We start from the raw sequence: 72,089 nt of genomic DNA on the forward strand, positions 1-72,089 counted from the left end.
CCTTAGAAGTCTATCTATATCTGACATGATACATACCACAAGTATTGTCCCTAACATGCTACATGTCACAGGGAGAGGTGGAGGCTCCATATCTGTTATTGATAACATCTCACGGTTTTACCTCTACAGAACACTAAGTGGGGAAGAGCGCTCTCTTCTTACAGTGATGTCCTATGACCGATATGTGGACATTAGCGATATCAGGCCATGTGTTTTAGTATTTTTAGCACCATGGATTGCAGTGATTTTCATATACAGATATCAGGCTCTGTTTTGGGGATCCATGGTAACTGATCGTTACTACTGTGATATTGTACCTCTTCTGAACTTTTCTTTCCCAAACACTCGGGTTGTAGAGATGGAAACTATAATGGCATACGTTCCTTGGATGCTCCTTTCATATTTATTCATTGTGGCAAGTTATCTACCAGTTATTCTCACCGTCCTAAGGATTCCCTTCAACTCTGTGACACAGACGTTCTCCTCTCCCGGCCTTTCTCCTCTCACTATTGTGTCCATATTTTACGGGACCATGATAGCTGAGTTTGTGGTACCACCCAATAAAGATTTATTGTAAGTAACCGTTTGTGCTTTGGTGACTCCATTGTTTAACTTCATCCTATACATTTGGGGTAATCCAGTGGTTTGGGGAAGTTTGAGTAATTGTATTAAGCGGACAGGTGAGAAACAGACACTTAAACAGATCAGGTGCCAACATATACATCAGCTTAGTATGGGGGTAGGGACATGAGGTGGGGGCCACTCAGCGTGGTATTAACCATAAATACATTGTATTAGGCAGACAGGTGAGAAACAGACACTTACACAGATAAGGTGTTACTTTGCGCTTCTCCTGATTATCTCTTTATACCGTGTATATTCTTCCTTATCTCCCTCCTTCTGCCCCTTAATGTAACTGCAGCACTAGCCCCTACATGTTTGCTGCAATCATTTTTCTTTCTTCTTGGGGGGATATCTTACCTTCAGGGGCCCCCTGTTAATAAGAAGCCCTGTAATTATCAGGGTGGCAGTGAGAACCTTTATAACACACTTATTAGTCTGTGTATTGTACATACGTATGGCCATGTCTACTAAGACATGCTACTCCATTACACATTAGCAGCTGGAAGACCCCTTACAGCCTAATTACCTGAATGGGTTATAAAGGGGAATATTACTAAGCAGTGCTATCTTATGGAGTGACATCGCTTAGTTAATATGGATTATAATGTTTATATTTGAGCTTGTTTGGTACATCAATGGTATTCAACAAATACATTTCCTCTTCTTCAGGTAACTTTCAATGCTCCTGAGATATATCCGGCTCTGTAGGAGAGGTCACAGGGAGTCATTGTATCCTCGGGCAGATTGTCACCTCACATGAAGTTTCATTTAATGCTTTAACTGTAAGATATACAGCAAATAGAATATTCAGTGTTTTATCACATTCTCCCAAAACACAGCAAATGAAGAAGCCGTATATAGATAGGTACAGGCACACTAATTGCCAAAAAAGGGAGACAGTGTACTGTAGAAGTCCTGGTGCTGGCTAACCCACCCAAGCCTCAATGTTCTAACTGAGGGTGCAAGCCCATTATGTCACACACAAGATGGCGGCACACAGGTTTAGGTGCAAAAAGATTGCTGAGAAGTGACTCCATGCTTGTAGCAAAGCTAATAACGTTTCAGGGACACAGCCCCTTCCTCAGATAATTGCTCCCCAGTACCTGAGGAAGGGGCTATACCCCGAAAACTTGGTCTGATACAAGCATGGAGTCAAGTCTCAGCAATCTTTTTTTGCACCTAAAAGTGTGTCTCCATCTTTTGTGTGTGATATACTAAAGAAAATGAAATATAGCAGAATTTCCATCATGTCTCCTATTTGGAAAAACTTAAGTACGTCAATATACTCTGGGACCAAAGATTGAGAAGAAGGGGACGGGGGACATTTTGGAAAACTGTATCTTGATGGTATCAACAAAGTATATAATGGAAGTATTCTTTGTAGTATGAGAGGTTTAAGTATTCTTTGTAGTATGATAGATGGAAGTATTCTTTGTAGTATGATAGGTGGAAGTATTCTTTGTAGTATGAGAGGTGGAAGTATTCTTTGTAGTATGATAGGTGGAAGTATTCTTTGTAGTATGATACAGTAGGTGGAAGTATTCTTTGTAGTATGATAGGTGGAAGTATTCTTTGTAGTATGATAGATGGAAGTATTCTTTGTAGTATGATAGGTGGAAGTATTCTTTGTAGTATGATATATGGAAGTATTCTTTGTAGTATGATAGGTGGAAGTATTCTTTGTAGTATGATAGAAGTATTCTTTGTAGTATGATAGGTGGAAGTATTCTTTGTAGTATGATAGGTGGAAGATATGAGTCCGTTCCTTGAGCACCCAGACCTCCTGGGAAGTACTGAGTATGACTGACAGTTTGAGTGGGAATAAATGATATAATCTTGCATCTTATCCTTATTACATGTCAGGCACACAGGACATTGTGAAGTTGATCCTGTACTTGTATTAGCGCATTGTATTCTGTATAACATGTTCCAAATAAAGTGTCCTTACATTACTGGGGTCTCCTGGTTTCCTGCAGATGCCACTACACACACATGGAAAATATCTCTCTTTGCACAATCTTTGCTCCTAAACAGCATTGAAACCTATGTCTCCTTAATGAAAGCTTTTTTTTTTATTTTTGTTAAATAGTTAATTGTTATAGAAACTGTATTTCTCTTAGAAAATGTTACATTATTTGTGGTGGTATTTTTATGCATGAAATTTGTATCCCACTAAGGGGTTTCCTTCAAATGTGACCTCAAGCAAATATTTGATTATATTATTATTTAATAGTTTTAGTAGATTTTTGCCGTACTCTGTATATTGTGATATAATACTTACCTTACTTGTTCTAACCAGTCAGTGATCCTAACATTACCCTTTCCGTGGTCCTGTTACCGTATCTCCTGCGTTCCCATTATAATGACTATTATCCGTTACTGGGCAGACTCCCTATAACGTCTTTCCCTTTGGCATATTACAGGAAGGGGGAAGGATCTGATCACAATGCGTGTGGAGAACCAGACAAGAGTTACAGAATTCCTCCTCCTGGGATTTAAGGATCTTCAGAGCCTCAGGATTCCCGTCTTCTTTGTGTTTCTCGGGATTTGCATGATGACATTAACTGGAAACCTCCTGATCATCGTGTTGGTGTCAACCAGTCACAAACTCCACTCTCCCATGTACTTCTTCCTCAGCCATCTATCTCTAACTGACATCTTGATTACTGCAACTATTGTCCCCAACATGCTCCATGGTTTTTTGGAAGAAGGAGCCACCATTTCATTTAATGGCTGCATCACTCAATTTTTTTTCTATGGTGTCTCAGTAGCTACAGAGTGCTTACTTCTTACAGTGATGTCCTATGACCGATACTTGGCCATCTGTCACCCTTTGCGTTATACCTCCATTATGAACATCAGGCTCCAGTATCATCTAGTTTTCTGGTCTTGGTTCTTAGAATTTGCAATATTACTATGTATGGCTACCCAGCTAGGTATGTTGCAATTCTGTGGCCTCAATGTTATTGACCACGTATTCTGTGATTTAGCTCCCCTTCTAGAGTTGTCCTGCACGGACACCTCCTTTTTGAAATTGGAAAGTGCTGTTTTCTCTATTCCTATAACATTCTACTCATTTATCTTCATCATTGTAACTTATGTCAGTATCTTCCTCACCATCCTCAGGATCCCTTCCACCAGTGGGAGACAGAAAGCCTTCTCCACCTGCAGTTCCCACCTGACCGTTGTCTCCTCATACTATGGAGCGTTGATCACCATATATCAGGTCCCATCAAGAGGACACTCGGTCAATCTCAATAAAGTCCTGTCTTTGCTGTATATTGTGGTGACCCCATTGTTTAATCCCATAATATACAGCCTGAGGAGCCAGGAGATTAGGGCAGCCTTCGGGAAACTGGTTAGCAAGACAGGGTGAGAAGAGTAACAGAGAAAAACGGGTCTCATTTCCTCAGAGAGTAAATATGAATTTATTTAACTTACCATCCCTGGCAGATACCTACAGTAAACATCTTTAAGAAAAGGTTAGACATATTGTTAGAAAGGAAAGGTGCACAGGGATGTGTTAGATAAGTTAAACACAGGAAGGGTGTTGATACAGAGAGAAATCTGGAGTTAAGGAAATGTTTGAGATCAAATTGCCAAATAGCTCACTGACCGCCTGGATCATTATAAGTCTAAACATAGGATCATTATCTCAGCCAATTAAAATGTAACACAGGTTAAACTTGATGGATATGTGCCTCTATTTTCAACCTTGCCTACTATGTAACTACTGAATGTAGGTTAAATGGAGAAACTTTTTATGGAAGATACAAATATAGCAGCCGTTATTGTTTCAGTTAGCGCGTTGTAGCGACACACCAGCTAGAGCAGACACTGTACCAACGCACTTCGCCGTGTGTGAAAAGAGGGCGGGGCTAACATGTTACTGCACCGCTTGTTAAATTATTGTATGCTAGCATCTGATTAATCATATATTTAACATTTTTACTCATAATAGTGCACATTTATATGTTTATGATAATTGTAATCATCAATGTATGTCAGATTTATTGTGTGTTTATAGGAGTATACATGATACATAGTGGACAGACAGAGCCCCTGTAGATAGCACTCTGTTTCTGTATGAATTGGTGATTTATTTAAAATAGCTTTATTAATTGACAATATCGTTAAAATATAGGGGTTTAAAACAATGATTAAATGATGCCAAGTGTGGCTAACTCTATGGATAGGTGTATCCAGAGGAGTATACAATGGTGTATTAATGCCCAGTGTTAGGGTAATTCACTGGCCCTAGTGTTCCTCATATGGAGAGAATGGGCTAGAGTTCTTGTAATGAAAGTAGCGGCTGTGTGGACCACAGATGTAGTGCCCCAGTATTGAAATACTAGTAGGTGCACTAGTTGATTGGACCTGTACTTAGCTGCTTTTGGGCTGCAGCTATTAGTACATTATAGACTTGTGTATACAGATCTAGGTCTATGTGCACCTATTATGAGTTTTTAACACCAGCATGTGTGGGTGGTGGTATTTAAATACAAGTGTGTGATACTTAACACGTGTACATCCCAAGTGTGTAATAACAGGGCTAGAATAGACACTAGTATTAGTTTTGCAATACTGGTAAATTAGTGGCACTGCTGTAAATTCTGTATATACATATACCTAATTAACAGCTGAGTACTGCTCCTTTTAGGGTATTAATATCGGTCTATTATGAAAGACCTTTCCCTAGTTGGTGTAGTGCTCTTCATGTGTGGTAATGGTCTGGCACTCCAGAGGTTAATTGCTGGATTGGTTGCCGTTTTGCTCAATGTGTATGCCCCTTTAAGCTAAATGCTGTGTTTGGGGATTAGCATTCAGGCTTCCTGCATTTGTTCTGTGATTTACTGCCACGTGCACGCGCAGAGCCTGAGTTCATGTACACTGACTCAGAGAGATTCAGAGAGTCAGTGTGTCTCAGCCCGTGCACAGTAATGGACTGCTGAAAGATCCTACCATCTTAGCAGTCACACATCAGTAAAGGCACAGAGAATATCTGGCAGTAAATCACAGTACAAATGCAGGAAGCCTGAATGCTAATCCCCAAACACAGCATTTAGCTAGTGTCTATTCTAGCCCTGTTATTACACACTTGGGATGTACACGTGTTAAGTATCACACACTTGTATTTAAATACCACCACCCACACATGCTGGTGTTAAAAACTCATAATAGGTGCACATAGACCTAGATCTGTATACACAAGTCTATAATGTACTAATAGCTGCAGCCCAAAAGCAGCTAAGTACAGGTCCAATCAACTAGTGCACCTACTAGTATTTCAATACTGGGGCACTACATCTGTGGTCCACACAGCCGCTACTTTCACCATAAGAACTCTAGCCCATTCTCTACATATGAGGAACACTAGGGCCAGTGAATTACCCTAACACTGGGCATTAATACACCATTGTATACTCCTCTGGATACACCTATCCATAGAGTTAGCCACACATTTCATCATTTAATCATTGTTTTAAACCCCTATATTTTAACGATATTGTCAATTAATAAAGCTATTTTAAATAAATCACCAATTCATACAGAAACAGAGTGCTATCTACAGGGGCTCTGTCTGTCCACTATGTATTAAGTTATACGCCCTTTGCAGCACCAGTTTCATTGTTCTATAGTAAAGCTGAAGCGGGGGTAAACATACGTATAAATGAGTATACATGAACAATGATTAATCTTATAATATATTCATTAATTTCACCACGTTTGTTTTACAAGTGCATTAATTAAGGGTGGACACTTCCACGGGTGTGTTGGTTTTTGTTTTTTGTTTTTAAACAAAATGTGTGTTGGTTTTGGTTCCATTTTTGTTTCTGAAAACATTTTAGTGCTATGTTTTTGATTTAGGTTTTTGCTAAAACCGGAGTTGTAATAAAAAATGCAAAAAGGGGGCAAGCCAATCAGAATAATTGTAAATAAACTATATAAAAAAACCCTATGTATCAATGAGGGGTGCCCCATGGAAGATAGAGCACGTGTAATAGAACAGAGAATCCCATTGCGGGGTACAGAAATCTTCCAAAAACTGGGCACACGTGATATGTATCAACAATAACAATAATCCTTTATTTTATCATAGGCAACGGCGTACTAACCGAAAAACATTTCAACCCTGGGTAACAGTGAGAGCGCAGACGCCTAACAAAATAAATCCGAAAGGTCTGAACATAGACATAGACCTGGGGGCCTTCATCTAGATGCAGTATGTCTCGCAGGACACACAACATTTGGAGACACGTCTGTTTTTATAAATGTTACGGTATGCTTATCATTTAGACATCAGCTACTCCAACTGATTTAAGTTGGGCAGCACCCTATACCCATTCAGATATAAGCCATTGATTTTATTTTTTGTCATGTTTTATTCCAGATGACACTTCCCAGCAGAGATAATAATCCAAAGTCTGTAAGACCATATCCATGTCGTATTTTTTAAAACATTTTAACTAAAGTCACAATAAAAGTATGTATTTTAAGTACTCAAATGCAATATGTTTTATCAATGTTTAGGATTTTATATTCATTATTTTACTATTCATAACAATTTTTTTATTTCAAACATTTTTATTGTTTTCTGACAGGGGTACATTCACATCACATGGTTGTTTATAGACATTAAACTTAATTAACATATACATTTAAAAGTGAACAACCCGAAGCATCTCAAAGTTGATTGATCAAGAAGAGTCGATCTGCTCCTAGTATATTGTAACCTCCTATGCATTTAGATTCTATTTCTATTATGTAGATCCCCGTCCGGGAGAATTAACAGTTATAGGAGGATCTTAGATCAAACCCCTTATATTAGTACTGTAAAGGATAGACAGAGAGAAAGAGGGGGAAAAGAGAGAAAAACAGAAGAAGAGGGGAGAGAGGGGATAGGAACGGGGAAACCATATCTCATTTTTAATCTCTTTAATTATAAGGCCACTGTGCCCAAACTTTCTCATATTGTACTATATTCTGTTTCAGGAGCGCCGATAGGTATTCCATAAGCTTGACCTCGCTTACCTTGCGAAGGACCATTTGCTTCGAAGGGGGTTTAATCTTTTTCCAATTAGCTGCTATTGAGCAGCGAGCCGCAGTCAGGATGAACGAAGCCAATTTTTTAAGAGGGACAGAGATATCTTCGATGGGTTTCGCGAGTAGGCATATCAGCGGGTCCATCCGGATCTCAACTCCTACCGTCTCCTCAACCAATGAGCATATCATATTCCAGAAAGTCTGGATCTTTGGGCATGTCCACCATATATGCACCAGATCTCCTCTCTGGCCGCACCCCCTCCAACAGAGGTCAGACAGGCCAGGGAAGATCCGGCTCATCCTACTCGGGATTAAGTACCATTGATATAGAATTTTATATATATTTTCCTTAGTAGTAGTGCAAATAGAAGTTTTGGCTGCTGCTTCCCAAATATCCTCCCATTCATCTCTGTCTATATCAAGATTGAGGTCTTCAGCCCATTTCATCATATAATTGTGGTTGACGGGACTCCTGGACCGTGCTAGCCCCGCGTAAATCTCTGAGATCAGACCCTTCCGGTATGTGCCTACCATACACATCTTTTCAAAAGACGTTGGACCTTCAAATTTGGATGTTTGGGAAATTGTTAGGAGAAAGTGTCTGATCTGAAGATAACCATAAAGTGGGAGTTTCTTGGGGAGGCATTTCTCCTGTAAATCAAGTAACGGAATAATAGTCCCTTTGTCTATTAGATCTCTTGCTGATTTCATATTAGCCAAACTAAATGCTTTAAGGTTCCCTGGGACACAACCCGGAGGGAATTCTGGGTTACCAAAAATGGGAGTGTGTATGGAGGGTGAAGACGTCAGTTTATATTTTTTTCTTGTTTTTGTCCAAATTTTCCACGTGCATCTCATTGCTCCCAGGCCTGTTCTGTCCGATATTATCTTCTCTCCCCCTCCGGACCAAAGTATTGCCCCGAGTGAGAGGAGAGCGACACAGGAGGACTCAATTTCCAACCAGCCACAAGACACTGGATCGTTGTTCCAAACTATCGCTTGTTTTAGGTGGGTCGCTTGATAATAATTAATTATATCTGGTACTCCTAGACCTCCACACTCCCGTGGTGCCAACATTACCGATCTAGCCACCCGCGGCTTTTTGTCCTTCCAGATGAATTGGAAAATACTATTTTGAATGCTTTTGAGGTCTGCCAGCGGAACACAGACCGGGAGGGTCTGGAAGACGTATAGTAGCCTGGGAAGGATGTTCATCTTAACAGATGTCACTCTTCCGAGCCATGAAATGTGGTACTTGTTCCAGCACTGGAGGTTTTTTTTAATATCTGTAAATAAGGGGGGGAAATTATATTTATATAAGGTAGCATAAGAATTTGCGATTCTGATCCCTAGGTATTTAATGTTGTTAGGGCTCCATTTATAACTAAAATTAATTTGCAATAGTTTTACCTCGGGGTCGAGGAGAGATAGGTTCAGGGCTTCAGATTTATCGCTGTTAATTTTATACCCTGATACCCGGCCAAATTTTTCCAGCTGTGACTGGAGGTTAGGTAAAGTCGTCATTGGGGACGACAATGACAAAATGATATCATCTGCAAAAAGAGATATCTTGTATTCTCGCACTCCAATAACAATCCCTTTTATATCATCGTCATTTCTAATTGTGGCCGCTAGTGGTTCAATCGACAATGCAAAGAGAAGTGGAGATAAGGGACAACCCTGCCTTGTACCATTCGTAATTTTTATGGGACTTGAGTCTCCTCCCGGGAGTTTTACAACCGCTGTTGGGTTTTTGTACAGAGCTCTGATCCCCTCTAAGAAGGGGCCCCTGAAGCCGAATTTAATCAATGTTTGGTCTAAAAAGTCCCACTTAATTCTATCGAATGCTTTTTCGGCATCCAAGCTTAACAAAAATGCTCTTGTACCTGAGAGATGCACGTGGTCCACAATGTTTATTATTTTCCGAGTATTATCTGAAGCTTGTCTGCCCGAAATAAATCCAACCTGGTTGATTCATAACAATTTTTAATAGTTTTTAGTACCAAATTGAACATCCATGTCTGTTCACTATGAACAAGTGTGATATAATTATAATTATATATTTGTATGTGCTTTTATACTAACTATCTCTGTTATCACCATGTGTACCCCGGTGAGAAACTAAGAAACATGTTAACCACTGTACCTAACCAGAGGGTTTGTGCACTAAACCACTCTCAAAGCAGAACATCTGTTCCAGAGATCTGAAAATCTGTGCAGACACCGTGAACACATATAATTATTTATTTATGAATTCGTCATGTAAGTGATCCATTATGTGCCGTAATGCTACAGAGTGAGAGCGCGACTTGGGAGCACTCGTTATCCCCGAGATGTGACAGCTGAGAGGATTCAAGAGGGACACGTCACTGAAGCAAAGGAGGGACTCAGGGAGAGGATCGGATTGGCTGTGGGATCCCTACATAAGGCTATGACCCCAGCCATACCTTTCTACGGAGCCTGAGGAAGCCCAAGAAGGGCGAAACGCGTTGCTAGTATCCCTGAGACTTTTTTTTACCACTACAGCCACCGTCGGAAGCAGGAGGCAGGAGCACAGCAGACCAACCGGACGCGGAGAGTTAGCTGCGCACTTGAGTATCCTGCACAAACATTTTCAGATGGACTGGCTGTGTCTATGCACACCTAGCTCTTGAGTCATTTTGACTAAGTGCTTTTTTAAATGTTCTGTTAGGACTTTGTCCCGTTGTTGTCAATAAAGTATCACGCTTTTCTACCTCTGCACCCCTGTGTATCATCGTGTGATCAAGGCACTATTTGAGTGGTTCAACAAACCCAGTTGAAGGTTTGGATTTGAAGTTCCAGTGAGGGGAGAAGAGATACCAATCAGAGTTTATACTCACACATGGCCGTGTGAGTCTATCACTAACCTTACGGGGTTATATTTTAAATCAACCTCCGCCCCATTACCCCTTCTTTTCCTACTTATATGGTATAAAGGAGCAGGTGGGGGATGTGACAGCACTGCAGTTAGGTGCCTTAAAAGATACCTCCCTCCAGAGATCACTCACGCTTGCCCGTGTGAGTGGATGCAGTGATCATCTGCTTTTTGATTTTAATACAGTTGTCTACCCCAGCTATATTTCATTTTATTTCCTGTATTGTTCCTTACGCCATTTGTTCTCGTTTCATTTAATCCTGAGGACAACATCGCTAATCATCCGTGTGGAGAAGACCAGGAACACTCAACCGCACAACAGAGGAGAAGAAAAGTATTAAGCGGAAAGAACACCGGAGAGAAGACACCTAAAGCAAAGACACCTTGATGTGAAAGCATTTACACAAGGCCGTGTAAGTGTTTATGTTATTGCACACCTTACTAAATTTCAACTCACAGCTATATACCGTGCAGTTTTATAAACGTCTGTATAGTCCCTCACCCTGTGCTCCCCCATTTTTTGTTTGTTTCCCTATATCACTAAGCATCCTGGATAGGTCCTCTTTGGGGTTTGAGCAGCGGGAAGAGAATCGGAAGTAGAGGGGACCTTAAAGTACCCTTTAAGGTTGTATTGTTCTGTCACTAGAATTGTATCACCCCATTAGTCAATCAAATTGAGGTAGCGCCCGGGCTTTTCTGTACATCACTGTGCCTAACAATATAAAAAGTATCCTACAATATTAAGTGCCGCGGAAAATGAGTTATCCATGCGGGGAACCAAAGGTCCCTCACAGAAGAGAGCAACAGTACCTGGGTACTATGATGGGTAACAATATAATCAGACTCACATTAAAGTGCATATACAGAGAACATGATATCTCTCAATACCAGCGATATAGGCCCCACAGTACCCAAATAAATGTGACTCTATAGAGGTGGCGTGATCCCGCTATGTCACCGCACAGTCTGCAGAGGAATCATCAGTCAGGGCACACCCTGGCACAAACTGGCATGGACGAAGGAAAGACACAGCACACGGAGACCCTAAGGGGTGGTCGCTCACAGGACTCTGAAGCTACAGAATCAATTAGACAAGTATAGGGAGGACCTGCGTATAGGGAGGACCTGCATATAGGGAGGACCTACGTACGGGGCAGACCTGCCTACGTTTCAGAAAGACAAATGACCAAAGGTCATTGCTGACTACAAGGAGCTAAAGCTTTGTGGCTGGCCCCTTCTAACTACCTTCCCAATAGACCAGTAGATGCCCCTAGAAGGAGGTACAACCGAGCGAGGGTGCAAAGGGGATTCTGACTCCACCGACGTAGCCCAATCTGAACAGCCACGTCCCACTAACTCGGTTATAGATCCAGCCAACCAGAACCAAGCCACCAGACACCCTACGTGGCATACAGTAGAACCCAAATCCTGACAAAGGGATCAGACCAATAGCCGGCACACGGCCTCCCTGTTACAGACAGGCCTCCTTTGCAATCTTCTTCACATACACATTAACCGTGGCAGAGACAGCTATTTTATATTAAGGTTTTTTATCATTCGTTCCCACTTCCAAACCAGACTTGTTTGGATGGCAAGTTGATCTCTATAAGACTCAGGGAATTGTTAAATTGAAGAACAGCACATAAACACACAGATAACCAATACGCTCTGAGAAACCCCAAACATTAACACATAATGTTAATCTGAGATCCAAGATTCATCAGGTACTTGGCCCCTGTAAGCTCATCTAGGAGCTCATCCATGTGGGGCATGAGGAACACATCAATTATGATCTGCCATTAGTTCACAGAGAACGGGGTGGTTGCATCTTTTGTGGGAGCCATGACTACTGGCGATGCCCGGGGACTCAGGGTGATTACCCCTAGAATCAGAATGAATTCAGTATCTTTCTTGATACTTTGTTGTACCTCAGCAGAAACCTGATAGAAAGCTTTGCAGAGGAGCTACTGATTGCTGGTTTTGACCGAATGATCAGAGCGGTGGGTCCTGTTCAGCTTGTCCGTAATCAGGTCCTGGTACACCGCTAACATTCCTCTGACTTGTGCCTGTTGGGGAACAGTGAACAGGGTCCCCATCTCCTCCTCAACATATAACCCCTCCTAGGCCTCTCAAAGTAGATCGGGCAAAGCCTGGCTGGCCTGATCTCCTGATGCTTAGCTAAACATTGAATAATATGCTGTGAGCATGTTTTGGTAGTAGGTCTGTTACCTAATCTGTTCCTCGTCTAGGGCTACTACATAGTTATTGTCAATGACCCACTGTATTATCTAGTTATTGATCTGGTGGGTGGACTTCAGAACCATGCCTGGGATGAACTCTTGGATATGGGTATTCAGGTAATATGAGCACTTTTACCTGTTCTGAGAAGCCCTGAGGTTATCCTGTGCAAACCACAATATGATCCTCTAATCGCTCACTGACCTACATAACATTCTTAACCCACTGAAGTATCACTCGTGGTGGTATCCCCCTTTCAGCCCTCACGGAACAGATTTACCCATCCCGGTCAGAAGCTCTAATGGGGAGAAGACTAGGTGTTGTACATTAGCCTCTAAGTCTCTCCCTTTGCCTTCAATGGACACCCCTAGCATCTGCTTCAGGGTGCCATCAGACAACTTACACAGTCCGTTCATCTGGGCATAGCAGGGGCAAGTGTGATGTTGCTTAACCCCGCACTTAGCCCAGAGACATTGTAGCTGTTCTGACATGAACTACATCCCCTGATCGGTGAGGATCTACTGTGGTCAAGATGTGCCTCTTCCCTGACTGACTCAGGATCATAAGGTGCCACACAATATTGCAACTCACTGGAAGGGTTGGGGAAGGGTTCTCCAATCGCTGGAAGAGGCCTCAACGGTGCATTCGCTCGATGTCCTAGCCTAGTCACTGGCAAATGTCACCGGTGCATCAGAAAGTGGCCACCACCTGTTCTACTCCTTGCCAGTAAAAGTCTGGGTCAGGCGGGCTGCTAACAGAGTCTCACGGGCCATGCACAGAAGTTGAACAGCTTATGCCTGGTGGATGATAAACTAACAGGCACCTGTGTATCAGGTTTTTGTTCCCTATGCAGGAGCCCTTGCTTTCACAGGAGCCTATCAGCCCCGAGCTCAGAGGCAGACTTAGTAGCACATTACCGCATGCCCACTTAGCTCGGGTCAGACTGCCAGGCTTCCATGAAAATGCAGCTCTTCTCCATTCCCCCACCCCTAGTCACACCATCTGGAAAGGGGGATAACCAGGTTGGGCTCTCCTTCGTTTTCTTCTGTGTTCTCCCATGGCACACCAGGTTGGGGTTACTCTGTTACCCTGGTAGCATCTCTGATTTTGTGGGGTGGGGCAGCAAGAGCTTCCCGCTCTGCTCGAGTGTGGCTTTGGGTTACCGGGGCAATGTAAAAACATACAAGCCGTCTTAGGTCATTGGCCAAGAACATGTCATTGGGCAAGCCATTTATACCTGAAACATTCCCTGTAAACTGGGGGCTCACAATGATCATAGTTGCGATGTTGTCCAGCAGACCGGCCACGGTGGTACAGCCCATGGTCTATGGTCGGAAGTGTATAACCTAGATGTCACTCTGGGCCATACCCACAAGGGTGGTGGTGTGCTCTGGATTGGCACTCTCCTGCAGTGGGCCGCGCTGGCTACAGATGGTGTATGGCACATTGGACCCCCCACATATACGCAATTATTGGCATAGGTAGTGGCGAGCCAGAAGTAACCAATCGGCCATGTAGACTGCTCACTTGGCAGTGGCAGGCTTGAAGTCCAGGACCAACCTTCATACATTGGGTACACATCTTAGCAGGAAAAGCTCCTTAATGAACAGATCCTGCAGTTCCTTAACAGTAAAAGCCTTGTTCCCAACAACTCACTGCTTCAGGTAACGGACCACGTGGTTCACAAACTCATTGTGGGTGTCTTCGAGCCCTCTCTGCAGATACTCAAACTGAAGCTTATATGATAACCTCACCGGTCTCCTCATTGTCCCGGTAATGCCTCGGCCGTCTTTACTCTCAGCCGGGGTAACTGGAACTTCAGCAAATCAACCTCGGGAAGCTGAAGGAGATAGCAGTTCTTTTCAAAAGATCGGAGGTAGAGATCTATGTCCTCCTTGGCCTCGCCAAATTTGGAGGAGCCGTGGGGATAGGCCGGCTAGAGAGTCCCGACTACGTGAAGCAAAGTGACCTATGTATGCTAACATGTTCCACTGATTAAAGGGTCAGCCCCCTGTACGAGCGAAGTGACTGTCACAGGGTCTTTATAAAGTAGAGCTGTAGCAGGAGTGAATCTCAGTGGCCGGAACAGTGAGGCAGAAGCAAAGACTTAAACGGTGTCACAGGCAGAGGTCGCGGGCAGGGATAATAATGAGATATTGCACAGAGAATAGAGTAAGCTAGTATAGAGGGAGGACCAGTATACAGAAGCACGTAGTATTAGGAAAAGGAAGTCTGTAATCGTAATATTGTGAATGGGTTAAAGACTCACCCAAGTGTCCTAATCCCAATGAAAGTATTAAATGGGTCAGTCCCACATATGACTATAGGGACCCAATGACACAGACATGTTTAATGAGTTATGTGCTCAGCCCCAAAGAGAGGGAAATAATCGTTAAATAACACAGCATGTTTATTAGCATTGGGTAGAGATACTCTATATAACTATACAGAGCAGCATGTTCTTAAATAGTGTATAAATACTCATCATACATGTAAAGCCTGATGTGTTCATTATTAGTGTATAGATACTTACCACCACTATACAGTGCTGCCTGTTTATAATAATATAAAGGATTATTGGAATTACAATATTTGGGCCTATCCCTTTGAATGTCCCAGAATGGCCACAATACCCCATAAGGGTTAAATTAATATTAACATAACAAAACTTTTCCAACAAAGATGATGAAATGTTTTTATTATTATTACAATTGGTGTGTCAGTTTTATCAGGGAGTTAATCAAAGTGTAAATCTCATATGAGTTAATCATCATGAGGATAACAACTCCGTACAAACGTAAGTATGGATTCACCTGTAATTGGCCATGATGGGATTCAGTGCAGGGATCCACATGGTCCCATACTGTATCTCTACACTGTAATAAGAGAATATAAATACATGAGCCCTGTGAGCATTTCCACCACTCTCCATATGGGAGCAGAAGACCCGGCCGTTACACCGACCAACTAAAGGCTTCCTGTAACATTGTCTCATTTCCTCTGCTTCCTCTTCCCGGGGGACATTGTTCCAGCATTGTGGGGAAATCTGCCACACATCAGGACTGAAATGTGAAACTTTTGAACGTTACCCTCTGCTGTCCTGTATCACCGACGTGGGATTGTGGTAAGTTAAGATATTCTACTCAGGGCTGGAGGTTGTACACACACATGTGCAAAACTTTCCAAAATACATTATCGTGTTTTTTTTTTTTTGTTTGTTTTTTTTACCAAAGATGATTCCCGGCGAAGCAGTTGGCAGAACTTTTACGGGCTAAAAGTATCTAAGAAATCCCACATTTCCAACATCAATTCATGTTTTGACAATGATTTTGCCAGGAATTCACCAGACGTTATCTCATCCCCAGAAGAACACCATGTCCTGGCTCTGGATGAGAGTTAGTACCATTAAGTGAGATGCTTGGTGACTCTGTGACCGTGCGGTGATTGAGGTAAATTAACAAGAACATGCTTATTAGGGTTTCAGATTTATTGAATAAGAGGGGAGGGTTACATAACAGAATTGCAGACATTGAGGGTCAGATATCTAGGACAATGTTACTGTACGTAAACCAACGTCAACATTTCCTGGTGCCCCCCGAGATCTCTATACAATATGTGAGATGGGAAATGGGCAGCAAGACGTTCCTAGGTTATCTCCGTGTGTGTAATGCAGCAGGTGGGGGTATAATGCTATTAATTTCACATATTACTGTGACGCTCAAATGACAATACCTTGTTGCATATATCATCACATACAGAAGCCTTATTAGAGGGATGAAGATGGCCTCAGCTGGCTTTATTTCTGTCCCCCGGAGTCCATGATGGCACAATCCATTCTCAGTATATTGTATTAAACACCATATAATATGGAGACTCCCAAGATCAGCGCACATTGTTCTGCGCTGGTTCAGGAAATGATTTTTCAGGCTAAAGATCTGGAAAATATTAAAAGTAAAAATGTTAATATTAACAATAGTCTCTATAATACATATTCTGTATCACTACAGATTGTGTGAAAATGAATCTAGCTTATTTATAGAGGGTAGGAAAACGCTGGGTAACACATTATTTCTAGGAAGATATTAGAGGGATGAAGATGGCCTCAGCTGGCTTTATTTCTGTCCCCCGGAGTCCATGATGGCACAATCCATTCTCAGTATATTTTATTAAACACCATATAATATGGAAGCTCCCAAGATCAGCGCACGTTGTTCTGCGTAGGTTCAGGAAATGATTTTTCAGGCTAAAGATCTGGAAAATATTAAAAGTAAAAATGTTAATATTAACAATAGTCTCTATAATACATATTCTGTATCACTACAGATTTGTTTGAAAATGCATCTAGCTATACTTTTTATTTATAGAGGGTAAAAAAACACTGGGTAGCACATTATTTCTAGGAAGATATATTAAGATTTATGTGGGGTTTCCCGTATGTCGTTGAGTTTGTTTAAAGTATATGAAATCATTTTTTAATTGTTTAAAATATATGATACATTTGATATGATCATTATTGATCATACATGAATTTAAAATAAATAGGTACTGTAGTTTTTGCTAGATACAATGTATATTGTGCAATGCTACAAAGTCATAACATAGTTACATAGTTACATACATAGTTACATAGTTACATAGTTACATAGTTACATAGTAGATGAGGTTGAAAAAGACATACGTCCATGAAGTGCATCAAGTGCAACCTATGCTAAGTTTATACTACAGATACGTTATCCTATATCCTTACTTACATTATATAGATCCAGAGGAAGGCAAACAAAATACCACAAATCTATTGTATTTGCCATCACTGTCTCCATGGGTAATGTATTCCACATTGTAACTGCCCTTACTGTAAGGGACCCTTTCCTTTGTTGCTGGTGAAATCTCCTTTCCTCCAACCATAAGGGACGCCCCCGAGTCCTTTGTACTGTCTTTGGGATAAATAGTTCCATAATGTGTTTTTCTAAGGAGTGGTGCCCAAAATTGTACTCCATATTCAAGGTGTGGTTTTACCAACGCTTTATTAAGGGGCATAATTATGTTTATTTCCCTTCCATCCATTGCCCGTTTAATGCAAGCTAAGATCTTGTTTGCCTTTGCAGCTACTGCCTGATACTGTGCACTATTGCTAAGCCTGCTGTCAACAAGCACTCCTAAATCCTTCTCCATCAAGGATTCCCCCAATTTATCCCCATTTAATTTGTAAGTCGCCTTTTTTTCTTGCTTCCCAAATGCATAACCTTACATTTATCTGTATTAAACCTCATTTGCCATTTACCTGCCCACGTATCCAGTCTCGCCAAGTCCTTCTGAAGAGAAATGTCATCCTGCTATGATTCTATTACCTTACACAATTTAGTATCATCAGCAATAATGGAGACTTTGCTCTCTATTTAAACCTCAAGGTAATTAATAGACAAGTTAAAAAGCAGGGGTCCCAGTACCGGTCCCTGAGGTACTCCACTCACGACTTTAACCCAACCTGAAATAGTTCAATTTATGATAACCCTCTGTCTGTCCTTCAATCAGTTTTCAATCCATGTGCATATATTATTACTGAGTCAAATTTTCTTTATTTTGTACACTAACCTCTTGTGTGAAACCGTATCAAAAGCCTTTTCAAAATCTAAGTAGACCACATCAACTGCATTAGCCTGGTCTAAATTCCTATTTACCTCCTCAAAGAAACAAATAAGGTTAGTTTGGCATGATCTATCCTTCATAAATCCATGCTGACTATTACTAATAATTTTGTTTTCCATTAGGTATTCCTGAATATTATCCCGTATTAAACCTTCAAGTAGTTTTCACACTATTGAAGTCAGGCTTACAGGTCTGTAATTCCCCGGTTGTGATCTAGCTCCCATTTTAAATATAGGCACCACATCTGCTTTACGCCAATCTTGTGGTACTGAGCCTGTGGAAATTGAGTCCTTGAATATTAAATGTAATGGTTTAGCTATTACTGAACTTAACTCCTTGAGACCTCTTGAATGTATGCCATCGAGGTCAGGTGCCTTATTTACTTTAATTATTTCAAGTCGCTTATGAACTTCTTCCTCAGTTAACCAATTATTCATTAATATAGAGGTTTTGGCTTCTTCCTGCGGCACTACTATTGAAATTGATTCTTCCCTGGTAAACACAGAGGCAAAATATTTGTTTAATACCTCTGCTTTTTCCTTATCTCCAATAATCTGCCTACCCATCTCACACTAAAATGGTCCAATATGTTTTTTCCTGATTTTTTTTATTAAGGTACTTGAAGAACTTTATAGGGTTGATCTTACTTTCTATTGCAATTCTTTTTTCATTATCCATTTTTGCTAATTTGATTGGCTGCTTGCAATTTTTGTTACATTCCTTATAATTCTGATACGATGTCTCTGTCCCTTCTGACTTAAAGAATCTAAACGCCTTCCTCTTCTTGTCCATTTCCTCCCATTCCTGTTGATTTAACCACATTGGTTTTGACTTATTTCTTTTATACTTGTTACCCAAGGGTATACACTGATAAGTGTGCTTTTCTAACAATGTTTTAAAGACTGCCCATTTATCTTCTACATTTTCCCCTGGAAAAACATCATCCCATTGTATTACTACTAGATTAGACCTCAGTTTATTAAAATCTGCATTTCTAAAGTTTAACGTCTTTGATGAACATGTATAGATCTGTAATACACTTTATGGTATAATACATTACAATATATATTTCTCTGCGCTTTGTACTTATTAGAACGGTCCCACCTAGAGTATCACTGAAGCCAAATATTTATATTAGTCTTAAAGAATAATATACAGTAACCACGTATGTTTGGATAAATATAATATGAAACATGCAAATGACAAATTCAAATGCATCAAAGTAACAGCATCACTATATTTATTGGGATTTACTAAGGGACTGTTTGTTTGGGACACTTTCTTCACCTGTTTTGCCCCCTGGAGACTTTGATAAATACCCCCTCACCTCCCCCCCTACATTGTACCTACCTGTAGTAATATACTTTGGTTGATTCTATGTGAGATGTAACAATAGCAATATATTACGCACTATAAGGACATATCCCCTTTATACCATCAGGCGATGTGTGATGGGGAGAACCTGGCTACAATCACAGAGCTCCAGCTTCTGGAATCCCAGAGACGTCACAGCCTGAAGACCATTCTCTTCTGCCTGTCCCTTGTGAGTCACTTTGTGACAGTACATGGACATCTCCTGATCACTGCATTAGTGCCATCGGGGCACCGGCTACACTCTCCCATCTACTTCTTCCTTAGAAGTCTGTCCATATCTGACATGATGCATACCACAAGTATTGTCCCTAACATGCTACATGTCACAGGGAGAGGTGGAGGCTCCATATCTGTTATTAATAACATCTCACTGTTTTACCTCTACAGAACATTAAGTGGTGAAGAGAGCTCTCTTCTTACAGTGATGTCCTATGACCGATATGTGGACATTAGCGATATCAGGCCATGGGTTTTAGGATTTTTAGCACCATGGATTGCAGGGATTTTCATATACAGATATCAGGCTCTGTTTTGGGGATCCATGGTAACTGATCGTTACTACTGTGATATTGTACCTCTTCTGAACTTTTCTTTCCCAAACACTCGGGTTGTAGAGATGGAAACTATAATGGCATACGTTCCTTGGATGCTCCTTTCATATATATTCATTGTGGCAAGTTATCTACCAGTTATTCTCACCGTCCCCAGGATTCCCTTCTCCACTGTGACACAGAAGTTCTCCTCTCCCAGCCTTTCTCCTCTCACTATTGTGTCTATATTTTATGGGACAATGATAGCTGAGTTTGTGGTACTACCCAATAAAGATTTATTGTAAGTAACCGTTTGTGCTTTGGTGACTCCATTGTTTAACTTCATCCTATACATTTGGGGTAATCCAGTGGTTTGGGGAAGTTTGAGTAATTGTATTAAGCGGACAGGTGAGAAACAGACACTTACAGTAAACAGATCAGGTGCCAACATATACATCAGCTTAGTACAATATGGGGTAGGTACATGATGTGGGGGCCACTCAGCGTGTTATTAACTGTAAATACATTGTATTAGGCGGACAGGTGAGAAACAGACACTTACACAGATAAGGTGTTACTTTGCACATCTCCTGATTATCTCTTTATACCGTGTATATTCTTCCTTATCTCCCTCCTTCTGCCCCTTAATGTAACTGCAGCACTAGCCCCTACATGTTTGCTGCAATCATTTTTCTTTCTTCTTGGGGGGATATCTTACCTTCAGGGGCCCCCTGTTAATAAGAAGCCCTGTAATTATCAAGGTGGCAGTGAGAACCTTTATAACACACTTATTAGTCTGTGTATTGTACATACGTATGGCCATGTCTACTAAGACATGCTACTCCATTACACATTAGCAGCTGGAAGACCTCTTACAGCCTAATTACCTGAATGGGTTATAAAGGGGAATATTACTAAGCAGTGCTATCTTATGGAGTGACATCGCTTAGTTAATATGGATTATAATGTTTATATTTGAGCTTGTTTGGTACATCAATGGTATTCAACAAATACATTTCCTCGTCTTCAGTAACTTTCAATGCTCCTGAGATATATCCGGCTCCGTAGGAAAGGTCACAGGGAGACATTGTATCCTCGGGCAGATTGTCGCCTTCACATGACGTTTCATTTAATGCTTCAACTGTAAGATATACAGCAAATAGAATATTCAGTATTTTATCACATTCTCCCAAAACACAGCAAATGAAGAAGCCGTATATAGATAGGTACAGGCACACCAATTGCCAAAAAAGGGAGACAGTGTAGAAGTCCTGGTGCTGGCTAACCCACCCAAGCCCCAATGTTCTAACTGAGGGTGCACACCCAGTATGTCACACACAAGATGGCGGCACACAGGTTTAGGTGCAAAAAGATTGCTGAGAAGTGACTCCATGCTTGTAGCAGAGCAAATAACGTTTCAGGGACACAGCCCCTTCCTCAGATAATTGCTCCCCAGTACCTGAGGAAGGGGCTATACCCCGAAAACTTGGTCTGATACAAGCATGGAGTCAAGTCTCAGCAATCTTTTTTTGCACCTAAAAGTGTGTCTCCATCTTTTGTGTGTGATATACTAAAGAAAATGAAATATAGCAGAATTTCCATCATGTCTCCTATTTGGAAAAACTTAAGTACGTCAATATACTCTGGGACCAAAGATTGAGAAGAAGGGGACGGGGGACATTTTGGAAAACTGTATCTTGATGGTATCAACAAAGTATATAATGGAAGTATTCTTTGTAGTATGAGAGGTTTAAGTATTCTTTGTAGTATGATAGATGGAAGTATTCTTTGTAGTATGATAGGTGGAAGTATTCTTTGTAGTATGAGAGGTGGAAGTATTCTTTGTAGTATGATAGGTGGAAGTATTCTTTGTAGTATGATACAGTAGGTGGAAGTATTCTTTGTAGTATGATAGGTGGAAGTATTCTTTGTAGTATGATAGATGGAAGTATTCTTTGTAGTATGATAGGTGGAAGTATTCTTTGTAGTATGATATATGGAAGTATTCTTTGTAGTATGATAGGTGGAAGTATTCTTTGTAGTATGATAGAAGTATTCTTTGTAGTATGATAGGTGGAAATATTCTTTGTAGTATGATAGGTGGAAGATATGAGTCCGTTCCTTGAGCACTCAGACCTCCTGGGAAGTACTGAGTATGACTGACAGTTTGAGTGGGAATAAATGATATAATCTTGCATCTTATCCTTATTACATGTCAGGCACACAGGGCATTGTGAAGTTGATCCTGTACTTGTATTAGCGCATTGTATTCTGTATAACATGTTCCAAACAAAGTGTCCTTACATTACTGGGGTCTCCTGGTTTCCTTCAGATGCCAACACACACACATGGAAAATATCTCTCTTTGCACAATCTTTGCTCCTAAACAGCATTGAAACCTATGTCTCCTTAATGAAAGCTTTTTTTTTTATTTTTGTTAAATAGTTAATTGTTATAGAAACTGTATTTCTCTTAGAAAATGTTACATTATTTGTGGTGGTATTTTTATGCATGAAATTTGTATCCCACTAAGGGGTTTCCTTCAAATGTGACCTCAAGCAAATATTTGATTATATTATTATTTAATAGTTTTAGTAGATTTTTGCCGTACTCTGTATATTGTGATATAATACTTACCTTACTTGTTCTAACCAGTCAGTGATCCTAACATTACCCTTTCCGTGGTCCTGTTACCGTATCTCCTGCGTTCCCATTATAATGACTATTATCCGTTACTGGGCAGACTCCTTATAACGTCTTTCCCTTTGGCATATTACAGGAAGGGGGAAGGATCTGATCACAATGCGTGTGGAGAACCAGACAAGAGTTACAGAATTCCTCCTCCTGGGATTTAAGGATCTTCAGAGCCTCAGGATTCCCGTCTTCTTTGTGTTTCTCGGGATTTGCATGATGACATTAACTGGAAACCTCCTGATCATCGTGTTGGTGTCAACCAGTCACAAACTCCACTCTCCCATGTACTTCTTCCTCAGCCATCTATCTCTAACTGACATCTTGATTACTGCAACTATTGTCCCCAACATGCTCCATGGTTTTTTGGAAGAAGGAGCCACCATTTCATTTAATGGCTGCATCACTCAATTTTTTTTCTATGGTGTCTCAGTAGCTACAGAGTGCTTACTTCTTACAGTGATGTCCTATGACCGATACTTGGCCATCTGTCACCCTTTGCGTTATACCTCCATTATGAACATCAGGCTCCAGTATCATCTAGTTTTCTGGTCTTGGTTCTTAGAATTTGCAATATTACTATGTATGGCTACCCAGCTAGGTATGTTGCAATTCTGTGGCCTCAATGTTATTGACCACGTATTCTGTGATTTAGCTCCCCTTCTAGAGTTGTCCTGCACGGACACCTCCTTTTTGAAATTGGAAAGTGCTGTTTTCTCTATTCCTATAACATTCTACTCATTTATCTTCATCATTGTAACTTATGTCAGTATCTTCCTCACCATCCTCAGGATCCCTTCCACCAGTGGGAGACAGAAAGCCTTCTCCACCTGCAGTTCCCACCTGACCGTTGTCTCCTCATACTATGGAGCGTTGATCACCATATATCAGGTCCCATCAAGAGGACACTCGGTCAATCTCAATAAAGTCCTGTCTTTGCTGTATATTGTGGTGACCCCATTGTTTAATCCCATAATATACAGCCTGAGGAGCCAGGAGATTAGGGCAGCCTTCGGGAAACTGGTTAGCAAGACAGGGTGAGAAGAGTAACAGAGAAAAACGGGTCTCATTTCCTCAGAGAGTTAATATGAATTTATTTAACTTACCACGCATGGCAGATTTGTACAGTAAACATCTTTAAGAAAAGGTTAGACATATTGTTAGAAAGGAAAGGTGCACAGGGATATGTTAGATAAGTTAAACACAGGAAGGGTGTTGATACAGAGAGAAATCTGGAGTTAAGGAAATGTTTGAGATCAAATTGCCAAATAGCTCACTGACCGCCTGGATCATTATAAGTCTAAACATAGGATCATTATCTCAGCCAATTAAAATGTAACACAGGTTAAACTTGATGGATATGTGCCTCTATTTTCAACCTTGCCTACTATGTAACTACTGAATGTAAGTTAAATGGAGAAACTTTTTATGGAAGATACAAATATAGCAGCCGTTATTGTTTCAGTTAGCGCTTTGTAGCGACACACCAGCTAGAGCAGACACTGTACCAACGCACTTCGCCGTGTGTGAAAAGAGGGCGGGGCTAACATGTTACTGCACCGCTTGTTAAATTATTGTATGTTAGCTTCTGATTAATCATATATTTAACATTTTTACTCATAATAGTGCACATTTATATGTTTATGATAATTGTAATCATCAATGTATGTCAGATTTATTGTGTGTTTATTGGAGTATACATGATACATAGTGGACAGACAGAGCCCCTGTAGATAGCACTCTGTTTCTGTATGAATTGGTGATTTATTTAAAATAGCTTTATTAATTGACAATATCGTTAAAATATAGGGGTTTAAAACAATGATTAAATGATGCCAAGTGTGGCTAACTCTATGGATAGGTGTATCCAGAGGAGTATACAATGGTGTATTAATGCCCAGTGTTAGGGTAATTCACTGGCCCTAGTGTTCCTCATATGGAGAGAATGGGCTAGAGTTCTTGTAATGAAAGTAGCGGCTGTGTGGACCACAGATGTAGTGCCCCAGTATTGAAATACTAGTAGGTGCACTAGTTGATTGGACCTGTACTTAGCTGCTTTTGGGCTGCAGCTATTAGTACATTATAGACTTGTGTATACAGATCTAGGTCTATGTGCACCTATTATGAGTTTTTAACACCAGCATGTGTGGGTGGTGGTATTTAAATACAAGTGTGTGATACTTAACACGTGTACATCCCAAGTGTGTAATAACAGGGCTAGAATAGACACTAGTATTAGTTTTGCAATACTGGTAAATTAGTGGCACTGCTGTAAATTCTGTATATACATATACCTAATTAACAGCTGAGTACTGCTCCTTTTAGGGTATTAATATCGGTCTATTATGAAAGACCTTTCCCTAGTTGGTGTAGTGCTCTTCATGTGTGGTAATGGTCTGGCACTCCAGAGGTTAATTGCTGGATTGGTTGCCGTTTTGCTCAATGTGTATGCCCCTTTAAGCTAAATGCTGTGTTTGGGGATTAGCATTCAGGCTTCCTGCATTTGTTCTGTGATTTACTGCCACGTGCACAAGCAGAGCCTGAGTTCATGTACACTGACTCAGTGAGATTCAGAGAGTCAGCGTGTCTCAGCCCGTGCACAGTAATGGACTGCTGAAAGATCCTACGATCTTAGCAGTCACACATCAGTAAAGGCACAGAGAATACCTGGCAGTAAATCACAGTACAAATGCAGGAAGCCTGAATGCTAATCCCCAAACACAGCATTTAGCTAGTGTCTATTCTAGCCCTGTTATTACACACTTGGGATGTACACGTGTTAAGTATCACACACTTGTATTTAAATACCACCACCCACACATGCTGGTGTTAAAAACTCATAATAGGTGCACATAGACCTAGATCTGTATACACAAGTCTATAATGTACTAATAGCTGCAGCCCAAAAGCAGCTAAGTACAGGTCCAATCAACTAGTGCACCTACTAGTATTTCAATACTGGGGCACTACATCTGTGGTCCACACAGCCGCTACTTTCACCATAAGAACTCTAGCCCATTCTCTACATATGAGGAACACTAGGGCCAGTGAATTACCCTAACACTGGGCATTAATACACCATTGTATACTCCTCTGGATACACCTATCCATAGAGTTAGCCACACTTGGCATCATTTAATCATTGTTTTAAACCCCTATATTTTAACGATATTGTCAATTAATAAAGCTATTTTAAATAAATCACCAATTCATACAGAAACAGAGTGCTATCTACAGGGGCTCTGTCTGTCCACTATGTATTAAGTTATACGCCCTTTGCAGCACCAGTTTCATTGTTCTATAGTAAAGCTGAAGCGGGGGTAAACATACGTATAAATGAGTATACATGAACAATGATTAATCTTATAATATATTCATTAATTTCACCATGTTTGTTTTACAAGTGCATTAATTAAGGGTGGACACTTCCACGGGTGTGTTGGTTTTTGTTTTTTGTTTTTAAACAAAATGTGTGTTGGTTTTGGTTCCATTTTTGTTTCTGAAAACATTTTAGTGCTATGTTTTTGATTTAGGTTTTTGCTAAAACCGGAGTTGTAATAAAAAATGCAAAAAGGGGGCAAGCCAATCAGAATAATTGTAAATAAACTATATAAAAAAACCCTATGTATCAATGAGGGGTGCCCCATGGAAGATAGAGCACGTGTAATAGAACAGAGAATCCCATTGCGGGGTACAGAAATCTTCCAAAAACTGGGCACACGTGATATGTATCAACAATAACAATAATCCTTTATTTTATCATAGGCAACGGCGTACTAACCGAAAAACATTTCAACCCTGGGTAACAGTGAGAGCGCAGACGCCTAACAAAATAAATCCGAAAGGTCTGAACATAGACATAGACCTGGGGGCCTTCATCTAGATGCAGTATGTCTCGCAGGACACACAACATTTGGAGACACGTCTGTTTTTATAAATGTTACGGTATGCTTATCATTTAGACATCAGCTACTCCAACTGATTTAAGTTGGGAAGCACCCTATACCCATTCAGATATAAGCCATTGATTTTATTTTTTGTCATGTTTTATTCCAGATGACACTTCCCAGCAGAGATAATAATCCAAAGTCTGTAAGACCATATCCATGCCGTATTTTTTAAAACATTTTAACTAAAGTCACAATAAAAGTATGTATTTTAAGTACTCAAATGCAATATGTTTTATCAATGTTTAGGATTTTATATTCATTATTTTACTATTCATAACAATTTTTACTAGTTTTTAGTACCAAATTGAACATCCATGTCTGTTCACTATGAACAAGTGTGATATAATTATAATTATATATTTGTATGTGCTTTTATACTAACTATCTCTGTTATCACCATGTGTACCCCGGTGAGAAACTAAGAAACATGTTAACCACTGTACCTAACCAGAGGGTTTGTGCACTAAACCACTCTCAAAGCAGAACATCTGTTCCAGAGATCTGAAAATCTGTGCTGACACCGTGAACACATATAATTATTTATTTATGAATTCGTCATGTAAGTGACCCATTATGTGCCGTAATGCTACAGAGCGAGAGCGCGACTGGGGAGCACTCGTTATCCCCGAGATGTGACAGCTGAGAGGATTCAAGAGGGACACGTCACTGAAGCAAAGGAGGGACTCAGGGAGAGGATCGGATTGGCTGTGGGATCCCTACATAAGGCTATGACCCCAGCCATACCTTTCTACGGAGCCTGAGGAAGCCCAAGAAGGGCGAAACGCGTTGCTAGTATCCCTGAGACTTTTTTTTACCACTACAGCCACCGTCGGAAGCAGGAGGCAGGAGCACAGCAGACCAACCGGACGCGGAGAGTTAGCTGCGCACTTGAGTATCCTGCACAAACATTTTCAGATGGACTGGCTGTGTCTATGCACACCTAGCTCTTGAGTCATTTTGACTAAGTGCTTTTTTAAATGTTTTGTTAGGACTTTGTCCCGTTGTTGTTAATAAAGTATCACGCTTTTCTACCTCTGCACCCCTGTGTATCATTGTGTGATCCAGGCACTATTTGAGTGGTTCAACAAACCCAGTTGAAGGTTTGGATTTGAAGTTCCAGTGAGGGTAGAAGAGATACCAATCAGAGTTTATACTCATACATGGCCGTGTGAGTCTATCACTAACCTTACGGGGTTATATTTTAAATCAACCTCCGCCCCATTACCCCTTCTTTTCCTACTTATATGGTATAAAGGAGCAGGTGGGGGATGTGACAGCACTGCAGTTAGGTGCCTTAAAAGATACCTCCCTCCAGAGATCACTCACGCTTGCCCGTGTGAGTGGATGCAGTGATCATCTGCTTTTTGATTTTAATACAGTTGTCTACCCCAGCTATATTTCATTTTATTTCCTGTATTGTTCCTTACGCCATTTGTTCTCGTTTCATTTAATCCTGAGGACAACATCGCTAATCATCCGTGTGGAGAAGACCAGGAACACTCAACCGCACAACAGAGGAGAAGAAAAGTATTAAGCGGAAAGAACACCGGAGAGAAGACACCTAAAGCAAAGACACCTTGATGTGAAAGCATTTACACAAGGCCGTGTAAGTGTTTACGTTATTGCACACCTTACTAAATTTCAACTCACAGCTATATACCGTGCAGTTTTATAAACGTCTGTATAGTCCCTCAACCTGTGCTCCCCCATTTTTTGTTTGTTTCCCTATATCACTAAGGATCCTGGATAGGTCCTCTTTGGGGTTTGAGCAGCGGGAAGAGAATCGGAAGTAGAGGGGACCTTAAAGTACCCTTTAAGGTTGTATTGTTCTGTCACTAGAATTGTATCACCCCATTAGTCAATCAAATTGAGGTAGCGCCCGGGCTTTTCTGTACATCACTGTGCCTAACAATATAAGAAGTATCCTACAATATTAAGTGCCGCGGAAAATGAGTTATCCATGCGGGGAACCAAAGGTCCCTCACAGAAGAGAGCAACAGTACCTGGGTACTATGATGGGTAACAATATAATCAGACTCACATTAAAGTGCATATACAGAGAACATGATATCTCTCAATACCAGCGATATAGGCCCCACAGTCCCAAATAAATGTGACTCTATAGAGGTGGCGTGATCCCGCTATGTCACCGCACAGTCTGCAGAGGAGTCATCAGTCAGGGCACACCCTGGCACAAACTGGCATGGACGAAGGAAAGACACAGCACACGGAGACCCTAAGGGGTGGTCGCTCACAGGACTCAGAAGCTACAGGATCAATTAGACAAGTATAGGGAGGACCTGCGTATAGGGAGGACCTGCGTATAGGGAGGACCTATGTACGGGGCAGACCTGCCTACGTTTCAGAAAGACAAATGACCAAAGGTCATTGCTGGCCCTTGGCTTTTAGGAGCCCTCTATCTACCTGCCCAATAGACCAGTAGATGCCCTTAGAAGGAGGTTCAACCGAGCGAGGGTGCAAAGGGGATTCTGACTCCACCAACGTAGCCCAATCTGAACAGCCATGTTCCACTAACTCGGTTATAGATCCAGCCAAACAGAGCCAAGACACCAGACACCCTACGTGGCATACAGTAGAACCCAAATCCTGACAAAGGGATCAGACCGATAGCCGGCACACGGCCTCCCTGTTACAGACAGGCCTCCTTTGCAATCTTCTCCTCACACACATTAACCAAGGAAGGGACAGCTATTTTATATTAGGGTTTTTTTTTTATCATTCGTTCCCACTTCCAAACCAGACTTGTTTGGATGGCAAGTTGATCTCTATAAGACTCAGGGAATTGTTAAATTGAAGAACAGCACATAAACACACAGATAACCAACAAGCTCTGAGAAACCCCAAACATTAACACATAATATATATATATGTATATAAGTGTCCAAAGGCGTGCTAGTGGGCCTGGCTAAATGTATACACTACCGACACACTTTATTGAAGTGTGGTCGGTACCGCAAGCCGGGAAATCTCCCGGCTTGCTAGTGGCCGCCCCTCGGCGTGCCGCGCGTCATAGATGCGCGGTCACGCGTCATCGGGAGCGTGCGCCCGCTGCACGCGTGTCCAGGGGCTCCCCGAGGGAGCCCTGGTGTCCCGCGATCGCGGGACAGCGGCAGGGGGTTCCGGGGGACCCGGCGGACCCGGCAGCGGTAGGGAGAGCGCCCCGATCGGAGGGCGCTCTTCCGCTGCTTCGGCGTGCGCCCGTCACACTCGGGCGCGCGCCAGGCTACTGCTGCGGCACAGAACGGGCAAATGCTCGAATAAACTGTGCCGCAGCAGTACAACAAAAAACAGACAAAGAGGCCCAAAGCTTCTTCCAATGTGACAAAAATACACAGTGCAATACGTATATATTCTCTTGAAAAAGGGTCATTTAATTAAATCCTTTGGCCAAAGTATCTTAAGCCTGCTAGACACTGCAAGGCATGACCGTTAGCAGGTCCTAACACTCCAACACTTTGCTCAATCAAAGGATCTGGGAATTTATGTGTTAAAGTTCTGGTCTCCAATGACAATCGGGGGCTTCCACAACAGGTATGATAACTCCAGAGACCAAGTCAAAGTTCGGGGGAGTCTTTTATGTGTTATAAGTAAAGGGCTTGGCTACTGCACTGTAACAGGAGGGGGGTTGGGGGGAACTTCCTATAGTTGTCAGCCATCCTCGGCTACCAGAGGATGACCTCTACTATAAATGACTCTGGCCTGAACTGCCCTCTGCTCACACGGTGTCCTAGGTAGAGGACCTTGGCCATGCTGGGCTGACATTTGGTGGCTTTGAGGGTCAACTTAGCCTCCCTGATCCAACTTTGCCTCCCACAGTTACATGCAGCAGGTGCTCTTCCAACATCATCTAGACACCTCCAGGTTATCCAAATATGCTCTGGCATACCCCTGCCTCCCTTTCAGCATCTTATTCACAAGGCACTGGAAAGTGGCCAGAGCATTCATCATCCAAAATGGCATTAGGGAGAACTCGTATAAGCCATGTGGGGTGCTAGGCGCTGACTTTTCCTGTGCCTCTGGATTCAGGGGGATCTTCAGTACCCCTGGCTGAGATCCAAGTTTTATCAGGTACTTGGCACCTGTAAGCTCATCTAGGAGCTCATCCATGTGGGGCATGGGGAACACATTAATTATGGTCTGCCATTAGTTCACAGAGAACGGGGTGGTTGCATTTTTTGTGGGGACCATGACTACTGGCGATGCCCAGGGACTCAGGGTGATTACCCCTAGAATCAGAATGAATTCAGTATCTTTCTTGATACTTTGTTGAACCTCAGCAAAAACCTGATAGAAAGCTTTGCAGAGGAGCTACTGATTGTTGGTTTTGACCTAATGATCAGAGAGGTGGGTCCTGTTCAGCTTGTCCGTAATCAGGTCCTGGTACACCGCTAACATCTCTCTCACTTTTGCCTGTTGAGGAACAGTGAACAGGGTCCCTATCTCCTCCTCAACAATGTGCATTCCGAATGTTAAATGGGCTCCTGGGCTTCTCGAAGTAGATCGGGCAAAGCCTGGCTGGCCTGATCTCCTGATGCTTAGCTAAACATTGAATAATATACTGTGAGCATGTTTAGGTAGTAGGTCTGTTACCTAATCTGTTCCTCGTCTAGTTATTCCTCGTCCCACATAGTTATTGTTGATGACCCACTGTATTATCTAGTTATTGATCTGGTGAGTGGACATCAGAACCAAGATCTGCTGCCTGTGATGAACTCTTGGATATGGGTATTCAGGAATATGAGCACTTTTACCTTTCTGAGACTCCCTGAGGTTTTCCTGTGCAAACCACATGAGATCCTCTAACCGCTCGCTAAACTACATAACATTCTTAACCCACTGAGGTATCACTCGTGGTGGTATCCCCCTCTCAGCCCTCACGGAACAGATTTACCCATACCGGTACAGAAGCTCAAATGGGGAGAAGACTAGGTGCTGTACATTAGCCTCTGAGTCTCTCCCTTTGCCTTCAATGGACACCCCTAGCATCTGCTTCAGGGTGCCATCGGACAACTTACACAGTCCGTTCATCTGGGCATAGCAGGGGCAAGTGTGATGCTGCTTAACCCCGCACATAGCCCAGAGACATTGTAGCTGTTCTCACATGAACTACGTCCCCTGATCGGTGAGGATCTACTGTGGTCAGGATGTGCCTCTTCCCTGACTGACTCAGGATCATAAGGTGCCCCACAATATTGCAACCCACTGGAAGGGTTGGGGAAGGGTTCTCCAATCGCCGGAAGAGGCCTCAACGGTGCATTCGCTCGATGTCCATGCCTGCCTAGTCACTGGCAAATGTCACCGGTGCATCAGAACGTGGCCACCACCTGTTCTACTCCTTGCCAGTAAAAAGTCTGGGTCAGTCGGGCTGCTAACAGAATCTCACGGGCCAAGCACAGAAGTTGGACCACTTATGCCTGGTGGATGATAAACTAACATGCACCTGTGTATCAGGTATCTTTTCCCTATACAGGAGCCCTTGCTTTCACAGGAGCCTATCTGCCCCGAGCTCAGAGGCAGACTCAGAAGCACATTGCCGCATGCCCACTTAGCTCGGGTTAGACTGCCAGGCTTACATGAAAATGCAGCTCTTCTCCGTTCCGTCACCCCTAGTCACACCGTCAGGAATGGGGGGATAACCAGGTTTGGCTCTCCTTCGTTTTCTTCTGTGTTCTCCCAGGGCATACCAGGTTGGGGTTACTCTGTTTCCATGGGAGCATCTTTGCTTTGTGGGGTAGGGCAGCAAGAGCTTCCCGTTCTGCTCGAGTGTGGCTTTGGGTTACCGGGGCATTGTAAAAACATACAAGCCATCTTAGGTCATTGGCCAAGAACATGTCATTGGGCAAGCCATTTATACCTGAAACATTCCCTGTAACTGGGGGCTCACAATGATCATAGTTGCCATGTTGTCCAGCAAACCGGCCATGGAGGTACAGCCCACGGTCTACGGTCGGAAGTGAATAACCTAGATGTCACTCTGGGCCATAGCCACAAGGGTGATGGTGTTCTATGGATTGGCACTCTCCTGCAGTGGGCTGCGCTGGCTACAGATGGTTCATGGCACATTGGACCCTCCACATAGGCAATTATTAGCATGGGTAGTGGCGAGCCAGAAGAAACCAATCGGCCATGTAGACTGCTCACTTGGCAGTGGCAGGCTTGCAGTCGAGGACCAACCTTTGTACCCCGGTACACATCTCAGCAGGAAAAGCTCCTTAATGAACAGATCCTGCAGTTCCTTCACAGTAAAAGCCTCATTGCCGACAACCCACTGCTTCAGGTAACGGATCATGTGGTTCACAAACTCGATGTGTGTGTCTTCGAGCCCTCTCTGCAGACACTCAAACTGCAGCTTATATGAATACCTCACCGGTCTCCTCAATGTCTATCTCCCGGTAATGCCTCGGCCGTCTCCACGCTCAGCCGGGGTAACTGGAACTTCAGAAAATCAACCTTGGGGAGCTGGAGGAGATGGCAGATCTTTTCAAAAGATCAGCGGTAGAGATCTATGTCCTCCTTGGCCTCGTCAAATTTGGGGGAGCCGTGGGATAGGCTGGCTAGAGAGTCCCGACTACGTGAAGCAAAGTGACCTATGTATGCTAACATGTTCCGCTGATTAAAGGGTCAGCCCCCTGTACGGGAGAAGTGACTGTCACAGGGTCTTATAAAGCAGAGCTGTTACAGGAGTGAATCTCAGTGGCCGGAACAGTGAGGCAGAAGCAAAGACTTAAACGGGGTCACAGGCCGAGGTCGCGGGCAGGGATAATAATGAGATATTGCACAGAGAATAGAGTACGCCAGTATAGAGGGAGGACCCGTATACAGAAGCACGTAGTATAAGGAAAAGGAAGTCTGTAATAGGAATATTGTGAATGGGTTAAAGAATCACCGAAGTGTCCTAATCACAATGAAAGTATTAAATGGGTCAGTCCCACATACTGCTGCGGCTTTATTTGAGCATTTGCCCGTTCTTGGCCGCAGCAGTAGCCTGGCGCGCGCCCGAGAGTGACGGGCGCGCGCCGAAGCAGCGGAAGAGCGCCCTCCGATCGGGGCGCTCTCCCTACCGCTGCCGGGTCCGCCGGGTCCCCCGGAACCCCCTGCCGCTGTCCCGCGATCGCGGGACACCAGGGCTCCCTCGGGGAGCCCCTGGACGCGCGTGCAGGGGGCGCACGCTCCCGAAGACGCGTGACCACGCGTCTATGACGCGCGGCACGCCGAGGAGCGGCCACTAGCAAGCCGGGAAATCTCCCGGCTTGCGGATCTGGCCGCAGTGCGATAAACTGTGTCGCCACTGTAGGACTAAAGTGACCCAATGACATGGACATGTTTAATGAGTTATGTGCTCAGCCCCAAAGAGAGGGAAATAATCGTTATATAACACCGCATGTTCATTAGCATTGGGTAGAGATACTCTCTATAACTATAGAGAGCAGCAAATTCTTAGTTAGTGTACAAAAGCTCATCGTACATATAAAGCCTGATGTGTTCATCATCAGTGTGTAGATACTTACCCCCACTATACAGTGCTGCCTGTTTATAATAGTATAAAGGATTATTGGAATTACAATATTTGGACTGATCCCTTTGAATGTCCCAGAATGGCCACAATACCCCATAAGGGTTAAATTAATATTAACATAACAAAACTTTTCCAACAAAGATGATGAAATGTTTTTATTATTATTACAATTGGTGTGTCAGTTTTATCAGGGGGTTAATCAAAGTGCAAATCTCATATGAGTTAATCATCATGAGGATAACAACTCCGTACAAACGTAAGTATGGATTCACCTGTAATTGGCCATGATGGGATTCAGTGCAGGGATCCACGTGGTCCCATACTGTATCTCTACACTGTAATAAGAGAATATAAATACGTGAGCCCTGTGAGCATTTCCACTACTCTCCATATGGGAGCAGAAGACCCGGTCGTTACACCGACCAACTAAAGGCTTCCTGTAACCTTGTCTCATTTCCTCTGCTCTTCCCCGGGGACATTGTTCCAGCATTGTGGGGAAATCTGCCACACATCAGGACTGAAATGTGAAACTTTTGAACGGTAACCTCTGCTGTCCTGTATCACCGACGTGGAATTGTGGTAAGTTAAGATATTCTACTCAGTGCTGGAGGTTGTACACACACATGTGCAAAACTTTCCAAAATACATTATCGTGTTTTTTTTTTTTGTTTGTTTTTTTTACCAAAGATGATTCTCGGAGAAGCAGTTGGCAGAACTTTTACGGGCTAAAAGTATCTAAGAAATCCCACATTTCCAACATCGATTCATATTTTGACAATGATTTTGCCAGGAATTCAGCAGACGTTATCTCATCCCCAGAAGAACACCATGTCCTGGCTCTGGATGGGAGTTAGTACCATTAAGTGAGATGCTTGGTGACTCTGTGACCGTGCGGTGATTGAGGTAAATTAACAAGAACATGCTTATTAGGGTTTCAGATTTATTGAATAAGAGGGGAGGGTTACATAACAGAATTGCAGACATTGAGGGTCAGATATCTAGGACAATGTTACTGTACGTAAACCAATGTCAACATTTCCTGGTGCCCCCGAGTTCTCTAAACAATATGTGAGATGGGAAATGGGCAGCAAGACATTCCTAGGTTATCTCCGTGTGTGTAATGCAGCAGGTGGGGGTATAATGCTATTAATTTCACATATTACTGTGTTGCTCAAAAGACAATACCTTGTTGCATATAGCACCACATACAGAAGCCTTATTAGAGGGATGAAGAAGGCCTCAGCTGGCTTTATTTCTGTCCCCCGGAGTCCATGATGGCACAATCCATTCTCAGTATATTGTATTAAACACCATATAATATGGGGGCTCCCAAGATCAGCGCACATTGTTCTGCGCAGGTTCAGGAAATGATTTTTCAGGCTAAAGATCTGGAAAATATTAAAAGTAAAAATTTTAATATTATCAATAGTCTCTATAATACATATTCTGCATCACTACAGATTGTTGTGAAAATGCATCTAGCTATACTTATTATTTATAGAGGGTAAAAAAACACTGGGTAGCACATTATTTCTAGGAAGATATATTAAGATTTATGTGGGGTTTCCCGTATGTCCTTGAGTTTGTTTAAAGTATATGATATCATTTTTTAATTGTTTAAAATATATGATACATTTGATATGATCATTATTGATCATACATGCATTTAAAATAAATAGGTACTGTAGTTTTTGCTAGATACAATGTATATTGTGCAATGCTACAAAGTCATAACATAGTTACATAGTTACATACATAGTTACACAGTTACATAGTTACATAGTTACATAGTAGATGAGGTTGAAAAAGACATACGTCCATCAAGTGCATCAAGTGCAACCTATGCTAAGTTTATACTACAGATACGTTATCCTATATCCTTACTTACATTATATAGATCCAGAGGAAGGCAAACAAAATACCCCAAATCTATTGTATTTGCCATCACTGTCTCCATGGGTAATGTATTCCACATTGTAACTGCCCTTACTGTAAGGGACCCTTTCCTTTGTTGCTGGTGAAATCTCCTTTCCTCCAACCATAAGGGACGCCCCCGAGTCCTTTGTACTGTCTTTGGGATAAATAGTTCCATAATGTGTTTTTCTAAGGAGTGGTGCCCAAAATTGTACTCCATATTCAAGGTGTGGTTTTACCAACGCTTTATTAAGGGGCATAATTATGTTTACTGCCCTTCCATCCATTGCCCGGTTAATGCAAGCTAAGATCTTGTTTGCCTTTGCAGCTACTGCCTGATACTGTGCACTATTGCTAAGCCTGCTGTCTACAAGCACTCTTAAATCCTTCTCCATCAAGGATTCCCCCAATTTATCCCCATTTAATTTGTAAGTCGCCTTTTTTTCTTGCTTCCCAAATGTATAACCTTACATTTATCTGTATTAAACCTCATTTGCCATTTACCTGCCCACGTTTCCAGTCTCGCCAAGTCCTTCTGAAGAGAAATGTCATCCTGCTATGATTCTATTACCTTACACAATTTAGTATCATCAGCAATGATGGAGACTTTGCTCTCTATGTCAACCTCAAGGTAATTAATAGACAAGTTAAAAAGCAGGGGTCCCAGTACCGGTCCCTGAGGTACTCCACTCACGACTTTAACCCAACCTGAAAAAGTTCAATTTATGATAACCCTCTGTCTGTCCTTCAATCAGTTTTCAATCCATGTGCATATATTATTACTGAGTCAAATTTTCTTTATTTTGTACACTAACTTCTTGTGTGAAACCGTATCAAAAGCCTTTTCAAAATCCAAGTAGACCACATCAACTGCATTAGCCTGGTCTAAATTCCTATTTACCTCCTCAAAGAAACAAATAAGGTTAGTTTGGCATGATCTATCCTTCATAAATCCATGCTGAATATTACTAATATTTTTGTTATCCATTAGGTATTCCTGAATATTATCCCGTATTAAACCTTCAAGTAGTTTTCACACTATTGAAGTCAGGCTTACAGGTCTGTAATTCCCCGGTTGTGATCTAGCTCCCCTTTTAAATATAGGCTCCACATCTGCTTTACGCCAATCTTGTGGTACTGAGCCTGTGGAAATTGAGTCCTTGAATATTAAATGTAATGGTTTAGCTATTACTGAACTTAACTCCTTGAGACCTCTTGAATGTATGCCATCGAGGTCAGGTGCCTTATTTACTTTAATTATTTCAAGTCGCTTATGAACTTCTTCCTCAGTTAACCAATTATTCATTAATATAGAGGTTTTGGCTTCTTCCTGCGGCACTACTATTGAAATTGATTCTTCCCTGGTAAACACAGAGGCAAAATATTTGTTTAATACCTCTGCTTTTTCCTTATCTCCAATAATCTGCCTACCCATCTCACACTAAAATGGTCCAATATGTTTTTTCCTGATTTTTTTTATTAAGGTACTTGAAGAACTTTATAGGGTTGATCTTACTTTCTATTGCAATTCTTTTTTCATTATCCATTTTTGCTAATTTGATTGGCTGCTTGCAATTTTTGTTACATTCCTTATAATTCTGATACGATGTCTCTGTCCCTTCTGACTTAAAGAATCTAAACGCCTTCCTCTTCTTGTCCATTTCCTCCCATTCCTGTTGATTTAACCACATTGGTTTTGACTTATTTCTTTTATACTTGTTACCCAAGGGTATACACTGATAAGTGTGCTTTTCTAACAATATTTTAAAAACTAACCATTTATCTTCTACATTTTCCCCTGGAAAAACATCATCCCAATGTATTACTACTAGATTAGACCTCAGTTTATTAAAATCTGCCTTTCTAAAGTTTAACGTCTTTGATGAACATGTATAGATCTGTAATACACTTTATGGTATAATACATTACAATATATATTTCTCTGCGCTTTGTACTTTTTAGAACGGTCCCACCTAGAGCATCACTGAAGCCAAATATTTATATTAGTATTAAAGAATAATATACAGTAACCACGTATGTTTGGATAAATATAATATGAAACATGCAAATGACTAATTCAAATGCATCAAAGTAACAGCATCACTATATTTATTGGGATTTACTAAGGGACTGTTTGTTTGGGACACTTTCTTCACCTGTTTTGCCCCCTGGAGACTTTGATAAATACCCCCTCACCTCCCCCCCTACATTATACCTACCTGTAGTAATATACTTTGTTTGATTCTATGTGAGATGTAACAATAACAATATATTACGCACTATAAGGACATATCCCCTTTATACCATCAGGCGATGTGTGATGGGGAGAACCTGGCTACAGTCACAGAGCTCCAGCTTCTGGGATCCCAGAGACGTCACAGCCTGAAGACCATTCTCTTCTGCCTGTCCCTTGTGAGTCACTTTGTGACAGTACGCGGACATCTCCTGATCACTGCATTAGTGCCATCGGGGCACCGGCTACACTCTCCCATCTACTTCTTCCTTAGAAGTCTGTCCATATCTGACATGATACTTACCACAAGTATTGTCCCTAACATGCTACATGTCACAGGGAGAGGTGGAGGCTCCATATCTGTTATTAATAACATCTCACTGTTTTACCTCTACAGAACATTAAGTGGTGAAGAGAGCTCTCTTCTTACAGTGATGTCCTATGACCGATATGTGGACATTAGCGATATCAGGCCATGGGTTTTAGGATTTTTAGCACCATGGATTGCAGTGATTTTCATAACCAGATATCAGGCTCTGTTTTGGGGATCCATGGTAACTGATCGTTACTACTGTGATATTGTACCTCTTCTGAACTTTTCTTTCCCAAACACTCGGGTTGTAGAGATGGAAACTATAATGGCATACGTTCCTTGGATGCTCCTTTCATATATATTCATTGTGGCAAGTTATCTACCAGTTATTCTCACCGTCCCCAGGATTCCCTTCTCCTCTGTGACACAGAAGTTCTCCTCTCCCAGCCTTTCTCCTCTCACTATTGTGTCTATATTTTATGGGACAATGATAGCTGAGTTTGTGGTACCACCCAATAAAGATTTATTGTAAGTAACCGTTTGTGCTTTGGTGACTCCATTGTTTAACTTCATCCTATACATTTGGGGTAATCCAGTGGTTTGGGGAAGTTTGAGTAATTGTATTAAGCGGACAGGTGAGAAACAGACACTTACAGTAAACAGATCAGGTGCCAACATATACATCAGCTTAGTACAATATGGGGGTAGGGACATGAGGTGGGGGCCACTCAGCGTGGTATTAACCATAAATACATTGTATTAGGCGGACAGGTGAGAAACAGACACTTACACAGATAAGGTGTTACTTTGCGCTCCTCCTGATTATCTCTTTATACCGTAAATATTCTTCCTTATCTCCCTCCTTCTGCCCCTTAATGTAACTGCAGCACTAGCCCCTACATGTTTGCTGCAATCATTTTTCTTTCTTCTTGGGGGGATATCTTACCTTCAGGGGCCCCCTGTTAATAAGAAGCCCTGTAATTATCAAGGTGGCAGTGAGAACCTTTATAATACACTTATTAGTCTGTGTATTGTACATACGTATGGCCATGTCTACTAAGACATGCTACTCCATTACACATTAGCAGCTGGAAGACCCCTTACAGCCTAATTACCTGAATGGGTTATAAAGGGGAATATTACTAAGCAGTGCTATCTTATGGAGTGACATCGCTTAGTTAATATGGATTATAATGTTTATATTTGAGCTTGTTTGGTACATCAATGGTATTCAACAAATACATTTCCTCTTCTTCAGGTAACTTCCAATGCTCCTGAGATATATCCCGCTCTGTAGGAGAGGTCACAGGGAGTCATTGTATCCTCGGGCAGATTGTCGCCTTCACATGACGTTTCATTTAATGCTTCAACTGTAAGATATACAGCAGGAAGAATATTCAGTGTTTTATCACATTCTCCCAAAACACAGCAAATGAAGAAGCCGTATATAGATAGGTACAGGCACACCAATTGCCAAAAAAGGGAGACAGTGTAGAAGTCCTGGTGCTGGCTAACCCACCCAAGCCCCAATGTTCTAACTGAGGGTGCAAGCCCATTATGTCACACACAAGAAGGCACACAGGTTTAGGTGCAAAAAGATTGCTGAGAAGTGACTCCATGCTTGTAGCAGAGCAAATAACGTTTCAGGGACACAGCCCCTTCCTCAGATAATTGCTCCCCAGTACCTGAGGAAGGGGCTATACCCCGAAAACTTGGTCTGATACAAGCATGGAGTCAAGTCTCAGCAATCTTTTTTTTGCACCTAAAAGTGTGTCTCCATCTTTTGTGTGTGATATACTAAAGAAAATGAAATATAGCAGAATTTCCATCATGTCTCCTATTTGGAAAAACTTAAGTACGTCAATATACTCTGGGACCAAAGATTGAGAAGAAGGGGACGGGGGACATTTTGGAAAACTGTATCTTGATGGTATCAACAAAGTATATAATGGAAGTATTCTTTGTAGTATGAGAGGTTTAAGTATTCTTTGTAGTATGATAGATGGAAGTATTCTTTGTAGTATGATAGGTGGAAGTATTCTTTGTAGTATGAGAGGTGGAAGTATTCTTTGTAGTATGATAGGTGGAAGTATTCTTTGTAGTATGATAGATGGAAGTATTCTTTGTAGTATGATAGGTGGAAGTATTCTTTGTAGTATGATATATGGAAGTATTCTTTGTAGTATGATAGGTGGAAGATATGAGTCCGTTCCTTGAGCACCCAGACCTCCTGGGAAGTACTGAGTATGACTGACAGTTTGAGTGGGAATAAATGATATAATCTTGCATCTTATCCTTATTACATGTCAGGCACACAGGGCATTGTGAAGTTGATCCTGTACTTGTATTAGCGCATTGTATTCTGTATAACATGTTCCAATAAAGTGTCCTTACATTACTGGGGTCTCCTGGTTTCCTTCAGATGCCAACACACACACATGGAAAATATCTCTCTTTGCACAATCTTTGCTCCTAAACAGCATTGAAACCTATGTCTCCTTAATGAAAGCTTTTTTTTTTATTTTTGTTAAATAGTTAATTGTTATAGAAACTGTATTTCTCTTAGAAAATGTTACAGTACATTATTTGTGGTGGTATTTTTATGCATGAAATTTGTATCCCACTAAGGGGTTTCCTTCAAATGTGACCTCAAGCAAATATTTGATTATATTATTATTTAATAGTTTTAGTAGATTTTTGCCGTACTCTGTATATTGTGATATAATACTTACCTTACTTGTTCTAACCAGTCAGTGATCCTAACATTACCCTTTCCGTGGTCCTGTTACCGTATCTCCTGCGTTCCCATTATAATGACTATTATCCGTTACTGGGCAGACTCCCTATAACGTCTTTCCCTTTGGCATATTACAGGAAGGGGGAAGGATCTGATCACAATGCGTGTGGAGAACCAGACAAGAGTTACAGAATTCCTCCTCCTGGGATTTAAGGATCTTCAGAGCCTCAGAATTCCCGTCTTCTTTGTGTTTCTCGGGATTTGCATGATGACATTAACTGGAAACCTCCTGATCATCGTGTTGGTGTCAACCAGTCACAAACTCCACTCTCCCATGTACTTCTTCCTCAGCCATCTATCTCTAACTGACATCTTGATTACTGCAACTATTGTCCCCAACATGCTCCATGGTTTTTTGGAAGAAGGAGCCACCATTTCATTTAATGGCTGCATCACTCAATTTTTTTTCTATGGTGTCTCAGTAGCTACAGAGTGCTTACTTCTTACAGTGATGTCCTATGACCGATACTTGGCCATCTGTCACCCTTTGCGTTATACCTCCATTATGAACATCAGGCTCCAGTATCATCTAGTTTTCTGGTCTTGGTTCTTAGAATTTGCAATATTACTATGTATGGCTACCCAGCTAGGTATGTTGCAATTCTGTGGCCTCAATGTTATTGACCACGTATTCTGTGATTTAGCTCCCCTTCTAGAGTTGTCCTGCACGGACACCTCCTTTTTGAAATTGGAAAGTGCTGTTTTCTCTATTCCTATAACATTCTACTCATTTATCTTCATCATTGTAACTTATGTCAGTATCTTCCTCACCATCCTCAGGATCCCTTCCACCAGTGGGAGACAGAAAGCCTTCTCCACCTGCAGTTCCCACCTGACCGTTGTCTCCTCATACTATGGAGCGTTGATCACCATATATCAGGTCCCATCAAGAGGACACTCGGTCAATCTCAATAAAGTCCTGTCTTTGCTGTATATTGTGGTGACCCCATTGTTTAATCCCATAATATACAGCCTGAGGAGCCAGGAGATTAGGGCAGCCTTCGGGAAACTGGTTAGCAAGACAGGGTGAGAAGAGTAACAGAGAAAAACGGGTCTCATTTCCTCAGAGAGTAAATATGAATTTATTTAACTTACCACGCATGGCAGATTTTTACAGTAAACATCTTTAAGAAAAGGTTAGACATATTGTTAGAAAGGAAAGGTGCACAGGGATGTGTTAGATAAGTTAAACACAGGAAGGGTGTTGATACAGAGAGAAATCTGGAGTTAAGGAAATGTTTGAGATCAAATTGCCAAATAGCTCACTGACCGCCTGGATCATTATAAGTCTAAACATAGGATCATTATCTCAGCCAATTAAAATGTAACACAGGTTAAACTTGATGGATATGTGCCTCTATTTTCAACCTTGCCTACTATGTAACTACTGAATGTAAGTTAAATGGAGAAACTTTTTATGGAAGATACAAATATAGCAGCCGTTATTGTTTCAGTTAGCGCGTTGTAGCGACACACACCAGCTAGAGCAGACACTGTACCAACGCACTTCGCCGTGTGTGAAAAGAGGGCGGGGCTAACATGTTACTGCACCGCTTGTTAAATTATTGTATGCTAGCATCTGATTAATCATATATTTAACATTTTTACTCATAATAGTGCACATTTATATGTTTATGATAATTGTAATCATCAATGTATGTCAGATTTATTGTGTGTTTATAGGAGTATACATGATACATAGTGGACAGACAGAGCCCCTGTAGATAGCACTCTGTTTCTGTATGAATTGGTGATTTATTTAAAATAGCTTTATTAATTGACAATATCGTTAAAATATAGGGGTTTAAAACAATGATTAAATGATGCCAAGTGTGGCTAACTCTATGGATAGGTGTATCCAGAGGAGTATACAATGGTGTATTAATGCCCAGTGTTAGGGTAATTCACTGGCCCTAGTGTTCCTCATATGGAGAGAATGGGCTAGAGTTCTTGTAATGAAAGTAGCGGCTGTGTGGACCACAGATGTAGTGCCCCAGTATTGAAATACTAGTAGGTGCACTAGTTGATTGGACCTGTACTTAGCTGCTTTTGGGCTGCAGCTATTAGTACATTATAGACTTGTGTATACAGATCTAGGTCTATGTGCACCTATTATGAGTTTTTAACACCAGCATGTGTGGGTGGTGGTATTTAAATACAAGTGTGTGATACTTAACACGTGTACATCCCAAGTGTGTAATAACAGGGCTAGAATAGACACTAGTATTAGTTTTGCAATACTGGTAAATTAGTGGCACTGCTGTAAATTCTGTATATACATATACCTAATTAACAGCTGAGTACTGCTCCTTTTAGGGTATTAATATCGGTCTATTATGAAAGACCTTTCCCTAGTTGGTGTAGTGCTCTTCATGTGTGGTAATGGTCTGGCACTCCAGAGGTTAATTGCTGGATTGGTTGCCGTTTTGCTCAATGTGTATGCCCCTTTAAGCTAAATGCTGTGTTTGGGGATTAGCATTCAGGCTTCCTGCATTTGTTCTGTGATTTACTGCCACGTGCACGCGCAGAGCCTGAGTTCATGTACACTGACTCAGAGAGATTCAGAGAGTCAGCGTGTCTCAGCCCGTGCACAGTAATGGACTGCTGAAAGATCCTACGATCTTAGCAGTCACACATCAGTAAAGGCACAGAGAATACCTGGCAGTAAATCACAGTACAAATGCAGGAAGCCTGAATGCTAATCCCCAAACACAGCATTTAGCTAGTGTCTATTCTAGCCCTGTTATTACACACTTGGGATGTACACGTGTTAAGTATCACACACTTGTATTTAAATACCACCACCCACACATGCTGGTGTTAAAAACTCATAATAGGTGCACATAGACCTAGATCTGTATACACAAGTCTATAATGTACTAATAGCTGCAGCCCAAAAGCAGCTAAGTACAGGTCCAATCAACTAGTGCACCTACTAGTATTTCAATACTGGGGCACTACATCTGTGGTCCACACAGCCGCTACTTTCACCATAAGAACTCTAGCCCATTCTCTACATATGAGGAACACTAGGGCCAGTGAATTACCCTAACACTGGGCATTAATACACCATTGTATACTCCTCTGGATACACCTATCCATAGAGTTAGCCACACATTTCATCATTTAATCATTGTTTTAAACCCCTATATTTTAACGATATTGTCAATTAATAAAGCTATTTTAAATAAATCACCAATTCATACAGAAACAGAGTGCTATCTACAGGGGCTCTGTCTGTCCACTATGTATTAAGTTATACGCCCTTTGCAGCACCAGTTTCATTGTTCTATAGTAAAGCTGAAGCGGGGGTAAACATACGTATAAATGAGTATACATGAACAATGATTAATCTTATAATATATTCATTCATTTCACCACGTTTGTTTTACAAGTGCATTAATTAAGGGTGGACACTTCCACGGGTGTGTTGGTTTTTGTTTTTTGTTTTTAAACAAAATGTGTGTTGGTTTTGGTTCCATTTTTGTTTCTGAAAACATTTTAGTGCTTTGTTTTTGATTTAGGTTTTTGCTAAAACCGGAGTTGTAATAAAAAATGCAAAAAGGGGCCACGCCAATCAGAATAATTGTAAATAAACTATATAAAAAAACCCTATGTATCAATGAGGGGTGCCCCATGGAAGATAGAGTTCATATAATAGAACAGAGAATCCCATTGCGGGGTACAGAAATCTTCCAAAAACTGGGCACACGTGATATGTATCAACAATAACAATAATCCTTTATTTTATCATAGGCAACGGCGTACTAACCGAAAAACATTTCAACCCTGGGTAACAGTGAGAGCGCAGACGCCTAACAATATAAGAAGTGTTCTATAATATTAACTGCCGCGGAAAATGGGTTATCCATGCGGGAAACCAAAGGTCCCTCACAGAAGATAGTTACAGTACCCGGGAATAATGATGGGTATCAATATAATCAGACTCACATTAAAGTGCATATACAGAGAACATGATATCTCTCAATACCAGCGATATAGGCCCCACAGTCCCAAATAAATGTGACTCTATAGAGGTGGCGTGATCCCGCTATGTCACCGCACAGTCTGCAGAGGATTCATCAGTCAGGGCACACCCTGGCACAAACTGGCATGGACGAAGGAAAGACACAGCACACGGAGACCCTAAGGGGTGGTCGCTCACAGGACTCAGAAGCTACAGGATCAATTAGACAAGTATAGGGAGGACCTGCGTATAGGGAGGACCTGCGTACAGGGAGGACCTATGTACGGGGCAGACCTGCCTACGTTTCAGAAAGACAAATGACCAAAAGTCATTGCTGGCCCTTGGCTTTTAGGAGCCCTCTATCTACCTGCCCAATAGACCAGTAGATGCCCTTAGAAGGAGGTTCAACCGAGCGAGGGTGCAAAGGGGATTCTGACTCCACCAACGTAGCCCAATCTGAACAGCCATGTTCCACTAACTCGGTTATAGATCCAGCCAAACAGAGCCAAGACACCAGACACCCTACGTGGCATACAGTAGAACCCAAATCCTGACAAAGGGATCAGACCGATAGCCGGCACACGGCCTCCCTGTTACAGACAGGCCTCCTTTGCAATCTTCCCCACATACACATTAACCATGGCAGAGACAGCTATTTTATATTAGGGTTTTTTTTTTATCATTCGTTCCCACTTCCAAACCAGACTTGTTTGGATGGCAAGTTGATCTCTATAAGACTCAGGGAATTGTTAAATTGAAGAACAGCACATAAACACACAGATAACCAACAAGCTCTGAGAAACCCCAAACATTAACACATACTACATATATGTATATAAGTGTCCAAAGGCGTGCTAGTGGGCCTGGCTAAATGTATACAACAAAAAACAGACAAAGAGGCCCAAAGCTTCTTCCAATGTGACAAAAATACACAGTGCAATACCTCTATATTCTCTTGAAAAAGGGTCATTTAATTCAATCCTTTGGCCAAAGTATCTTAAGCCTGCTAGACACTGCAAGGCATGACCGTTAGCAGGTCCTAACACTCCAACACTTTGCTCAATCAAAGGATCTGGGAATTTATGTGTTAAAGTTCTGGTCTCCAATGACAATCGGGGGCTTCCACAACAGGTATGATAACTCCAGAGACCAAGTCAAAGTTCGGGGGAGTCTTTTATGTGTTATAAGTAAAGGGCTTGGCTACTGCACTGTAACAGGAGGGGGGTTGGGGGGAACTTCCTATAGTTGTCAGCCATCCTCGGCTACCAGAGGATGACCTCTACTTTAAATGACTCTGGCCTGAACTGCCCTCTGCTCACACGGTGTCCTAGGTAGCGGACCTTGGCCATGCTGGGCTGACATTTGGTGGCTTTGAGGGTCAACTTAGCCTCCCTGATCCAACTTTGCCTCCCACAGTTACATGCAGCAGGTGCTCTTCCAACATCATCTAGACACCTCCAGGTTATCCAAATATGCTCTGGCATACCCCTGCCTCCCTTTCAGCATCTTATTCACAAGGCACTGGAAAGTGGCCAGAGCATTCATCATCCAAAATGGCATTAGGGAGAACTCGTATAAGCCATGTGGGGTGCTAGGCGCTGACTTTTCCTGTGCCTCTGGATTCAGGGGGATCTTCAGTACCCCTGGCTGAGATCCAAGGTTCATCAGGTACTTGGCCCCTGTAAGCTCATCTAGGAGCTCATCCATGTGGGGCATGGGGAACACATTAATTATGGTCTGCCATTAGTTCACAGAGAACGGGGTGGTTGCATCTTTTGTGGGGACCATGACTACTGGCGATGCCCAGGGACTCAGGGTGATTACCCCTAGAATCAGAATGAATTCAGTATCTTTCTTGATACTTTGTTGAACCTCAGCAAAAACCTGATAGAAAGCTTTGCAGAGGAGCTACTGATTGTTGGTTTTGACCTAATGATCAGAGAGGTGGGTCCTGTTCAGCTTGTCCGTAATCAGGTCCTGGTACACCGCTAACATCTCTCTCACTTTTGCCTGTTGAGGAACAGTGAACAGGGTCCCTATCTCCTCCTCAACAATGTGCATTCCGAATGTTAAATGGGCTCCTGGGCTTCTCGAAGTAGATCGGGCAAAGCCTGGCTGGCCTGATCTCCTGATGCTTAGCTAAACATTGAATAATATACTGTGAGCATGTTTAGGTAGTAGGTCTGTTACCTAATCTGTTCCTCGTCTAGTTATTCCTCGTCCCACATAGTTATTGTTGATGACCCACTGTATTATCTAGTTATTGATCTGGTGAGTGGACATCAGAACCAAGATCTGCTGCCTGTGATGAACTCTTGGATATGGGTATTCAGGAATATGAGCACTTTTACCTTTCTGAGACTCCCTGAGGTTTTCCTGTGCAAACCACATGAGATCCTCTAACCGCTCGCTGAACTACATAACATTCTTAACCCACTGAGGTATCACTCGTGGTGGTATCCCCCTCTCAGCCCTCACGGAACAGATTTACCCATACCGGTACAGAAGCTCAAATGGGGAGAAGACTAGGTGCTGTACATTAGCCTCTGAGTCTCTCCCTCTGCCTTCAATGGACACCCCTAGCATCTGCTTCAGGGTGCCATCGGACAACTTACACAGTCCGTTCATCTGGGCATAGCAGGGGCAAGTGTGATGCTGCTTAACCCCGCACATAGCCCAGAGACATTGTAGCTGTTCTCACATGAACTACGTCCCCTGATCGGTGAGGATCTACTGTGGTCAGGATGTGCCTCTTCCCTGACTGACTCAGGATCATAAGGTGCCCCACAATATTGCAACCCACTGGAAGGGTTGGGGAAGGGTTCTCCAATCGCCGGAAGAGGCCTCAACGGTGCATTCGCTCGATGTCCATGCCTGCCTAGTCACTGGCAAATGTCACCGGTGCATCAGAACGTGGCCACCACCTGTTCTACTCCTTGCCAGTAAAAAGTCTGGGTCAGTCGGGCTGCTAACAGAATCTCACGGGCCAAGCACAGAAGTTGGACCACTTATGCCTGGTGGATGATAAACTAACATGCACCTGTGTATCAGGTATCTTTTCCCTATACAGGAGCCCTTGCTTTCACAGGAGCCTATCTGCCCCGAGCTCAGAGGCAGACTCAGAAGCACATTGCCGCATGCCCACTTAGCTCGGGTTAGACTGCCAGGCTTACATGAAAATGCAGCTCTTCTCCGTTCCGTCACCCCTAGTCACACCGTCAGGAATGGGGGGATAACCAGGTTTGGCTCTCCTTCGTTTTCTTCTGTGTTCTCCCAGGGCATACCAGGTTGGGGTTACTCTGTTTCCATGGGAGCATCTTTGCTTTGTGGGGTAGGGCAGCAAGAGCTTCCCGTTCTGCTCGAGTGTGGCTTTGGGTTACCGGGGCATTGTAAAAACATACAAGCCATCTTAGGTCATTGGCCAAGAACATGTCATTGGGCAAGCCATTTATACCTGAAACATTCCCTGTAACTGGGGGCTCACAATGATCATAGTTGCCATGTTGTCCAGCAAACCGGCCATGGAGGTACAGCCCACGGTCTACGGTCGGAAGTGAATAACCTAGATGTCACTCTGGGCCATAGCCACAAGGGTGATGGTGTTCTATGGATTGGCACTCTCCTGCAGTGGGCTGCGCTGGCTACAGATGGTTCATGGCACATTGGACCCCCCACATAGGCAATTATTAGCATGGGTAGTGGCGAGCCAGAAGAAACCAATCGGCCATGTAGACTGCTCACTTGGCAGTGGCAGGCTTGCAGTCGAGGACCAACCTTTGTACCCCGGTACACATCTCAGCAGGAAAAGCTCCTTAATGAACAGATCCTGCAGTTCCTTCACAGTAAAAGCCTCATTGCCGACAACCCACTGCTTCAGGTAATGGACCATGTGGTTCACAAACTCGATGTGTGTGTCTTCGAGCCCTCTCTGCAGACACTCAAACTGCAGCTTATATGAATACCTCACCGGTCTCCTCAATGTCTATCTCCCGGTAATGCCTCGGCCGTCTCCACGCTCAGCCGGGGTAACTGGAACTTCAGAAAATCAACCTTGGGGAGCTGGAGGAGATGGCAGATCTTTTCAAAAGATCAGAGGTAGAGATCTATGTCCTCCTTGGCCTCGTCAAATTTGGGGGAGCCGTGGGATAGGCTGGCTAGAGAGTCCCGACTACGTGAAGCAAAGTGACCTATGTATGCTAACATGTTCCGCTGATTAAAGGGTCAGCCCCCTGTACGGGAGAAGTGACTGTCACGGGGTCTTATAAAGCAGAGCTGTTACAGGAGTGAATCTCAGTGGCCGGAACAGTGAGGCAGAAGCAAAGACTTAAACGGGGTCACAGGCCGAGGTCGCGGGCAGGGATAATAATGAGATATTGCACAGAGAATAGAGTACGCCAGTATAGAGGGAGGACCCGTATACAGAAGCACGTAGTATAAGGAAAAGGAAGTCTGTAATAGGAATATTGTGAATGGGTTAAAGAATCACCGAAGTGTCCTAATCACAATGAAAGTATTAAATGGGTCAGTCCCACATACTGCTGCGGCTTTATTTGAGCATTTGCCCGTTCTTGGCCGCAGCAGTAGCCTGGCGCGCGCCCGAGAGTGACGGGCGCGCGCCGAAGCAGCGGAAGAGCGCCCTCCGATCGGGGCGCTCTCCCTACCGCTGCCGGGTCCGCCGGGTCCCCCGGAACCCCCTGCCGCTGTCCCGCGATCGCGGGACACCAGGGCTCCCTCGGGGAGCCCCTGGACGCGCGTGCAGGGGGCGCACGCTCCCGAAGACGCGTGACCACGCGTCTATGACGCGCGGCACGCCGAGGAGCGGCCACTAGCAAGCCGGGAAATCTCCCGGCTTGCGGATCTGGCCGCAGTGCGATAAACTGTGTCGCCACTGTAGGACTAAAGTGACCCAATGACATGGACATGTTTAATGAGTTATGTGCTCAGCCCCAAAGAGAGGGAAATAATCGTTATATAACACCGCATGTTCATTAGCATTGGGTAGAGATACTCTCTATAACTATAGAGAGCAGCAAATTCTTAGTTAGTGTACAAAAGCTCATCGTACATATAAAGCCTGATGTGTTCATCATCAGTGTGTAGATACTTACCCCCACTATACAGTGCTGCCTGTTTATAATAGTATAAAGGATTATTGGAATTACAATATTTGGACTGATCCCTTTGAATGTCCCAGAATGGCCACAATACCCCATAAGGGTTAAATTAATATTAACATAACAAAACTTTTCCAACAAAGATGATGAAATGTTTTTATTATTATTACAATTGGTGTGTCAGTTTTATCAGGGGGTTAATCAAAGTGCAAATCTCATATGAGTTAATCATCATGAGGATAACAACTCCGTACAAACGTAAGTATGGATTCACCTGTAATTGGCCATGATGGGATTCAGTGCAGGGATCCACGTGGTCCCATACTGTATCTCTACACTGTAATAAGAGAATATAAATACGTGAGCCCTGTGAGCATTTCCACTACTCTCCATATGGGAGCAGAAGACCCGGTCGTTACACCGACCAACTAAAGGCTTCCTGTAACCTTGTCTCATTTCCTCTGCTCTTCCCCGGGGACATTGTTCCAGCATTGTGGGGAAATCTGCCACACATCAGGACTGAAATGTGAAACTTTTGAACGGTAACCTCTGCTGTCCTGTATCACCGACGTGGAATTGTGGTAAGTTAAGATATTCTACTCAGTGCTGGAGGTTGTACACACACATGTGCAAAACTTTCCAAAATACATTATCGTGTTTTTTTTTTTTGTTTGTTTTTTTTACCAAAGATGATTCTCGGAGAAGCAGTTGGCAGAACTTTTACGGGCTAAAAGTATCTAAGAAATCCCACATTTCCAACATCGATTCATATTTTGACAATGATTTTGCCAGGAATTCAGCAGACGTTATCTCATCCCCAGAAGAACACCATGTCCTGGCTCTGGATGGGAGTTAGTACCATTAAGTGAGATGCTTGTTGACTCTGTGACCGTGCGGTGATTGAGGTAAATTAACAAGAACATGCTTATTAGGGTTTCAGATTTATTGAATAAGAGGGGAGGGTTACATAACAGAATTGCAGACATTGAGGGTCAGATATCTAGGACAATGTTACTGTACGTAAACCAATGTCAACATTTCCTGGTGCCCCCGAGTTCTCTAAACAATATGTGAGATGGGAAATGGGCAGCAAGACATTCCTAGGTTATCTCCGTGTGTGTAATGCAGCAGGTGGGGGTATAATGCTATTAATTTCACATATTACTGTGTTGCTCAAAAGACAATACCTTGTTGCATATAGCACCACATACAGAAGCCTTATTAGAGGGATGAAGAAGGCCTCAGCTGGCTTTATTTCTGTCCCCCGGAGTCCATGATGGCACAATCCATTCTCAGTATATTGTATTAAACACCATATAATATGGGGGCTCCCAAGATCAGCGCACATTGTTCTGCGCAGGTTCAGGAAATGATTTTTCAGGCTAAAGATCTGGAAAATATTAAAAGTAAAAATTTTAATATTATCAATAGTCTCTATAATACATATTCTGCATCACTACAGATTGTTGTGAAAATGCATCTAGCTATACTTATTATTTATAGAGGGTAAAAAAACACTGGGTAGCACATTATTTCTAGGAAGATATATTAAGATTTATGTGGGGTTTCCCGTATGTCCTTGAGTTTGTTTAAAGTATATGATATCATTTTTTAATTGTTTAAAATATATGATACATTTGATATGATCATTATTGATCATACATGCATTTAAAATAAATAGGTACTGTAGTTTTTGCTAGATACAATGTATATTGTGCAATGCTACAAAGTCATAACATAGTTACATAGTTACATACATAGTTACACAGTTACATAGTTACATAGTTACATAGTAGATGAGGTTGAAAAAGACATACGTCCATCAAGTGCATCAAGTGCAACCTATGCTAAGTTTATACTACAGATACGTTATCCTATATCCTTACTTACATTATATAGATCCAGAGGAAGGCAAACAAAATACCCCAAATCTATTGTATTTGCCATCACTGTCTCCATGGGTAATGTATTCCACATTGTAACTGCCCTTACTGTAAGGGACCCTTTCCTTTGTTGCTGGTGAAATCTCCTTTCCTCCAACCATAAGGGACGCCCCCGAGTCCTTTGTACTGTCTTTGGGATAAATAGTTCCATAATGTGTTTTTCTAAGGAGTGGTGCCCAAAATTGTACTCCATATTCAAGGTGTGGTTTTACCAACGCTTTATTAAGGGGCATAATTATGTTTACTGCCCTTCCATCCATTGCCCGGTTAATGCAAGCTAAGATCTTGTTTGCCTTTGCAGCTACTGCCTGATACTGTGCACTATTGCTAAGCCTGCTGTCTACAAGCACTCTTAAATCCTTGTCCATCAAGGATTCCCCAAATTTATCCCCATTTAATTTGTAAGTCGCCTTTTTTTCTTGCTTCCCAAATGTATAACCTTACATTTATCTGTATTAAACCTCATTTGCCATTTACCTGCCCACGTTTCCAGTCTCGCCAAGTCCTTCTGAAGAGAAATGTCATCCTGCTATGATTCTATTACCTTACACAATTTAGTATCATCAGCAATGATGGAGACTTTGCTCTCTATGTCAACCTCAAGGTAATTAATAGACAAGTTAAAAAGCAGGGGTCCCAGTACCGGTCCCTGAGGTACTCCACTCACGACTTTAACCCAACCTGAAAAAGTTCAATTTATGATAACCCTCTGTCTGTCCTTCAATCAGTTTTCAATCCATGTGCATATATTATTACTGAGTCAAATTTTCTTTATTTTGTACACTAACTTCTTGTGTGAAACCGTATCAAAAGCCTTTTCAAAATCCAAGTAGACCACATCAACTGCATTAGCCTGGTCTAAATTCCTATTTACCTCCTCAAAGAAACAAATAAGGTTAGTTTGACATGATCTATCCTTCATAAATCCATGCTGAATATTACTAATATTTTTGTTATCCATTAGGTATTCCTGAATATTATCCCGTATTAAACCTTCAAGTAGTTTTCACACTATTGAAGTCAGGCTTACAGGTCTGTAATTCCCCGGTTGTGATCTAGCTCCCCTTTTAAATATAGGCTCCACATCTGCTTTACGCCAATCTTGTGGTACTGAGCCTGTGGAAATTGAGTCCTTGAATATTAAATGTAATTGTTTAGCTATTACTGAACTTAACTCCTTGAGACCTCTTGAATGTATGCCATCGGGGCCAGGTCCCTTATTTACTTTAATTATTTCAAGTCGCTTATGAACTTCTTCCTCAGTTAACCAATTATTCATTAATATAGAGGTTTTGGCTTCTTCCTGCAGCACTACTATTGAAATTGATTCTTCCCTGGTAAACACAGAGGCAAAATATTTGTTTAATACCTCTGCTTTTTCCTTATCTCCAATAATCTGCCTACCCATCTCACACTGAAATGGTCCAATATGTTCTTTCCTGATTTTTTTTATTAAGGTACTTGAAGAACTTTATAGGGTTGATCTTACTTTCTATTGCAATTCTTTTTTCATTATCCATTTTTGCTAATTTGATTGGCTGCTTGCAATTTTTGTTACATTCCCTATAATTCTGATGCGATGTCTCTGTCCCTTCTGACTTAAAGAATCTAAACGCCTTCCTCTTCTTGTCCATTTCCTCCCCTGCCTGTTTATTTAGCCACATTGGTTTTGACTTATTTCTTTTATACTTGTTACCCAAGGGTATACACTGATAAGTGTGCTTTTCTAACAATGTTTTAAAGACTAACCATTTATCTTCTACATTTTCCCTGCAAAAACATCATCCCATTGTATTACTACTAGATTAGACCTCAGTTTAATAAAATCTGCATTTCTAACGTTTAAGGTCTTTGATGAACATGTATAGATCTGTAACACACTTTATGGTATAATACATTACAATATATATTTCTCTGCGCTTTGTACTTATTAGAACGGTCCCACCTAGAGCATCACTGAAGCCAAATATTTATATTAGTATTAAAGAATAATATACAGTAACCACGTATGTTTGGATAAATATAATATGAAAACTACAAATGTTTGGATAAATATAATATGAAACATGCAAATGACTAATTCAAATGCATCAAAGCCAGCAGCATCACTATATTTATTGGGATTTACTAAGGGACTATGTGTTTGGGACACTTTCTTCACCAGTTTTGCACCCTGGAGACTTTGATAAATACCCCCTCACCTCCCCCCCTACATTGTACCTACCTGTAGTAATATACTTTGCTTGTTTCTATGTGAGATGTAACAATAACAGTATGTTACGCACTATAAGGACGTATACCCTTTATACCATCAGGCGATGTGTGATGGGGAGAACCTGGCTACAGTCACAGAGCTCCAGCTTCTGGGATCCCAGAGACGTCACAGCCTGAACACCATTCTCTTCTGCCTGTCCCTTGTGAATCACTTTGTGACAGTACATGGACATCTCCTGATTACTGCATTAGTGCCATCGGGGCACCAGCTACACTCTCCCATCTACTTCTTCCTTAGAAGTCTATCCATATCTGACATGATACATACCACAAGTATTGTCCCTAACATGCTACATGTCACAGGGAGAGGTGGAGGCTCCATATCTGTTATTGATAACATCTCACGGTTTTACCTCTACAGAACACTAAGTGGGGAAGAGCGCTCTCTTCTTACAGTGATGTCCTATGACCGATATGTGGACATTAGCGATATCAGGCCATGTGTTTTAGTATTTTTAGCACCATGGATTGCAGTGATTTTCATATACAGATATCAGGCTCTGTTTTGGGGATCCATGGTAACTGATCGTTACTACTGTGATATTGTACCTCTTCTGAACTTTTCTTTCCCAAACACTCGGGTTGTAGAGATGGAAACTATAATGGCATATGTTCCTTGGATGCTCCTTTCATATTTATTCATTGTGGCAAGTTATCTACCAGTTATTCTCACCGTCCTAAGGATTCCCTTCAACTCTGTGACACAGACGTTCTCCTCTCCCGGCCTTTCTCCTCTCACTATTGTGTCCATATTTTACGGGACAATGATAGCTGAGTTTGTGGTACCACCCAATAAAGATTTATTGTAAGTAACCGTTTGTGCTTTGGTGACTCCATTGTTTAACTTCTTCCTATACATTTGGGGTAATCCAGTGGTTTGGGGAAGTTTGAGTAATTGTATTAAGCGGACAGGTGAGAAACAGACACTTAAACAGATCAGGTGCCAACATATACATCAGCTTAGTATGGGGGTAGGGACATGGGGTGGGGGCCACTCAGCGTGGTATTAACCATAAATACATTGTATTAGGCAGACAGGTGAGAAACAGACACTTACACAGATAAGGTGTTACTTTGCGCTTCTCCTGATTATCTCTTTATACCGTGTATATTCTTCCTTATCTCCCTCCTTCTGCCCCTTAATGTAACTGCAGCACCAGCCCCTACATGTTTGCTGCAATCATTTTTCTTTCTTCTTGGGGGGATATCTTACCTTCAGGGGCCCCCTGTTAATAAGAAGCCCTGTAATTATCAGGGTGGCAGTGAGAACCTTTATAACACACTTATTAGTCTGTGTATTGTACATACGTATGGCCATGTCTACTAAGACATGCTACTCCATTACACATTAGCAGCTGGAAGACCCCTTACAGCCTAATTACCCGAATGGGTTATAAAGGGGAATATTACTAAGCAGTGCTATCTTATGGAGTGACATCGCTTAGTTAATATGGATTATAATGTTTATATTTGAGCTTGTTTGGTACATCAATGGTATTCAACAAATACATTTCCTCTTCTTCAGGTAACTTTCAATGCTCCTGAGATATATCCGGCTCTGTAGGAGAGGTCACAGGGAGGCATTGTCTCCTCGGGCAGATTGTCACCTCACATGAAGTTTCATTTAATGCTTCAACTGTAAGATATACAGCAGGAAGAATATTCAGTGTTTTATCACATTCTCCCAAAACACAGCAAATGAAGAAGCCGTATATAGATAGGTAGAGGCACACCAATTGCCAAAAAAGGGAGACAGTGTAGAAGTCCTGGTGCTGGCTAACCCACCCAAGCCCCAATGTTCTAACTGAGGGTGCAAGCCCATTATGTCACACACAAGATGGCGGCACACAGGTTTAGGTGCAAAAAGATTGCTGAGAAGTGACTCCATGCTTGTAGCAGAGCAAATAACGTTTCAGGGACACAGCCCCTTCCTCAGATAATTGCTCCCCAGTACCTGAGGAAGGGGCTATACCCCAAAAACTTGGTCTGATACAAGCTTGGAGTCAAGTCTCAGCAATCTTTTTTTGCACCTAAAACGGTGTCTCCATCTTTTGTGTGTGATATACAAAAGAAAATGAAATATAGCAGAATTTCCATCATGTCTCCTATTTGGAAAAACTTAAGTACGTCAATATACTCTGGGACCAAAGATTGAGAAGAAGGGGACGGGGGACATTTTGGAAAACTGTATCTTGATGGTATCAACAAAGTATATAATGGAAGTATTCTTTGTAGTATGAGAGGTTTAAGTATTCTTTGTAGTATGATAGATGGAAGTATTCTTTGTAGTATGATAGGTGGAAGTATTCTTTGTAGTATGAGAGGTGGAAGTATTCTTTGTAGTATGATAGGTGGAAGTATTCTTTGTAGTATGATACAGTAGGTGGAAGTATTCTTTGTAGTATGATAGGTGGAAGTATTCTTTGTAGTATGATAGATGGAAGTATTCTTTGTAGTATGATAGGTGGAAGTATTCTTTGTAGTATGATATATGGAAGTATTCTTTGTAGTATGATAGGTGGAAGTATTCTTTGTAGTATGATAGAAGTATTCTTTGTAGTATGATAGGTGGAAGTATTCTTTGTAGTATGATAGGTGGAAGATATGAGTCTGTTCCTTGAGCACTCAGACCTCCTGGGAAGTACTGAGTATGACTGACAGATTGAGTGGGAATAAATGATATAATCTTGCATCTTATCCTTATTACATGTCAGGCACACAGGGCATTGTGAAGTTGATCCTGTACTTGTATTAGCGCATTGTATTCTGTATAACATGTTCCAAATAAAGTGTCCTTACATTACTGGGGTCTCCTGGTTTCCTTCAGATGCCAACACACACACATGGAAAATATCTCTCTTTGCACAATCTTTGCTCCTAAACAGCATTGAAACCTATGTCTCCTTAATGAAAGCTTTTTTTTTTATTTTTGTTAAATAGTTAATTGTTATAGAAACTGTATTTCTCTTAGAAAATGTTACATTATTTGTGGTGGTATTTTTATGCATGAAATTTGTATCCCACTAAGGGGTTTCCTTCAAATGTGACCTCAAGCAAATATTTGATTATATTATTATTTAATAGTTTTAGTAGATTTTTGCCGTACTCTGTATATTGTGATATAATACTTACCTTACTTGTTCTAACCAGTCAGTGATCCTAACATTACCCTTTCCGTGGTCCTGTTACCGTATCTCCTGCGTTCCCATTATAATGACTATTATCCGTTACTGGGCAGACTCCCTATAACGTCTTTCCCTTTGGCATATTACAGGAAGGGGGAAGGATCTGATCACAATGCGTGTGGAGAACCAGACAAGAGTTACAGAATTCCTCCTCCTGGGATTTAAGGATCTTCAGAGCCTCAGGATTCCCGTCTTCTTTGTGTTTCTCGGGATTTGCATGATGACATTAACTGGAAACCTCCTGATCATCGTGTTGGTGTCAACCAGTCACAAACTCCACTCTCCCATGTACTTCTTCCTCAGCCATCTATCTCTAACTGACATCTTGATTACTTCAACTATTGTCCCCAACATGCTCCATGGTTTTTTGGAAGAAGGAGCCACCATTTCATTTAATGGCTGCATCACTCAATTTTTTTTCTATGGTGTCTCAGTAGCTACAGAGTGCTTACTTCTTACAGTGATGTCCTATGACCGATACTTGGCCATCTGTCACCCTTTGCGTTATACCTCCATTATGAACATCAGGCTCCAGTATCATCTAGTTTTCTGGTCTTGGTTCTTAGAATTTGCAATATTACTATGTATGGCTACCCAGCTAGGTATGTTGCAATTCTGTGGCCTCAATGTTATTGACCACGTATTCTGTGATTTAGCTCCCCTTCTAGAGTTGTCCTGCACGGACACCTCCTTTTTGAAATTGGAAAGTGCTGTTTTCTCTATTCCTATAACATTCTACTCATTTATCTTCATCATTGTAACTTATGTCAGTATCTTCCTCACCATCCTCAGGATCCCTTCCACCAGTGGGAGACAGAAAGCCTTCTCCACCTGCAGTTCCCACCTGACCGTTGTCTCCTCATACTATGGAGCGTTGATCACCATATATCAGGTCCCATCAAGAGGACACTCGGTCAATCTCAATAAAGTCCTGTCTTTGCTGTATATTGTGGTGACCCCATTGTTTAATCCCATAATATACAGCCTGAGGAGCCAGGAGATTAGGGCAGCCTTCGGGAAACTGGTTAGCAAGACAGGGTGAGAAGAGTAACAGAGAAAAACGGGTCTCATTTCCTCAGAGAGTAAATATGAATTTATTTAACTTACCATCCCTGGCAGATACCTACAGTAAACATCTTTAAGAAAAGGTTAGACATATTGTTAGAAAGGAAAGGTGCACAGGGATGTGTTAGATAAGTTAAACACAGGAAGGGTGTTGATACAGAGAGAAATCTGGAGTTCAGGAAATGTTTGAGATCAAATTGCCAAATAGCTCACTGACCGCCTGGATCATTATAAGTCTAAACATAGGATCATTATCTCAGCCAATTAAAATGTAACAGGTTAAACTTGATGGATATGTGCCTCTTTTTTCAACCTTGCCTACTATGTAACTACTGAATGTAGGTTAAATGGAGAAACATTTTATGGAAGATACAAATATAGCAGCCGTTATTGTTTCAGTTAGCGCGTTGTAGCGACACACCAGCTAGAGCAGACACTGTACCAACGCACTTCGCCGTGTGTGAAAAGAGGGCGGGGCTAACATGTTACTGCACCGCTTGTTAAATTATTGTATGTTAGCATCTGATTAATCATATATTTAAAATTTTTACTCATAATAGTGCACATTTATATGTTTATGATAATTGTAATCATCAATGTATGTCAGATTTATTGTGTGTTTATAGGAGTATACATGATACATAGTGGACAGACAGAGCCCCTGTAGATAGCACTCTGTTTCTGTATGAATTGGTGATTTATTTAAAATAGCTTTATTAATTGACAATATCGTTAAAATATAGGGGTTTAAAACAATGATTAAATGATGCCAAGTGTGGCTAACTCTATGGATAGGTGTATCCAGAGGAGTATACAATGGTGTATTAATGCCCAGTGTTAGGGTAATTCACTGGCCCTAGTGTTCCTCATATGGAGAGAATGGGCTAGAGTTCTTGTAATGAAAGTAGCGGCTGTGTGGACCACAGATGTACTGCACCGACACACTTTATTAGAGCAAATACCCGGTATGTACCTGGCAGATACCTGGAATGCGCCGCTCCTCACCTCTGACAAGCCCCGTTGCATTTGCCTTCCCAGCCTGGGTTCATGCCTGGCTGACGGGCGGCTGATCTGTTAAATGATAATGATTAGGATTTAATAGACTGCAATGCTTCGCGTGTCTACCAAATGGCATAAATTCATGAATTGTAATGCAGTATATATATATATATACTGTGCAGTATTGCAGCCAGCGGGAATAAAATGCTTCAATCCCTGCCGGAAAATAACTCAATGCACTCGGGCAGAAAACAGTCACAAACCTCAATACACCCGGGTATACCCGAATTCGTGGGACTAGCCGAGCTCGAATAAAGTGTGTCGCCAGTGTAGTGCCCCAGTATTGAAATACTAGTAGGTGCACTAGTTGATTGGACCTGTACTTAGCTGCTTTTGGGCTGCAGCTATTAGTACATTATAGACTTGTGTATACAGATCTAGGTCTATGTGCACCTATTATGAGTTTTTAACACCAGCATGTGTGGGTGGTGGTATTTAAATACAAGTGTGTGATACTTAACACGTGTACATCCCAAGTGTGTAATAACAGGGCTAGAATAGACACTAGTATTAGTTTTGCAATACTGGTAAATTAGTGGCACTGCTGTAAATTCTGTATATACATATACCTAATTAACAGCTGAGTACTGCTCCTTTTAGGGTATTAATATCGGTCTATTATGAAAGACCTTTCCCTAGTTGGTGTAGTGCTCTTCATGTGTGGTAATGGTCTGGCACTCCAGAGGTTAATTGCTGGATTGGTTGCCGTTTTGCTCAATGTGTATGCCCCTTTAAGCTAAATGCTGTGTTTGGGGATTAGCATTCAGGCTTCCTGCATTTGTTCTGTGATTTACTGCCACGTGCACGCGCAGAGCCTGAGTTCATGTACACTGACTCAGAGAGATTCAGAGAGTCAGCGTGTCTCAGCCCGTGCACAGTAATGGACTGCTGAAAGATCCTACGATCTTAGCAGTCACACATCAGTAAAGGCACAGAGAATACCTGGCAGTAAATCACAGTACAAATGCAGGAAGCCTGAATGCTAATCCCCAAACACAGCATTTAGCTAGTGTCTATTCTAGCCCTGTTATTACACACTTGGGATGTACACGTGTTAAGTATCACACACTTGTATTTAAATACCACCACCCACACATGCTGGTGTTAAAAACTCATAATAGGTGCACATAGACCTAGATCTGTATACACAAGTCTATAATGTACTAATAGCTGCAGCCCAAAAGCAGCTACGTAAGTACAGGTCCAATCAACTAGTGCACCTACTAGTATTTCAATACTGGGGCACTACATCTGTGGTCCACACAGCCGCTACTTTCATTACAAGAACTCTAGCCCATTCTCTCCATATGAGGAACACTAGGGCCAGTGAATTACCCTAACACTGGGCATTAATACACCATTGTATACTCCTCTGGATACACCTATCCATAGAGTTAGCCACACTTGGCATCATTTAATCATTGTTTTAAACCCCTATATTTTAACGATATTGTCAATTAATAAAGCTATTTTAAATAAATCACCAATTCATACAGAAACAGAGTGCTATCTACAGGGGCTCTGTCTGTCCACTATGTATTAAGTTATACGCCCTTTGCAGCACCAGTTTCATTGTTCTATAGTAAAGCTGAAGCGGGGGTAAACATACGTATAAATGAGTATACATGAACAATGATTAATCTTATAATATATTCATTAATTTCACCACGTTTGTTTTACAAGTGCATTAATTAAGGGTGGACACTTCCACGGGTGTGTTGGTTTTTGTTTTTTGTTTTTAAACAAAATGTGTGTTGGTTTTGGTTCCATTTTTGTTTCTGAAAACATTTTAGTGCTATGTTTTTGATTTAGGTTTTTGCTAAAACCGGAGTTGTAATAAAAAATGCAAAAAGGGGGCAAGCCAATCAGAATAATTGTAAATAAACTATATAAAAAAACCCTATGTATCAATGAGGGGTGCCCCATGGAAGATAGAGCACGTGTAATAGAACAGAGAATCCCATTGCGGGGTACAGAAATCTTCCAAAAACTGGGCACACGTGATATGTATCAACAATAACAATAATCCTTTATTTTATCATAGGCAACGGCGTACTAACCGAAAAACATTTCAACCCTGGGTAACAGTGAGAGCGCAGACGCCTAACAAAATAAATCCGAAAGGTCTGAACATAGACATAGACCTGGGGGCCTTCATCTAGATGCAGTATGTCTCGCAGGACACACAACATTTGGAGACACGTCTGTTTTTATAAATGTTACGGTATGCTTATCATTTAGACATCAGCTACTCCAACTGATTTAAGTTGGGCAGCACCCTATACCCATTCAGATATAAGCCATTGATTTTATTTTTTGTCATGTTTTATTCCAGATGACACTTCCCAGCAGAGATAATAATCCAAAGTCTGTAAGACCATATCCATGTCGTATTTTTTAAAACATTTTAACTAAAGTCACAATAAAAGTATGTATTTTAAGTACTCAAATGCAATATGTTTTATCAATGTTTAGGATTTTATATTCATTATTTTACTATTCATAACAATTTTTTTATTTCAAACATTTTTATTGTTTTCTGACAGGGGTACATTCACATCACATGGTTGTTTATAGACATTAAACTTAATTAACATATACATTTAAAAGTGAACAACCCGAAGCATCTCAAAGTTGATTGATCAAGAAGAGTCGATCTGCTCCTAGTATTTTGTAACCTCCTATGCATTTAGATTCTATTTCTATTATGTAGATCCCCGTCCGGGAGAATTAACAGTTATAGGAGGATCTTAGATCCAACCCCTTATATTAGTACTGTAAAGGATAGACAGAGAGAAAGAGGGGGAAAAGAGAGAAAAACAGAAGAAGAGGGGAGAGAGGGGATAGGAACGGGGAAACCATATCTCATTTTTAATCTCTTTAATTATAAGGCCACTGTGCCCAAACTTTCTCATATTGTACTATATTCTGTTTCAGGAGCGCCGATAGGTATTCCATAAGCTTGACCTCGCTTACCTTGCGAAGGACCATTTGCTTCGAAGGGGGTTTAATCTTTTTCCAATTAGCTGCTATTGAGCAGCGAGCCGCAGTCAGGATGAACGAAGCCAATTTTTTAAGAGGGACAGAGATATCTTCGATGGGTTTCGCGAGTAGGCATATCAGCGGGTCCATCCGGATCTCAACTCCTACCGTCTCCTCAACCAATGAGCATATCATATTCCAGAAAGTCTGGATCTTTGGGCATGTCCACCATATATGCACCATATCTCCTCTCTGGCCGCACCCCCTCCAACAGAGGTCAGACAGGCCAGGGAAGATCCGGCTCATCCTACTCGGGATTAAGTACCATTGATATAGAATTTTATATATATTTTCCTTAGTAGTAGTGCAAATAGAAGTTTTGGCTGCTGCTTCCCAAATATCCTCCCATTCATCTCTGTCTATATCAAGATTGAGGTCTTCAGCCCATTTCATCATATAATTGTGGTTGACGGGACTCCTGGACCGTGCTAGCCCCGCGTAAATCTCTGAGATCAGACCCTTCCGGTATGTGCCTACCATACACATCTTTTCAAAAGACGTTGGACCTTCAAATTTGGATGTTTGGGAAATTGTTAGGAGAAAGTGTCTGATCTGAAGATAACCATAAAGTGGGAGTTTCTTGGGGAGGCATTTCTCCTGTAAATCAAGTAACGGAATAATAGTCCCTTTGTCTATTAGATCTCTTGCTGATTTCATATTAGCCAAACTAAATGCTTTAAGGTTCCCTGGGACACAACCCAGAGGGAATTCTGGGTTACCAAAAATGGGAGTGTGTATGGAGGGTGAAGACGTCAGTTTATATTTTTTTCTTGTTTTTGTCCAAATTTTCCACGTGCATCTCATTGCTCCCAGGCCTGTTCTGTCCGATATTATCTTCTCTCCCCCTCCGGACCAAAGTATTGCCCCGAGTGAGAGGGGAGCGACACAGGAGGACTCAATTTCCAACCAGCCACAAGACACTGGATTGTTGTTCCAAACTATCGCTTGTTTTAGGTGGGTCGCTTGATAATAATTAATTATATCTGGTACTCCTAGACCTCCACACTCCTGTGGTGCCAACATTACCGATCTAGCCACCCGCGGCTTTTTGTCCTTCCAGATGAATTGGAAAATACTATTTTGAATGCTTTTGAGGTCTGCCAGCGGAACACAGACCGGGAGGGTCTGGAAGACGTATAGTAGCCTGGGAAGGATGTTCATCTTAACAGATGTCACTCTTCCGAGCCATGAAATGTGGTACTTGTTCCAGCACTGGAGGTTTTTTTTAATATCTGTAAATAAGGGGGGAAAATTATATTTATATAAGGTAGCATAAGAATTTGCGATTCTGATCCCTAGGTATTTAATGTTGTTAGGGCTCCATTTATAACTAAAATTAATTTGCAATAGTTTTACCTCGGGGTCGAGGAGAGATAGGTTCAGGGCTTCAGATTTATCGCTGTTAATTTTATACCCTGATACCCGGCCAAATTTTTCCAGCTGTGACTGGAGGTTAGGTAAAGTCGTCATTGGGGACGACAATGACAAAATGATATCATCTGCAAAAAGAGATATCTTGTATTCTCGCACTCCAATAACAATCCCTTTTATATCATCGTCATTTCTAATTGTGGCCGCTAGTGGTTCAATCGACAATGCAAACAGAAGTGGAGATAAGGGACAACCCTGCCTTGTACCATTTGTAATTTTTATGGGACTTGAGTCTCCTCCCGGGAGTTTTACAACCGCTGTTGGGTTTTTGTACAGAGCTCTGATCCCCTCTAAGAAGGGGCCCCTGAAGCCGAATTTAATCAATGTTTGGTCTAAAAAGTCCCACTTAATTCTATCGAATGCTTTTTCGGCATCCAAGCTTAACAAAAATGCTCTTGTACCTGAGAGATGCACGTGGTCCACAATGTTTATTATTTTCTGAGTATTATCTGAAGCTTGTCTGCCCGAAATAAATCCAACCTGGTTGATTCATAACAATTTTTAATAGTTTTTAGTACCAAATTGAACATCCATGTCTGTTCACTATGAACAAGTGTGATATAATTATAATTATATATTTGTATGTGCTTTTATACTAACTATCTCTGTTATCACCATGTGTACCCCGGTGAGAAACTAAGAAACATGTTAACCACTGTACCTAACTAGAGGGTTTGTGCACTAAACCACTCTCAAAGCAGAACATCTGTTCCAGAGATCTGAAAATCTGTGCTGACACCGTGAACACATATAATTATTTATTTATGAATTCGTCATGTAAGTGCTCCATTATGTGCCGCAATGCCACAGAGTGAGAGCGCGACTTGGGAGCACTCGTTATCCCTGAGATATGACAGCTGAGAGGATTCAAGAGGGACACGTCACTGAAGCAAAGGAGGGACTCAGGGAGAGGATCGGATTGGCTGTGGGATCCCTACATAAGGCTATGACCCCAGCCATACCTTTCTACGGAGCCTGAGGAAGCCCAAGAAGGGCGAAACGCGTTGCTAGTATCCCTGAGACTTTTTTTTACCACTACAGCCACCGTCGGAAGCAGGAGGCAGGAGCACAGCAGACCAACCGGACGCGGAGAGTTAGCTGCGCACTTGAGTATCCTGCACAAACATTTTCAGATGGACTGGCTGTGTCTATGCACACCTAGCTCTTGAGTCATTTTGACTAAGTGCTTTTTTAAATGTTCTGTTAGGACTTTGTCCCGTTGTTGTCAATAAAGTATCACGCTTTTCTACCTCTGCACCCCTGTGTATCATCGTGTGATCAAGGCACTATTTGAGTGGTTCAACAAACCCAGTTGAAGGTTTGGATTTGAAGTTCCAGTGAGGGGAGAAGAGATACCAATCAGAGTTTATACTCACACATGGCCGTGTGAGTCTATCACTAACCTTACGGGGTTATATTTTAAATCAACCTCCGCCCCATTACCCCTTCTTTTCCTACTTATATGGTATAAAGGAGCAGGTGGGGGATGTGACAGCACTGCAGTTAGGTGCCTTAAAAGATACCTCCCTCCAGAGATCACTCACGCTTGCCCGTGTGAGTGGATGCAGTGATCATCTGCTTTTTGATTTTAATACAGTTGTCTACCCCAGCTATATTTCATTTTATTTCCTGTATTGTTCCTTACGCCATTTGTTCTCGTTTCATTTAATCCTGAGGACAACATCGCTAATCATCCGTGTGGAGAAGACCAGGAACACTCAACCGCACAACAGAGGAGAAGAAAAGTATTAAGCGGAAAGAACACCGGAGAGAAGACACCTAAAGCAAAGACACCTTGATGTGAAAGCATTTACACAAGGCCGTGTAAGTGTTTATGTTATTGCACACCTTACTAAATTTCAACTCACAGCTATATACCGTGCAGTTTTATAAACGTCTGTATAGTCCCTCACCCTGTGCTCCCCCATTTTTTGTTTGTTTCCCTATATCACTAAGCATCCTGGATAGGTCCTCTTTGGGGTTTGAGCAGCGGGAAGAGAATCGGAATTAGAGGGGACCTTAAAGTACCCTTTAAGGTTGTATTGTTCTGTCACTAGAATTGTATCACCCCATTAGTCAATCAAATTGAGGTAGCGCCCGGGCTTTTCTGTACATCACTGTGCCTAACAATATAAAAAGTATCCTACAATATTAAGTGCCGCGGAAAATGAGTTATCCATGCGGGGAACCAAAGGTCCCTCACAGAAGAGAGCAACAGTACCTGGGTACTATGATGGGTAACAATATAATCAGACTCACATTAAAGTGCATATACAGAGAACATGATATCTCTCAATACCAGCGATATAGGCCCCACAGTCCCAAATAAATGTGACTCTATAGAGGTGGCGTGATCCCGCTATGTCACCGCACAGTCTGCAGAGGAGTCATCAGTCAGGGCACACCCTGGCACAAACTGGCATGGATGAAGGAAAGACACAGCACACGGAGACCCTAAGGGGTGGTCGCTCACAGGACTCAGAAGCTACAGGATCAATTAGACAAGTATAGGGAGGACCTGCGTATAGGGAGGACCTGCGTACAGGGAGGACCTATGTACGGGGCAGACCTGCCTACGTTTCAGAAAGACAAATGACCAAAGGTCATTGCTGGCCCTTGGCTTTTAGGAGCCCTCTATCTACCTGCCCAATAGACCAGTAGATGCCCTTAGAAGGAGGTTCAACCGAGCGAGGGTGCAAAGGGGATTCTGACTCCACCAACGTAGCCCAATCTGAACAGCCATGTTCCACTAACTCGGTTATAGATCCAGCCAAACAGAGCCAAGACACCAGACACCCTACGTGGCATACAGTAGAACCCAAATCCTGACAAAGGGATCAGACCGATAGCCGGCACACGGCCTCCCTGTTACAGACAGGCCTCCTTTGCAATCTTCTCCACATACACATTAACCAAGGAAGGGACAGCTATTTTATATTAGGGTTTTTTTTTTATCATTCGTTCCCACTTCCAAACCAGACTTGTTTGGATGGCAAGTTGATCTCTATAAGACTCAGGGAATTGTTAAATTGAAGAACAGCACATAAACACACAGATAACCAACAAGCTCTGAGAAACCCCAAACATTAACACATAATATATATATATATATATATATATATATATATATATATATATATATATATATATATATATATATATATATGTATATAAGTGTCCAAAGGCGTGCTAGTGGGCCTGGCTAAATGTATACAACAAAAAACAGACAAAGAGGCCCAAAGCTTCTTCCAATGTGACAAAAATACACAGTGCAATACCTCTATATTCTCTTGAAAAAGGGTCATTTAATTCAATCCTTTGGCCAAAGTATCTTAAGCCTGCTAGACACTGCAAGGCATGACCGTTAGCAGGTCCTAACACTCCAACACTTTGCTCAATCAAAGGATCTGGGAATTTATGTGTTAAAGTTCTGGTCTCCAATGACAATCGGGGGCTTCCACAACAGGTATGATAACTCCAGAGACCAAGTCAAAGTTCGGGGGAGTCTTTTATGTGTTATAAGTAAAGGGCTTGGCTACTGCACTGTAACAGGAGGGGGGTTGGGGGGAACTTCCTATAGTTGTCAGCCATCCTCGGCTACCAGAGGATGACCTCTACTTTAAATGACTCTGGCCTGAACTGCCCTCTGCTCACACGGTGTCCTAGGTAGCGGACCTTGGCCATGCTGGGCTGACATTTGGTGGCTTTGAGGGTCAACTTAGCCTCCCTGATCCAACTTTGCCTCCCACAGTTACATGCAGCAGGTGCTCTTCCAACATCATCTAGACACCTCCAGGTTATCCAAATATGCTCTGGCATACCCCTGCCTCCCTTTCAGCATCTTATTCACAAGGCACTGGAAAGTGGCCAGAGCATTCATCATCCAAAATGGCATTAGGGAGAACTCGTATAAGCCATGTGGGGTGCTAGGCGCTGACTTTTCCTGTGCCTCTGGATTCAGGGGGATCTTCAGTACCCCTGGCTGAGATCCAAGGTTCATCAGGTACTTGGCCCCTGTAAGCTCATCTAGGAGCTCATCCATGTGGGGCATGGGGAACACATTAATTATGGTCTGCCATTAGTTCACAGAGAACGGGGTGGTTGCATCTTTTGTGGGGACCATGACTACTGGCGATGCCCAGGGACTCAGGGTGATTACCCCTAGAATCAGAATGAATTCAGTATCTTTCTTGATACTTTGTTGAACCTCAGCAAAAACCTGATAGAAAGCTTTGCAGAGGAGCTACTGATTGTTGGTTTTGACCTAATGATCAGAGAGGTGGGTCCTGTTCAGCTTGTCCGTAATCAGGTCCTGGTACACCGCTAACATCTCTCTCACTTTTGCCTGTTGAGGAACAGTGAACAGGGTCCCTATCTCCTCCTCAACAATGTGCATTCCGAATGTTAAATGGGCTCCTGGGCTTCTCGAAGTAGATCGGGCAAAGCCTGGCTGGCCTGATCTCCTGATGCTTAGCTAAACATTGAATAATATACTGTGAGCATGTTTAGGTAGTAGGTCTGTTACCTAATCTGTTCCTCGTCTAGTTATTCCTCGTCCCACATAGTTATTGTTGATGACCCACTGTATTATCTAGTTATTGATCTGGTGAGTGGACATCAGAACCAAGATCTGCTGCCTGTGATGAACTCTTGGATATGGGTATTCAGGAATATGAGCACTTTTACCTTTCTGAGACTCCCTGAGGTTTTCCTGTGCAAACCACATGAGATCCTCTAACCGCTCGCTGAACTACATAACATTCTTAACCCACTGAGGTATCACTCGTGGTGGTATCCCCCTCTCAGCCCTCACGGAACAGATTTACCCATACCGGTACAGAAGCTCAAATGGGGAGAAGACTAGGTGCTGTACATTAGCCTCTGAGTCTCTCCCTCTGCCTTCAATGGACACCCCTAGCATCTGCTTCAGGGTGCCATCGGACAACTTACACAGTCCGTTCATCTGGGCATAGCAGGGGCAAGTGTGATGCTGCTTAACCCCGCACATAGCCCAGAGACATTGTAGCTGTTCTCACATGAACTACGTCCCCTGATCGGTGAGGATCTACTGTGGTCAGGATGTGCCTCTTCCCTGACTGACTCAGGATCATAAGGTGCCCCACAATATTGCAACCCACTGGAAGGGTTGGGGAAGGGTTCTCCAATCGCCGGAAGAGGCCTCAACGGTGCATTCGCTCGATGTCCATGCCTGCCTAGTCACTGGCAAATGTCACCGGTGCATCAGAACGTGGCCACCACCTGTTCTACTCCTTGCCAGTAAAAAGTCTGGGTCAGTCGGGCTGCTAACAGAATCTCACGGGCCAAGCACAGAAGTTGGACCACTTATGCCTGGTGGATGATAAACTAACATGCACCTGTGTATCAGGTATCTTTTCCCTATACAGGAGCCCTTGCTTTCACAGGAGCCTATCTGCCCCGAGCTCAGAGGCAGACTCAGAAGCACATTGCCGCATGCCCACTTAGCTCGGGTTAGACTGCCAGGCTTACATGAAAATGCAGCTCTTCTCCGTTCCGTCACCCCTAGTCACACCGTCAGGAATGGGGGGATAACCAGGTTTGGCTCTCCTTCGTTTTCTTCTGTGTTCTCCCAGGGCATACCAGGTTGGGGTTACTCTGTTTCCATGGGAGCATCTTTGCTTTGTGGGGTAGGGCAGCAAGAGCTTCCCGTTCTGCTCGAGTGTGGCTTTGGGTTACCGGGGCATTGTAAAAACATACAAGCCATCTTAGGTCATTGGCCAAGAACATGTCATTGGGCAAGCCATTTATACCTGAAACATTCCCTGTAACTGGGGGCTCACAATGATCATAGTTGCCATGTTGTCCAGCAAACCGGCCATGGAGGTACAGCCCACGGTCTACGGTCGGAAGTGAATAACCTAGATGTCACTCTGGGCCATAGCCACAAGGGTGATGGTGTTCTATGGATTGGCACTCTCCTGCAGTGGGCTGCGCTGGCTACAGATGGTTCATGGCACATTGGACCCCCCACATAGGCAATTATTAGCATGGGTAGTGGCGAGCCAGAAGAAACCAATCGGCCATGTAGACTGCTCACTTGGCAGTGGCAGGCTTGCAGTCGAGGACCAACCTTTGTACCCCGGTACACATCTCAGCAGGAAAAGCTCCTTAATGAACAGATCCTGCAGTTCCTTCACAGTAAAAGCCTCATTGCCGACAACCCACTGCTTCAGGTAATGGACCATGTGGTTCACAAACTCGATGTGTGTGTCTTCGAGCCCTCTCTGCAGACACTCAAACTGCAGCTTATATGAATACCTCACCGGTCTCCTCAATGTCTATCTCCCGGTAATGCCTCGGCCGTCTCCACGCTCAGCCGGGGTAACTGGAACTTCAGAAAATCAACCTTGGGGAGCTGGAGGAGATGGCAGATCTTTTCAAAAGATCAGAGGTAGAGATCTATGTCCTCCTTGGCCTCGTCAAATTTGGGGGAGCCGTGGGATAGGCTGGCTAGAGAGTCCCGACTACGTGAAGCAAAGTGACCTATGTATGCTAACATGTTCCGCTGATTAAAGGGTCAGCCCCCTGTACGGGAGAAGTGACTGTCACGGGGTCTTATAAAGCAGAGCTGTTACAGGAGTGAATCTCAGTGGCCGGAACAGTGAGGCAGAAGCAAAGACTTAAACGGGGTCACAGGCCGAGGTCGCGGGCAGGGACAATAATGAGATATTGCACAGAGAATAGAGTACGCCAGTATAGAGGGAGGACCCGTATACAGAAGCACGTAGTATAAGGAAAAGGAAGTCTGTAATAGGAATATTGTGAATGGGTTAAAGAATCACCGAAGTGTCCTAATCACAATGAAAGTATTAAATGGGTCAGTCCCACATACTGCTGCGGCTTTATTTGAGCATTTGCCCGTTCTTGGCCGCAGCAGTAGCCTGGCGCGCGCCCGAGAGTGACGGGCGCGCGCCGAAGCAGCGGAAGAGCGCCCTCCGATCGGGGCGCTCTCCCTACCGCTGCCGGGTCCGCCGGGTCCCCCGGAACCCCCTGCCGCTGTCCCGCGATCGCGGGACACCAGGGCTCCCTCGGGGAGCCCCTGGACGCGCGTGCAGGGGGCGCACGCTCCCGAAGACGCGTGACCACGCGTCTATGACGCGCGGCACGCCGAGGAGCGGCCACTAGCAAGCCGGGAAATCTCCCGGCTTGCGGATCTGGCCGCAGTGCGATAAACTGTGTCGCC

The 72,089-nt window shown here is 42.3% G+C and overlaps 9 protein-coding genes across 9 annotated transcripts in view; all 9 read left to right on the top strand.

Moving 5' to 3' along the window:
- Positions 1 to 577, top strand: part of LOC142471129 (olfactory receptor 6J1-like) — a 765-nt gene extending 188 nt beyond the window's left edge. Inside the window, exon 1 of the mRNA XM_075577921.1 lies at positions 1 to 577. This exon is cut by the window's left edge and continues 188 nt beyond it. Within this exon, the coding sequence (XP_075434036.1) occupies positions 1 to 577 (577 nt within the window).
- A 2,489-nt stretch (positions 578 to 3,066) lies between these two features.
- On the top strand, positions 3,067 to 4,453 carry LOC142471406 (olfactory receptor 5G9-like). Its single transcript, XM_075578212.1, has one exon. The coding sequence runs from the start codon at positions 3,071 to 3,073 to the stop codon at positions 3,998 to 4,000; it is 930 nt and encodes a 309-aa protein (XP_075434327.1). The 5' UTR covers positions 3,067 to 3,070; the 3' UTR covers positions 4,001 to 4,453.
- Positions 4,454 to 19,892: 15,439 nt separating this feature from the next.
- Positions 19,893 to 20,657, top strand: LOC142471130 (olfactory receptor 6J1-like). Its single transcript, XM_075577922.1, has one exon. It carries the CDS (start codon positions 19,893 to 19,895, stop codon positions 20,655 to 20,657), a length of 765 nt encoding a protein of 254 aa, XP_075434037.1.
- A 2,493-nt stretch (positions 20,658 to 23,150) lies between these two features.
- Positions 23,151 to 24,084, top strand: LOC142471131 (olfactory receptor 5G9-like). The gene has a single exon (XM_075577923.1). It carries the CDS (start codon positions 23,155 to 23,157, stop codon positions 24,082 to 24,084), a length of 930 nt encoding a protein of 309 aa, XP_075434038.1. The 5' UTR covers positions 23,151 to 23,154.
- A 14,673-nt stretch (positions 24,085 to 38,757) lies between these two features.
- On the top strand, positions 38,758 to 39,522 carry LOC142471132 (olfactory receptor 6J1-like). The gene has a single exon (XM_075577924.1). It carries the CDS (start codon positions 38,758 to 38,760, stop codon positions 39,520 to 39,522), a length of 765 nt encoding a protein of 254 aa, XP_075434039.1.
- A 2,365-nt stretch (positions 39,523 to 41,887) lies between these two features.
- Positions 41,888 to 42,817, top strand: LOC142471133 (olfactory receptor 5G9-like). Its single transcript, XM_075577925.1, has one exon. The coding sequence runs from the start codon at positions 41,888 to 41,890 to the stop codon at positions 42,815 to 42,817; it is 930 nt and encodes a 309-aa protein (XP_075434040.1).
- Positions 42,818 to 55,129: 12,312 nt separating this feature from the next.
- LOC142471135 (olfactory receptor 6J1-like) lies at positions 55,130 to 55,894 on the top strand. The gene has a single exon (XM_075577926.1). The coding sequence runs from the start codon at positions 55,130 to 55,132 to the stop codon at positions 55,892 to 55,894; it is 765 nt and encodes a 254-aa protein (XP_075434041.1).
- Positions 55,895 to 58,382: 2,488 nt separating this feature from the next.
- LOC142471407 (olfactory receptor 5G9-like) lies at positions 58,383 to 59,323 on the top strand. Its single transcript, XM_075578213.1, has one exon. It carries the CDS (start codon positions 58,383 to 58,385, stop codon positions 59,310 to 59,312), a length of 930 nt encoding a protein of 309 aa, XP_075434328.1. The 3' UTR covers positions 59,313 to 59,323.
- Positions 59,324 to 70,893: 11,570 nt separating this feature from the next.
- The window catches only part of LOC142471136 (olfactory receptor 6C74-like), a 6,449-nt gene continuing 5,253 nt past the window's right edge, over positions 70,894 to 72,089 (top strand). Inside the window, exon 1 of the mRNA XM_075577927.1 lies at positions 70,894 to 71,079. Coding sequence (XP_075434042.1) covers positions 70,894 to 71,079 — 186 coding nt within the window. The remainder of the gene's footprint in view (positions 71,080 to 72,089) is intronic.

The sequence above is a fragment of the Ascaphus truei genome, chromosome 20, assembly GCF_040206685.1.
Source record: "Ascaphus truei isolate aAscTru1 chromosome 20, aAscTru1.hap1, whole genome shotgun sequence".
Taxonomy (NCBI): Eukaryota; Metazoa; Chordata; class Amphibia; order Anura; family Ascaphidae; genus Ascaphus; species Ascaphus truei.

Excerpts from the sequence above, each read along its gene's own strand:
- LOC142471132 (XM_075577924.1), top strand. The coding sequence starts at position 38,758 with ATGTGTGATGGGGAGAACCTGGCTACAGTCACAGAGCTCCAGCTTCTG.
- LOC142471407 (XM_075578213.1), top strand. The coding sequence starts at position 58,383 with ATGCGTGTGGAGAACCAGACAAGAGTTACAGAATTCCTCCTCCTGGGA.
- LOC142471131 (XM_075577923.1), top strand. The coding sequence starts at position 23,155 with ATGCGTGTGGAGAACCAGACAAGAGTTACAGAATTCCTCCTCCTGGGA.
- LOC142471133 (XM_075577925.1), top strand. The coding sequence starts at position 41,888 with ATGCGTGTGGAGAACCAGACAAGAGTTACAGAATTCCTCCTCCTGGGA.
- LOC142471135 (XM_075577926.1), top strand. The coding sequence starts at position 55,130 with ATGTGTGATGGGGAGAACCTGGCTACAGTCACAGAGCTCCAGCTTCTG.
- LOC142471130 (XM_075577922.1), top strand. The coding sequence starts at position 19,893 with ATGTGTGATGGGGAGAACCTGGCTACAATCACAGAGCTCCAGCTTCTG.
- LOC142471406 (XM_075578212.1), top strand. The coding sequence starts at position 3,071 with ATGCGTGTGGAGAACCAGACAAGAGTTACAGAATTCCTCCTCCTGGGA.